Genomic DNA, 72,089 nt, shown 5'->3' with positions numbered 1-72,089 from the left:
GATGGCAGGTGCAGATAATTTGGCATATCAATAGCAGGGTCTTCTTCACATGTTCATTGGATGTTATCCCAACCAAACAGACAGTTCAATTGCAAGCATAACTATATACCATGTCTAAGCAAAACCATAAAATCTGTATCCTTACAGAAGAGTTATTTTAACATTATAAATATATCATTTATTTTAATATTTTCAAAAAGCCAATACTATAATACATATCTATAACACAAGAATACCAAGTTCTTACACACTCATTTTCAACGAGAGGCTCAGCAAGGCAGAAGGATTATTGAGTTTTAGAAACAGCACATCCAGCTGACTTTATGTGTTGTCATCATGATGTTTTACAGCCCAAGATCCCAGGAATAATGGTCATGTGCAGCAGCATCACAGATTTAATTTGAATTCCTAACATCGGGTTATGATGAGCCAATTGGTTTCACGGGGGGGAGGGCATGACAACAAAAGGAGATCCAAACTTTAGGGTAAACTATTTTGACCATGTTGGCAAGGAGCCCACAGGCATTAATGACTGCAGGAGCTTTCAGAACTTCTCAATGCCTTGGGTTTGGCAAGCTCATTACCCATAATCTTTCATCCATCTCAAGAGAACAAGAAATGTCATAATAAAGAATCTAAAAAGACTGAAATTACAAAGTGGAGGTTGTCATTTAGTCACAGACTCAGCATTAACCCAGTTACTTTATAGACCTCAGACTTATATAGAAACCATTTATCTCTCATCAGAGACATGATCAGCTTTGTTGATTTTCTGTAGCCCAGCTGTAGTGCAGTCTAGTTTACAGTGACTTCAGTGTGTGCAGCTAATTATTTTAGTTAAAAGGCTGGGGATTAAAAACTCATTTATTTCCCATGAAGCAGTGCCTGATTAAAACAAACCCCAAACATTATATAAGGTCTGTTAGAACAACCCCAGGAGGAATTGTTTAAGAAAAATCATTTTAGGAACAGGTTGAATCCTCTAAAAAAATCTCTTTTTAGCTGCTGTATTTCAGTGAAGCGATTCAAGCACCATCCAAACAGGAGCAGTCAGACAAATCTTGCCCTTTCTGCAGTCTTGGTTTAGGTACAAGATGTAGCTGAAGTTAAACCTGGTGAGACCTCTGCAGCTGCCAAGAACAAACAGTCCAATCAAAACCCAGCTACTCACTCAAACATCCCTCACATTCTCTCTATTTGGACAGCGCTTTACACCTTACGAACAAAGGCAACCTGTGTACAGGATAAGATTCCAAGACAAGCTCTGCCAATTTGGCTTTAAGGACATTCACAAAAAACTGATTGCAAGGAGAGAAATGAAAATAATAAGAAAATTGATAATGGGTGTAAAGTGTTCTGGGAAAAGAGAACACTGAATGGCTCAGCCATCCTGCAGGTACTCCCATTTATATCTTATCAGAAGGAAAAAAAAAAACCCAAACAAACCAATGAAACTTCTTGTAATTTTATCAATGGCCATTAAAATGTAATTTAAAAATTATAATGAGTAAAGTTGACTGTGTGTCCCAGTTGGAGTCAAATATGGACATTAAAGGCCTGTGCCAAGGGAACTAATGTCACAAAGCTTTGAGCTCCACCCCAAAACACTGCAGGCAAACAAGTCTGTTCTCTGATTTCACTGTACAACAGCAGCTTGGTTTTAAACTCTGGAATAATTCTAAACCAATATGTAGTAGATACTTAATTGCATTTGCTTGGTTTTGTACAAGATTGTTGATCTTACTTCCTTTCATTCTCAAAGCAGCTACCAAATGTCCAGATGTTAAATCTAAAGTGAAGCAAAACAAGTCCCCATAAATCCCCTTCAAAAGAACAAATGTTGCCAGTGGTGATTGAAACCCTGATTACTACTACTGATTATTTTAGCATAAAGATGTGTATAAGGTACAGTGTTCCTAGTCCTGAAGCAGCTGTATCATCTTCCACTATTACAATATACAGAGGTTCCTCACTCACTCAAATTCATATTACTTGAGCTTGAAGCACACAAGTCCAACAGCACATTGGCTGGATGAGGTATCACATGTGCACTGTGCTGTGTATCCATAAGGACACTAGTTTAGTGTTCTGTCACCTCAATAGCTGTATCTTCTATGTGCCACATGCTGCTCTCCGTTGTTCTGGGATAAATGCTCTGTTAAAGCATGAACAGATGCTTTTCTCAACCTAAGCCCAAGGTTTGTCTCTCATTTTCTTGATGTTTCATATCATATGTGTTGTACTCACAATTAGAGTCTCATGTCACTCCATCTCACTGCTTTTTTCTCTGTCTTATCTGTTATAAATGTCCAGCCAATTCCAATTAATAAAATATATTTTATTAATTAAATAATTACAGAACATAAAATTTGGGCAAGCCAGCAATCAGAAGTTCAGGGTCGAGACCCGGGATCAGCACTGGGTGAACCTCAGCTACGTCCTCTAGGCCTCTATTGCACCATAACTCCCCTTGTTCATGAATTTGGCCCTTTTCAGGGTCCTCTTTTATACAGTTTATTTTGCCAGGGCAGAGCATTTCCCCACAGTTCTTTGTCTTTGGTTCTTCCTCTTCATATTAATTTCTGCCATCTGGTCTGCTGAATGGGGCTTCCTGAATACTAAGTCCGTTCCTCCAGAGTATGAATGGGAGATGGAGGAAAGGCGTTCTCCCTGCAGTGTCTGGGCACTTCACAGTTCCACCGCCCCCGGAGGACTGATTCCAATCTTGATTTACCCTTTATTCTAGTGTTAATAGTGTGCTTCCCTGATTTCCCAGCAGGGGTATTGTTTTCCTGGATTGGTGGCCTTGGGTGTTGCCCATCCTAAAATTAGTCGGCTTCATGCCCAACCTGCTTGTGCATTTTATTTTACAAAACATATTTACATTTTATATACACCAAAACACAAATTATCTGACAGTATTTATTATATTATCCATACAGGCTGCAAAGGTTACAAGCAGGAGTTTCTATCTACAGGCTTATACTGCAGCCAGCATCCTGCTATTTCCTAGGCCTCTAACTGCTGTTATACAAGTATTTAAGAGATGATATTTGTAATAAATGACATGAAATAATTTGTGTTGTTGTGTATATAAAATGTGATTTAAGATATGTTCTGTAAAATAAAGTGAACAAGCTGGTCGGGCTTGAAACAAACGAATTTTAGGATGAACAAAAGGCACTGCCAGGAATCCAGGATGAACAATACCCTTGTCCAGAACTCGGGAAACACGAAATTAACAACAGAAATGAGGGTGGGCCGAGAAACAGATCAACCCTCTTGGGCGGGCGAAACTGTGAACGACACAGCTATCAAGAATGATATGGATCTTGCATCAGTATGACCGGATGGCAGAAAAGGGACTCCTATGACTATGAAGAAAAAGACGGAGTGTCACAGATGACACGAAAAGAACCACACGAGGACACGCTGGTGAGCGAAGCAGGAAAAAAGGACAAGTTTATTTACAAAACTCAATTTTATACATTTCCTATGGGGCCTGTGAATTGGAGGATGGAATTCCACCTCTCAATCCACATTGGTCAAGCCAACTGTCAATCAATTTTCTCCTCCCACCTAGAAATATGTAAACAATGAAAGAGCAAAACATGGCAAGTGTTTATAGTAGAAAGTGTGATAAAGTAAAATTTCTGACTCCAATATGAAGAACATTGCAGAAGGCTTAGAAAAGTCTTCAAAACCAGGGTGACAACGGAGGACAAAGAACTATGGAGAAATACTCTGCCCCCGGCTAAATAAACTGTATATAAGGAGACCCCTAAAAGACTGGACTTTGTGAACGAGGGGAGTTACAGTGCGTTAGATGCCGTAGCTAAGGTTCACCCAGTGCCGATCCCAGGACTCAACACTGAACTTCCGATTGCTGGCTTGTCCTAAATTTTTGGGTTTTTAATTCTTTAATTAATAAAAGTATTTATTAATTTGGAATTGGCTGAACATTTATAACATATTTCATATGTATGGACATAAGTCTATGTCTCGGTTATTTGATTCCTTACCTGTACAATGGTATCTTGGAGTCTTAAGCATGACATAAACAACAAACTCGGTCCTGCTCCCGTACAATTCACAAACTAATACTTAAAAGGAGATGAGCATTACAGATCATCAGGGTATTATAAGTACATAGATAAAATGGCTACAAGAAGTAAGAATTTCCCACCATTTATGAGGTGGGAAATATAATTCATTGTTCAGATTCTTCTTTTGGAAAAAGAGAGAACTGAGATAAATATGTGTAGGCTTAACCAGGTGGACTTCACTGCTAATATCAAGAACTGACATCAGGGGGCTGGGGGGCTCCAGCTCCAGCCACACTGGTCAGGAATGGCCGTTCTCAGACTGCAAGCAGTCCAAGTAATGGTAGAGAGGAGAGCTGTTCTCTGCTCTCTATGACCTGTATATTGTCAACGTCTAGGTATGAAGCAAGGGTCAGAAAAAGCTCTCTCTTACTGAGATCTTTATTCTTCTAGGTGTTACAGGAGAGAGAGGGTGGGGTCCTGCACGCTTAACATTTAAACCGGGGGGCGGGGGGGGGGGGGCAGATAGGTGATTTGCCAGGTTAACACAGGGCAGGGTCAGGAAAGGGGGACCAAGGGACAAGGGAGGGGAGGATCTGGAGCAAACCAGACACCAGGCACCGGGGGGTAACAGGAGCAAACCATAACTTATCAAAAACCCACCACCACAAAGAACATTGGATTTTGTATTCTTTTATTTCCAAAAGTAACAGTACAATTCCAAACAAATCTGAAAAGGATTAATACAAGTTGAGTTGTACTTGTTTTGACTTAAGAGATAAATAATGCAGATTCTGCCCTTGTTTTAAATACACAACAGATTTTGACAAGCCTCAAAAAAATTAAAAAAAGGGAGAAGATCCATGTCCTCCTGCTCGGTAGGATGGATCAGTAGTTTCAACCTTCTCGGGACCGGTGATAGGGTGTGTGTGGGGACTGTGGGGAAATTAGGTAAAAAACACTTTTTCCACGCATTCAGTCATCGCGACCGTGCCTCCTGTCCCGCCTCCTTTTGCTGGCACGGCGCTGCCCCGTTTCCGCCTCCCTGCTCCTGGAGGCAGCAGTCTTTGACACCGGCCGCATGGCGAGTGCAGCGGGCTCCACAAACATTCGCGTGGCGTGACCCAATCCAGCCTCCTCCAGCCTTGCGGTGCGCGGGGGAGATCCCTCCAGCTTGCGCCCCATGCCGACCTCCCCCGGCATGGCAGCAGCGCCCGCCGCCGCTTTCGCATCAGCTCTGAGCTGTGCGAGCATGCACGGCCACTGAACCTGCCCTGTGTTTCTTGGTGTAAGCCGTATTTCATGAAAATCAGAGAAGTGAGTCATTCTCCTTACTTTCTTGCTCTGACTGATTCAAAGGTGACTGAAAGCTCGCCTTCTCCCCATTCTATTTCTTCACTCTCTGTTTTGAACCCCTCTTCTTCCCCGCTAATGTTTTCTTCCCCGTGTAGGGAGTCTGCTGACTGCCCTCCCCTGCGCTGTGTGTGCTCACGCAGACCATGGCGGTGTGGCTGGTGTTCCTTCTCCCACCCTTCCCCCTCCTTCCCTTGTTGTTTTGCCATGGGGGATGGGGAGGGCAGCGCGAGACGGCAGCGCCCTGCCCGCTTCGCTGTCCTTGCTGGGGTGTGGGATAAGGTGCAGAGTGGGTGTCTTGGTTTGAAAGACAGGTGTCTGCTAGGGAGGGGGCAGGACCTCCCTTGGAATGAAGAATTCAAATCCCCTCCCTCCAAGTTATTCTAATTTAGAAAATTAAAGGGGCTTTCAGGCAGAGGTATGGGGATAGGAATAACAGTTCTTTACTAGTATATATGACAAAACAACAAACAAACAACAACTACAGCATTAATAATAAACAGAACCTAGAACCTTGAGGGCTTTCTTTCACAAAAAGCCCAGGGCAGTTTGATCTCGGTGCCCCTGCAGCACTCTGAGAGGCTGAGCTGGAAGGGAGGAAAGTCCTGGGCTGGTGGATGAGATGAGGAGCTCTGCACTGGTAGCTGGAGCGGCAGGGGGTGTCCCGGCAGGTCTGGGCAGTGCAGGGCTACAGAGTAGCAGGAGAGCCTCAAAGCTCCGAAGCAGCGGTGGGGGGAGGGCTGGAGAAAACGAGCTCAGGATTCCCGGGAACACAAGCAGATGACGATAGATTTCCCAGGATGAGGCAGAGGCAGAGTGATGGCTGTGAACTCTTCCTGCAGCGAGGGGCAGCTTGACTGTCTTCCTCAGCGCTGAGAGCAAGAGTGAGCCCCCTCCCCCAGCTCTGTCTTTTTACCTTTCCCAAAGCTTGTTATCTCTCCCCTCTGTGGGACACTCCCAGACTTAAGAACAATAGGTGTAGCCTTGTGTTGCCATGTCCTTCAACTACTCCTTTTTGTTCTGATTAAGTACTGTCATTAAGGTTTCTTGGAAACTTATGGGAAAAAATTCTGTAAGTGAAAAAAGAGGCAAATCTAACCCCCAACAGTGGGCGATGGGGTTTGAGCTCTGGGGCACTCAAATGTCTCTGCCTAGGTTTACACATGAGTGCAGAGGACTCAATTTTGTAACATATCATATGAAGGTTTTCCTGTGAAGCAGGATGAATGAGGAGCTGTGATCTTCTCAGGATTGGTGAGGAGTTTTGTGGCAGGCTTATAGATTGTGGGGATGTCCGGGAAACTGCTAGAGACTGATTTTGAGTGTCCCTGGGTGGGCTGGCTGTTGCTCAGAGGGCTGGGAATCTGATTCCTCTTTGCCTCTCTGCTGCCGCGGGAATTTTAATTTTTCCCCGGTATGCTGTGATATTATTTCCAGCAATGCTCTTGCTGGTGCCAACAATTTGAGAGCTGCTTTATCTCTCGTTGTTGCTTTTTGATATAGCTTTCTGTTCACCTCTTTCCAAAATTCTGTTTGGAATAGTAGTTCCGTTCTACAGTGTGGAATTTCAAGGCCAACCCATTGTTAAAGAGCTGCTGGCTCTTTGTTAAATAGAGCTGCAGGCTGTGCAGCAATGATGCTCTGCAGAGATAATAAGATATGTAGCTACTCCTGGGATACATTCCCCCCATGCTCTGGGTTTTTGACCGGTCTCACCTAGGTGCAAGTTCTTCCTCCCTGTGGAACTAGAACCAGTGTTGTCCCTTGCTGTCTGGCAGCTGTGGGATGACGTAGCCCTGGGCCCCTGGGTCCACATCGATCTGGCTGAAGTTCCAAGGTTGGCGACCTGCTGAGTCCCTTCTTCTTGCCTTCTAGTGCTGAGGTTTTGGCATCTGATTTTCTGAGGGTTCGTGGCTGTTGAGATGATTGGGCGCCACTCTCTCAGGGTTGCTGTTCCCTGAGATTCTCCTCAGGGTTGCTGTTCCCTCAGGTAATAAGGTTTTCGGGACTCTCTCTCTCTCAGGGTTGCTGTTCCCTGAGGCTCTCCTCAGGGTTGCTGTTCCCCGAGGTAATAAGGCTTTAGAGCTTCTCTTGCCCAAAAGGTCTCACGCCGGAGCCAGAGAAGACAAGCTGAGTCTGCCAGTGCATGTTTCCAAGGTTGTTTATTCTTCATTATCTCTCAGTTCTTTCTCAGCTCTGCAAGGCATCCCCAGCAGCGTACATTATCTCTTAGTTCTTTCTCAGCTCTGCAAGGCGTCCCCAGCACAGCAGGACACATGGCGGACTGGGGCGGATCAGAGGGTCCCGGACCCTTTGTACCATTTCTCTGGTCCAACCACCGTCCACAACGTACTTTTTATTTACAAAATCTTACCAATACTTACTACCTATGTTAACATGTCATTTCTACTCTAAACCAATCCTTGTGATACAACTCAGCAGAAAATGGGAGACGAGAACAAGAACAAGGAGGACAGGACCACTCCCCAATTCCTCCATCTTGCCTCTTCAAGCCCATATACTAAAAATTCTAGATTCCAAATTTACACTGTGATAAACTAACTACTACTTATTTTGAATTCTCTTGGCTTGTGATTCTTCATACAATGTGGGTATTCACTCCCATGTCCAGGGATCAAGAGCAGTGTCCTCCTGGGCTCTGTGTGAGGCTGGCTGACCTCCTTGTACAGATCCCAGACACCCCTGTCTGGTCTCCAAACCCTCCAGGATGGTCAGAGGGATGTCCTGGACTCTGACAAGAACCATTTGGGTTCTAGTATTTTTAAAAGATTTTTTTCCTGCTAAAATATAAATAGCTAATGCTACTCTCATTCAAATAACCATCTTTAAGTTTCTGAATTAAACAAGTCTGGAGCAATGGATAGTTCTGGGAGCCATTGTCAGAGCTATTGTTTCAAGCCATCTGTGACTTAGGGCAAGCGTCTCATTTGAATTTAATATATGTTTAAAAACATCAGCACTTCCTTAAAAATAAAACAATTTCAGCTTGCACACCTCCATTTTCCATCTAGGAGAGGATTTCACAGCTATGGATTTAACACACCCTTGTGTTTTTTGATACAGAATATCTTCTTTATAGTCGGACAATAAAGATATCTTAGACCAGGAGTTCCTAAACTTTCAGGATGAACAAATACTATTAACTTCTTTATGAGTTAGGGATCACTGTCAGATGGATCTGAAAACATTGGCTCATGGGTACTGGCAGAGTCATTGCAGGATGTCCTCTGGGAATACCTGCATGAGACAAGTAAAGCTGCAAAGTGTGTGTAATACATGGGCCTTAGAATGACATTCAGAGAACAGTTTGTAGTTTTGGTCAGGCTCCCTCAAAAGAGATGGATAATCTGTGTATGTGATTTGGGACTCGACTCTTGCCTATGTGGAGTTTATACCCTTTATCACAAAGAATACAGATCCTTCTGACTCCCAGAGGAGATGCGAGTGAACACCTGTATCCTTATTTTTATAACCAGCTCAGCAACCAGTTCTGACTGATTTTAGGTGAGCAGCTCTGCCTGAGCCTGGGAGTGACAATGTGTATCTGGGGAGGGAACCCACTTCCATGGTCAACACAGTCCCAGCTGGGACTGACACAACTTTGGGAAGGCATTTTTTCAGGCTGTTTTTCAAAGCACAATAGGACCATTTTGGTGTATGGCCCAGGACAGTCTGTTGTCTGGAAATCCACCTGACCCCACAAAGTAACTTTCTGAGAGCCCCAACCTCTCCCTGTGAGAAAGATGACTGATTATTCATTAAATATCAGCAACCAGCATTTCACTACCTCTCACACAACACTCACACGACTGACTTGTTGCCAGATCTTGTCCCAGAGCTGCTGGCTTTGAGCTCAGCTGATACAAATCACCCTGCAGAGCTCTCATTACTTTACACTCCAGCAACATTGTCTGTTTGAATGGTGTGTGTTATAAATGCCAATCCAATTTTCCAAGTGAAAATATGATTTGGTTTATTAAAAATCAAATTACAGAATTTTGGTAAAACCAACAAGCGGTGTTACTGTGACGATAACCCGGGGATCGTCAAAGGGTGAACCGGAAAGCAGCCTCTATCGCACTGCAATCCCCCAGAGTTCACAAATTGGCCCAGTTTGGGGTCCAGGTTTTATACATTTTATTTTGCCCCTGTGTCAAGGGTTGGCGCTGGCCAAATGCCAATGCACCCATGAGTGTATATTTTTCCTCATGAACTACTGTGAGATGTGGTCAAGAACAGAGCAGAGCAGGCCTAAAACTTGAAATAGAAAAAAAACTTTATTAAACTACATAACAACAGAGAACAGGAAAGAAAACCCAAACACCCAGAAACAGAAATGAAAACCTCCCAGAACATTTCTTCTCCTCCCCCAATTTCCATCTCTTACATGCTCGAACGGTTAACACTTGCACATTACCCTCATCTGACTTGCTTAAACCAAAACCCTGGGTTCCCAATAAAGGTCATCATCACTCAAAAAAAACCAATCTTCAATCCATCCAGGGGAGAGGAGTCTCTCTCGCACCACAGACCCCCCACAGGAAACACAGGTCCACTGTCCCATGTTCCCATGTCACCCATGGCACCACCCGGAGAAGTCTGCCAGGGTGACACCCTCCTTTCCATGTCCAGTGCTCTCACCACCATCCATGGACCAAAACCGCATATAGGGCTCTTTTAAGGATGTTTGAACAAGTACCAAAAACCAGCCATCTTCTCATATTGGGACAAGCAGTCCCCCCCACATTTACCCCTGGGGCCGAGGGTTCCAAGAACAGGCCACAACGTCTTTGGTTTTGAGCCAAATGCATCCACCCAAATACAGTCTTATTTATGTTCAGGAGAGTTCAGGGTCCGTCTATGGCTAACATTACGCAAGAAAAGTCCAGCCCAAAAGCCACTCCTCTTCATCTCTGCCCATTGAGGGGGTGCTTGTCATCGTCCTTTATCATCTTGGTCCCAGGCTCTCTCTCTCTTCTGAAACCACCAGCCATGAGAATCAATGTCTGGGAATAGTTTTCTTCTGCCTCAGAAAGAGTTAAAAGCTTCTGGCTCCCCGCAAGGCCACAGGCTCAGGCACTCGCAAGCTCGACAACTCCCACACGCAGCTCAGCACCTTCTCCCTGGGGGGGAAGGAGACGAGACAGGACAGGATGGGACAGGACGGGGGGGGGTGGACGGGATGGGGGGATGGAAGGCACCTCCAGAAGTTCTCCACCCCTCCATCCTGGATGAGGCTGGCCCAGCTCCAGTCCCGTTTGCTTTCTTTCCGCCCCCCCGGGGCACGGGCCTACCTAAGACCGGCCGCATGGTTCCCCCCCTCCCTCACCCAGCCTTGAAAGCTGGGCAGGGGAGAAGAGGCTCCTCTGCTGAAAGTGGAACCAGAAAGAGGAAGTCCCTCTGGGAGTCCTTGCTTTTTACCCCTTGTGTCCTCAGAGGCGTGTCTAAGCCCTGAGTGGCCACTCTAGGTGCCAACATTCAAACCTGACCACTGATTGGTTTGACCTCAGCTTCCTGAAAAACTCACTTCCCCTCAAACCAAGACACCCTGGCATAAGATTTCCCCACAGTTCTTTGTTTCCTTGGAATAGTCATTCGAATGCATTGCCGTCGTTGGTCTGCTGATGGGGTCTCCTATGGGAGGGAGAAGTGTCAATTTCAGTCCTCTGGTGAGTTAATTGAAGCCGAAATTTTGAATGGACAGGCGTTCTCCTCTGGAGATCGGGGTGATGATGAAGCTCTGATGGCTCTGCTGCCCACGGGAGGAGAACTGATCCCTTATCTTAATGTGTCTTCCTTTCTGATGCCAATCTCATAGTTTCCAGTTCCCAACATTTCATTGTGTTCTCCTAAATGATGATTTCTGGGTGGTGCCTGCCTCAGAATTCCTCAATTCCGTGGCTGGCTGGAATTTAGGTCATACTCTACATAACCTATTACATTTACCAAATCATGATTTTACCATATTATAATCCATAAAAACACGAATTAACCCATTATATTTATCACAAATCCCTCCCCTTTTAAATTTAACATTTCATTCCTGTTGTCATTAATCCCGACAGTTTCTTATCATTAATCTCCGAAACAAACTACAATTGACTCCCTCCTTTTTCTTTATCCATTCCCGAATACCCCCTCCCTCTTTGTACCCTCCTTTGAAAGTAATTTTCCCGTGGGAGGGGAAGCAAATCTGACCAGCAATCCCTAAACAGTGCCTGTTTGTTTTTCTAGGTTTCTGGTTACCGCAATCCCCTTGGCCCCGAGTGCTCTTAAAGGGACAGCTTAATATTTCTTGAGTGTACGGAACTTGGGCTTTTTGGTTTGTCTCTGGCAGGATGGCCTTAGGCTAAGCCTGGGTTTCATGGAGCTGGCCCCTTATCAGGCACACAGCTTGACTCAGATTCACTAGAGCGATCCACAGACATACCCCTCTGTCTGTGCTATCATCCGTTGGGTTGCTGCCAACGACGTGGTAAACCATCATCTCAACAGCAAGGGTTCTCTGCCCGAATCCTCAGTGTGGTTCAAGCCGTATATCTCCTTTTGAAGCCCCCCCATCAAGATAGTTGTACCGGCTCCGCTACACAAGGTACTTTATTTGCCCACTGGCACTCAGTAGCCAAAACCTGGGCCCTCAAATTCAGCTTTCCCCTTAACCCCTTTGATATAATGAATACCACCCAGGAGAATCTGATTCTATCACTCCCAGACGGGTGGCGCTTTCTAAGAACCGCAGAGTCAAGATTTGTTCCTCCTCAGAACACCTCCGACACAATCCGCCCCCATTTGCAGTGAACCACCCAAATCTCAAGACAATAGTTGCACCTCAGTTCTGGGCAGCGAATTGAAGCCTCCTCTGCCATCTGCCTCCTTGGTGAGGTTCAGTCTTCTAGTCTTCAGGGGAGAAGGTGACTCTCTGTTTTTCCTCCTTTGGGGTGCAAGTCCACCTCTTTTTGGGTATCCTTACAGTTGTACCTGTTGTAGGGGCACAACAAAAAAAGGACCCTCCCAATGAGGGGTTAAAAACACCTCTTTCTAACTTTTAGCGAACCCCCAAAGGGGTGCTTTTATCATGGTCCTCTATTCTTGATTCCTGTAAACCTCTATTAATAGCTACCAGGTAAAGCTTAATTTGTAAATCGATTTTATCTAAGGTGCCTTGTAGGCATCCCTGATATTCCCAATCCAGCTGCTTTCCTTGATTTTTCACCCGCTGTTACCTGTTTTCTTTCTTCATTTTCCCTTTTTAACTCTTGCCTCACACTTCCTGTGTTACCAGATTACAAATCCCTTTTTTTTTTTTTTTTCAAAAAAAAAAAATAGTATTTCCCCTCTCATCAGGTAGTCTGTATTCACTCTCATCTCATCTGCCCCTTAGCTTCATCTATTTCTTCTTTTTGTGGATAACCAGGAAGGATATTCAGGGGCATTGTCTCCCCGAATCTCTGGGGTGCTTATCATTCAAAAAAACCCCTGCCCTCTTTGTCCTCATCGGCCAGATTGTTTTCCCTGCTTCTGAATTTGAATTCCTAATTGATATCCCTTCATATGCACGGTGGCAACTGCTTCAAATCCCCTTTCCACTTTCAAAATTTTCTCCATAATGCCTGATAAACCAGTTCCTTTTTCCCCTCTTACTTATTAATTCTTCATCCTTCCCCAATTTTTCCTCAAAGGTATGTACCACCCCAAATAAAATGGTGCCTTATTTTCCTTCTAGTTTCTTTCAATGCCTGTAAAACTGCGTACAGTTAGCAGGCTTGTGCTGACCAGCCAGCCCTCAATAGTTCTGATTCACTCACTTCACCAGCTTCCTCATCTTTTACCACATACCCTGACTCATCTTTTTCCTTCTATCACTCTTACACAGAACCATCTACAAACCATTCCTTGTCCTCTTTCAGCTCTTCATCCTCTAAGCCTGGTCGCACTTTGTTTACAATTTCACTACCTTCAAGCAATCATGGTTACATCTCTCTGCTATTTCCCAAGACAGAAACTAGACGGGATTTCGGACTGCTGCGGTCCACCACCCCCAACTCAGGGGAAAGCATCAAAAACAGCTAAATATTTCAGCAACCTAGCATACAGGAGCCATCCATCCACTTTTCCGTCGGAGGCCACTCCTAGTGTTATGCGGAGTATGTACCACCAAAAGTGCCCCGAATGTAATCCTTTTCACTTCTTTCATCATCAGTTCCACAGCCACTACTGCCCACAGACAAGTCTGCTAGCCCAGGCTTACAGAGTTCAACAGCTTTTATACCAGTCTCACCAATTTCCTTATCTCTACCTAGTTTTGAGTTGACACTCCATGCGCTATGTGATTGCTAGCATCCACAGACAACTGGAATTGCTTTCCTATATCTAGAAAATTCAAAACAGGAGTACTGACCAGAATTCCTTTCAATTCCCCAAACCTTCCTGGGTCCTGACCATTCTACTCTGTCCGCAGTCAAATTCTCACACACACACAAAAAAAAACTTCACCTTCTTGCCACAGCTTTTAATTCACCATCTATAATATCAAAGAAAAATACTAATACCTGTTTTACTCTCTTGTTTTGTCTCGGGGGTGACAATGAAATGATTCTAGTGATCCGATCCCGATTCTGATTTTTCCGTGGGCCTCCTTTGTCCGCAAGCTGTAGCTGGGACTTGGGCACTATCAATCCCTTTTCTCCCAAACATTTCTCTCTGCCATTGTGTTTTATTGCAACTTCCATGGTTTTCTGAACTGAAATTGTGGACTTTCCAGCAAATTACATTAGCGCTGCTGCAAAGTCTTTGTATTGCTATTTATTACCTGGCCAACAGCACGGAGGCATCTTAGTGGTGTCCAAAGTGCTTTCCCATTTCCAGTACTTTTGGCAATGTGTGTTGCCTTCATACTCTTGTATCATCTTGGAGAAGATAAAATTTAGTTATCACAAGAACTACTGCCTGGCAGAAAACCAGCCTTCTGACAGGTATAGCAAAGGCTTGCAACAGTAAAAGTATCTGTGTGTGGGCTAAAATTCACCAGGATTTTACATATCCCATCAAACAGTTGTTTCCAGTTTTCAGCTCATCACTACGTGGAAATGCACTGCAGTTATCAGCAACCGATTACATTTAAGACTAAAAAACAAAAAGCAATTCTCAGTGCAAATAGACTGTGAAATGTGTTTGAAAAGCAATGTAACAATGGCAAATTATATTTTAAGAGCTTTCTTGTTACAGCGTGCGGCCGTCACAGGTTCCTAAAGAGTGACTTCACATCTCTGAGCCCGGGAGCGTGGGATTGTAAGGGCACAACTGTAATGGCACTGACAAAGCGGCGAAGAGATGGGTTCTCATTTGGATATCCGAAGACTTTATTCAGGAACACATCAAAGAGGTCCAGGGACGCAGAATAGAGGTTCAGGGACGAAAACAGCTTTGAATATAATCAGGGACAAGAACGAGGATCAGGCTGAGGGCACAGGGTTATATACAAGACAAAAGGGGAAGATCTGAGGGTCAAGGTCCAATAGGGATAGGGAAAAGTGGTGCAGAGGGCTAAATAGGAACTGGCGGGAACCAACAGGATAACAGGAGTGGGGTACTGAGGCAATACAGAGCCAATGGGGTTCAAGGGAAGGAAGAACATTCTAGGAGGGGTGCATATATGGTGAACAGGGGCTGAACAGGGTGACATAAACTTAACAAACCAATAGAACAACGAAACCTAAGAGATATCATGTGGCTCCAAAGGGCCATGGGAGGAAGGTTTTCCTCATCCTAATCTATAGGGGTATTTCTCCTGGTGTCTGCCTCAGCCCCTCCATGGTTGAGGCACAATAACCTTGGTGGCAAGCCCCTGGGCCCCCACATCTTCTAACAGTAACTATCACACTAAGAGTACAACACTGGGACACTGAGAATACTTAAACTTGACAGTCCAGCCCAGGGACTGCAGTAAGCTTTAATAAGACAATAAAGTAATTACCTGGAATACCATTTACTATGGTTTCACTTGTCAGAAGTCAAGAGATGGACAGTATTTTAAACACCCATGGCTCAGAATCTGCCACTGTATACTGCCATGCTTCCATAGTCTGAACCTGAGCATTAATTCTCAGAAATATCCTGGGAGTATGAAAAAAATGTGCTAATCAGATTAAGTGCAGTGTTGGACTTTTCACTTTAAAATAGTAAGCCTTACCTTAAACTCACAGTAAATCTAGCAACTGCTATAGTGCTGAATTTGTGGTTATCTCCCCTTCTTTCTGTAGCTCATTTGGTGACATAATCTATACAACAAAATTGTGGGAATAAAGCCCCAAAAGCATTTAAACGCAGGAAAGGCACCAAACCAATCACTCCAAAGAGATTTTAAATTAAATTACGTAATAAACTTCCAGGTTCTTCCTTCCAGAACAGGCATGATGGAAGAAGATGCAATGCTGGGCAACATTCTGCATGTGAGAGCAAGGACCCCAAGGTCTAAAATCAGCAAATGGCAAGTGAGGGAGTTTTCCTGCAGGAGAGGAGAGAATTAGGGAGAATTCACCACGGGAGTCAGGCAGGAGATTAGTTTTCATTTGGTTTAGCTTCAAGTCAAATGTGCTTCTAAACTATCACAGAGAGAGATGAATGCAGTTGTGATTGTGGGTTTGGGAGACAGAAGAAGAGGGAGAAGATTGGCAGCAAGATTGCCCTTGGCCACAAATGCTGTTTTTGCTTTACAAAAGCAGAGATGAATACTGAACTGTGCAGGCTCAGCCCTATGTAGAGCAGCCTAGAGAAGACAAGCCTCAAACACAGGACAGGACAAAGGCCACAGAAAGCTGCTTCAGCCTGTCACCCTTGAACTGGATGCTTCTGCTTAAAACATCCTAAACAATTCTGCAGTCTCTCCCCTTCCTCCACTTATTGAGCTCTAGAAGACTATAGTACAGCTTTAATAAAAAGAAATTAACAAACCAACAAGTTTGAATCAGTGCAATTCATTTTACTTTCATGCATCCATTTTTGTTTCTCTCAAATTGCCTCTACCCAGTTACTTTTCCATTTTGAACACCCCATCCCCTGTCCCCCTCCCATAAAATGCAGCCTCTAGTCATAGGGCAATTTCATCCTATAGCTTCTTATAACTTGATTTTTTTTTTAAGCTAGCTATTGTTTAATTACTACTTTGAAGTCAATTTAGCAGAAGAAAAAAATCTCTAGTTTAAGGTGGCTTTTTGCATCCCCACCAAGCTATTCAGCAGGGCATTCATCCAGGATACAAAACTAGGCTGAAGCTTTAGGAGTTGAATGGATCACTCCAGTAGAGATTTAATTTCCATGAAATTCCTTCATGAAAATCCACTCACTCCTCTTAGATCTGAATGACAGGCAAAGACCAACCTCTACCTTTGAACTGAATAATTCTTAAATGCATCCCACCCCTCTTTGCCCTTCATGTAAATATGAATTGCTGAGGCTCAGAGCACCCTGGTAGCCTTTAAACCACTCACAGAGTGCGGGCAGGAGGGGAAGCAAAGGCAAGGACATGACTCCGTGATGACTAAACTTAGAGTGGTTCCATGAATGAGCCCCAAATCGCTCTGCTGCCGGCTCTGTCCCACTGCGGCTGAACCCAGAGCTGTTTCCACAGGGGCAGCGGCTGTGGCAGTGGAGCCACCGGCTCCCCCTGCACCTGCTGGGCCACGGTTTGTGGAAACCTGTGGGCAGCGATGGCCTCGGGCAGAGCCGGTCCCGGCGGCCCCGGTTCTCTGGCCCTGTGTGACAGCGCCCGGAGATGCGCCGCCTGCCTGATGCGCTATTTCATTGCCGAGTGTCCACGCTTGTAAACCAAACTCTCCCCGCAGGCGCGGCGAGCCCGGACGGGTGCGTGTCGGTTCCCGAGTGTAACACAGAAGAAGCCGCCGGGAGCTTGGTGTGAGATTCGAGTGCTGCCGGCAGCACGGTCCCAGTCCTGTTGAAACATGATATTGGAAATTAGAGGATGTTAATCATAGAAATTAGAAAAGCTCATTAAAAGAGTAGGCATTCAGATGATGTATTGCTGCCCTTAGAAAAAACAGAAATATGTGGGAATGCAAGGATGCTTGATAAGAAGGAGAATGTTTACCCAAAGCAGGAGACAAGAATGCAAGTGAACCAAAGATACTAAAGATAACAGGTGCCTTGCACCCCCGGGGACAGATAAAACTGACCTTACAGCTTGAACTATGACCAGAGCACCAGTGAGCATGAGCAAGGCGGCAGGGTCAGAAGTTCATATCAAAGGAAGACTTCTTCCTTCATCCCTGGGACCCCCCGAGACCACTACCAGAGACAACTGCGCAGGCGCAAAAGACTGATGAGCTAATTAGCATACGAAGTGGGGGGGAGGGAAAGGATGAATATGCATGAGGGTATTGTGAAACTCAATACATATGTAACATTCTAGAGGATAAAAGAAAAAAAAAATGTAAAAGTGAACGGCACGCATGCCTTTGAGAATTATCTCGCATCGCGCCCAGCGCTGAATAAACTGCATACCTACTTTAAAAACTCGCTCTGCCTCCGAGTTTTAGAGTCCTCTCCACATGTCATTTTTGGAGACCCAGATGGAGTGTTCTCTGCCCAGCCGAAGGACTGGCTGAGGGGCGGACTTCCTAAGGCGCCCCCGGGATTTTCCTGGAAGGAGTTCCGCTCCTCAGGTCGCTCACTGCGGGGGCAGACAATGGCCCCTGAGCAGCAGAGAAACGGTATGTATTTCTTTAAAAAGGGGCCCCGTAATGACCACTGATAAGTCGCACAGAGACGTCTGAGCGCACAGAAAGGGTCTTGGTGGGTTTGGGCTTGCAGGCAAATGCTGGCCGAACATGCGGCCAAAGGTGGGAACCGCTGACCAAGGGAAAGGCAGTGGGTAGGGGTTCGTTGACCGTGGATTGGCCGCTAGCGACTCTGGGGGTGAGTTGAGCGAACTCCTATTTGGTTGTGTGCATGTGAGTTTGAGAAAAATTTGAGTGTGTTTTGTGTTTGGTTCTGTGCCTACCTGAGAGCGTATGTGAAATGACTGTGCGTTTGAGAGCTGTGCTGTATTTCTGAGGTTATAAGTGCATCAAAGTACTGGTTATATGTATTTCCTTTCTTATTGTGCTCACAGAAAACTCTTTGGACTTTTTGCGGGGTTTTTTTTTCCTTTTTATTTTTTCTTTTACAGCATGCTGTTGTAAAGTTTGTTTAGTATAGTTTGCCAGGGATTCTGTCCTTAAAGGGTTTCGCATTCTGCTTTGATGGGGTGCTGTCTATAGGGGTGGTTGTTGTGAGGTGTCTGGGAGCTTCCAGAGTTTGTGATAAACTGCCTGGGGGTTTTGTGTACTGATGTTTGTTTTCATGCTTTTGTTGTGTGTATCGCCTTTAGGGTTTAGATGATAAATGCTGTTCTAGGTTGGTGGGGTTTGTTTTAATGTTTTGCAGACAGTGGTGTTTTCTTGAGTAGAAGACAGTGCTTGTGCCCAGTATAGGGCAAAAGGGTGAAGAGAGCCCTAAACTAGAGATTTTAGAGTACTTGGTAGAAATAATGATATCGGGAGAGAGTAAGAAAATCCCAAAGGCAAGCCCCTTGGGATGTGTTTTAGCTCACTGAAAGGAGGTGAAATTTATGGTAGACATGGGGGCAACCCTTTCAGTTTTGAATAAAGCTTTGGTGCCAGTGGGAAATGACTGTTAAAGTGCAGAGAGCAACTGGCCAACCTGAAATAGCATACTTTTGCAAGCCGCTTGAATACAAATATGAGAAACAGTGTGGCATCCATAAATTTCTATACATGCCCAACTCCCCGGATTCGCTCCTAGAGAGAGACCTGTTGGAGAAATTGGAGGCAACCATTTCGTTTAAAAATGGAGAGACTACTCTAGAGGTAAATGAGCAGATACCGGGTGGTGCAAGATTTACAGGCTGTCAATAAGATAACTGAGGATCTCTACCCTCTGGTAGCTAACCCATATACCTTGTTAACGTGTTTGATACCAGAGCTAACTTGGTTTACTGTTTTAGATTTGAAAGATGCCTTCTTTTGCCTCCCTCTCCACAAAGCCAGCCAGAAAATTTTCGCATTTGAATGAGAGAATCCCAAAAGCAGATGCAAAACTCAGCTCACATGAACAGTGCCTCCACAAAGGTACAGAACAGCCCCACCCTGTTTGAAAGCTCCACCAGGAGAAGGGAGACTGTTGCAGTATGTGGATGACATCCTAATAGCTACTTCAACAGAAGAAGAGTGTGTAGCCTGGACAGTAAGCCTTCTAAACTTTTTGGGGCTTCGGGGGTACAGAGTGACTAAGGAAAAAGCTCAGTGTCCTGGTTTGAGGGGAAATGAGTTTTTTCAGGAAGCTGAGGTCAAACCAATCAGTGGCCAGGTTTGGATGTTGACACCTTCGGTGGCCACTGAGAGGTTGGACACGCCTCTGAGGACACAAGGGGTTAAAAGCAAGGCCTCCCAGATGGACTTCCTCTTTCCTGGCTCTGCTTTCAGCGGAGGAGCATCCTTCTCTCCCCTGCCCAGCCTGGGCAGGGGAGGGGAGCCAGGTAGGCCTGGCTGAGGTAGGCCTCGGGCCCCAGGGTGGGGGGAAAGAGAGAATGGGACTGGACCTGAGCCAGCCCCCATTTAGGATGGAGGGGTGGAGAACTTTGGAGGTGCCTTCCATCTGTCCACCCTGTCCCATTACGCCCCCCCCCTCGTCCCGTCTCTCCTCCGCTCCCCCCAAGGGAGAAGGTGGCCGAGCCGCTGCGTGTGGGAGCTGCAGTGCCTGCGACTGACTGAGCCTGTGACCTTGCTGGGAGATCAAAGCTTTTAACTCTTTCTAAGGCGGAAGAAAGCTATCCCTAGACACTGAATTCTCATGGCTGGTGGTTTTAGAAGAGAGAGGATAGCCTGGGACTGAGATGGTAACGGGAGATGAAAAGAACCCCCCTTCGATTGCCAGAGTGAAGAAGAGTGGTCTTTTGGGCTGGACTTTTCCTGCGTAATGTTAGCCATAGACGGACCCTGGACCCTCCTGATTATAAATAAGACTGTGTTTGGGTGGATGCTTTTTTTTGGCTCAAAACCAGAGACGTTGTGGCCTGTTCTTGGAAACCCTCGGCCCCAGGGGAAAATGGGGGGACCTCTGTCCCAAAATGAGAAGATGGCTGGTTTTTGGTACTTGGCCAAACATCCTTAAAAGAGCCCTATATGCAGCTTTAGTCCATGGATGGTGGTGAGAGCACTGGACATGGAAAGGAGGGTGTCACCCTGGCAGACTGCCCCCGGGTGGTGCCATGGGTGACATGGGAACACGGGATGGTGGACCTGTGTTTCCTGTGGGGGGTCTGTGGTGCGAGAAAGACTCCTCTCTCCCTGGATGGAATGAAGATTGTTTTTTTTAGGGATGATGATTGTGATGGGAACCCAGGGGCGTAGAAGGTTTAAGCAAGTGGATGAGGGTAATGTGCTGGTGTCAACTGTGTGAGCACGCATGGGATGGAAATTGAGGGGAGGAGAAGAAGTGTTCTGGGAGGTTTTCATCTCTGCTTTTAGGTGGTTGGGTTTTCTTTTTCTATTTTCTGTTATGTAGTTTAATAAAGTCTTTTTCTATTTCAAGTTCTAGGCCTGCTTTGCTCTGTTCTTGGTCGCATCTCACAGTCACTCACTGGGTAAAATATACACTCATGGGTGCACTGGCATTTGGTCCAGCGTCAAACCATGACACGCAGGTAGCGAAACAAAAGGTGATCTACCTGGGCTATGAGATCAGTGCTGGGCAATGGACTCTGGGGAGAGAACACATAGAATCAATATCCCAAACCCCAAAACCCCAGACAATAAAAGAACCGAGAACCTTCCTGGGCATGACAGGATGGTGCAGACTATGGATTTACAACTACAGGTTACCTTTGTATGTGCTCATTGCAAACGGAAGCAGAGACCTCCAATGGACAAAGGAAGCCACACAGGCCTTTGGTCAGCTGTTTCTCTTCTCTCACGAGAAACAGGGAATTGCCCTGGGAATACTGGCACAGGACCTGGGTCCTTAAAGAAGGGCAGTTGCTTATATTTCTAAGCAATTGGATGCAGCAGGTAAAGGATAGCCAGGTTGCCTCAGGGCAGTGGCTGCAGTAGTGCTGAACGTTCAGGAAGCCCGTAAGTTCACCCTGGGCCAGAAAATGACTGTGCTAGTGTCTCATACAGTATCCTCAGTACTGGAAACAAAGGGAGGCCACTGGCTTTCCCCACAATGGTTTCTGAAATACCAAGCTACCATAGTAGAACACTAACATTGTCAACCCAGCTTCTTTCCTTAGTGAGAACATTAAAGCCACCTACTCCAGTCGCTCAGACCTGAAGGACACCCCTTTGGATGATGCGGAAACCTGGTTCACTGATGGAAGCAGTTATGTCAGCGATGGAAAACGACATGCTTGGTATGCAGCCACCACATCCAGAGCAGCACCATTACCAGCAGGTACCTCTGCACAGAAGGCGGAAATAATTGCCCTAACCCGAGCATTAGAATTATCAAAAGGAAAGAGAATAAACATGTATACAAATTCAAGATACAAGTTTGGAGTAGTGCATGCTCATGGAGCTATTTGGAAAGAAAGAGGACTGTTAAATTCACAAGGGAAGAACATTAAACATGCACGAGAAATAATACAACTGCTGGAAGCAGTTCAACTGCCTGAAAAGGTGACAATCATGCACATTAAGGCACATCAAAAGGTGAGCTCAGAATTGGAAGAGAGAAACAAGCTGGTGGACAGAGAGGCAAAAGAAGCAGCAAAAGGTGAGGTGATAGTGGAAGGAGCCCTGATTCCCGATGGCCAAATCTCCCTTGAAGGTAAGCCAGTGTACAATAACCTATAACCAAGAGGGATGGGCTACTACAGAAGGAGGGAAATTGGTTATCCCCTCCCATTTACTGTGGCCATTAGTAAGAGAAGAACATCAGAAAACACACTGAGGAATTGATGCCTTGTATAATTGTTGGGAAAGATGAAGTAGATAGACCTTGCAAATATGGTGGTTTAGATTCTGGGAGTCTGAGTTCAATAAGCAAGATAGAAATGAAAGCATGCTTTGAGATTTAGGGTGTGGGGTGCAGGGCCATCAGCTTGTGAACAACGACTTACTAAGCTGAGGGCCAGCCCCCTTGATTAAACAATATACTCCTGCTAAGCTAAGGGCCAGATCGTTTGATTAAACAATCCCCTTCTGCTTGCCTTGGGTGGTGGGACATTTCTATTGGCTGTATATGTTGTTATCTTGTATTAGATTGGTTAGTCCAACTCATACTCTTCAACTTAGAAAGATATTTAATGTACAGGATTCGGGGCTCTGCTCTCTCGGTTCGGTTCGCTGTTCCTGCTCTCCTGGCTTGCTTTAGCTGTCCCTAGCAGCTACAAGCAAGGCCCTCACAATAAACCACGTGCTACCCCTGCACTTTGCTTATAGAGATACTTTGTCGCCGACTCTACCGTCACGGAGATACTCCTTCAATTGGTGCCCAGCCGTGGATGAACGACGGATCCAGCCTTTTCCACCCGTGGGAGATTTCTCCATGGACGGTAACTAAATAACCAGTTTTAGCCACCTGAAAGTGTCGCGAGCACAGCTTAGGGCTGCAGCGCAGCGCCATAGCTGGAGCTCTTAAAATCTGCTGAGGTACACCTGGAGCACGGGAAGCTGTTACTGCCATACCAGCCTCCTCGAGCTCTCAGAGGAATCTACCTGGCAGTCCTCGAGCACGGGGCCGCCGCTGAGCAGCGGCTCCTTGGAGCTCTCCTGAGGATTAGCGTAGCTACCCTCGAGCCCTGTCTCGCCGTTGCTGGCAGCAGCGTGCCGGAGCTCTGCTGAGGGAATCTGCTACGTGTCAGAGCACACGCGAGTGTTGCTGACAGCACCGCCCGCACTACAGCTCTGAGTAGGACGTCCCAAGCACGGCAAGCCGAAGCCAGTGCTCTGAGGAGGGGCGTGAAGCAGCGTCCACGCCGACGGGAGTGCCCGGCCAACACTCCACGCCGTTTGAGCTAAGGACCCTGCTTTGGTGACACACAGGTGAGAAAAAAAAATCAGTCTAATAATGGGGCAATCACACTCTACCGGTGATAAATATCTTTATAAGCAACTAAAGCATTTATTGTATTCCAGTCAAAGTAAGTTACCAAAAGAAGAGCTAAAAAACCTCTTAGAATAGACTTTGATTAATTTCCCAAATGTTGACCGGTCAGCTGTATTCACCAAAGAATTTTGGGACACAGTTGGAATTAAGCTCTTTAATAACATTTCCCGCCGTGATTTCGCAGGCGGGGAGCTCGTCCCAGCCTGCAGGGCGCTTGTAGAAATTCTTGCTGCAAAGGAGTGACCCGCGGTAGCTGCTTTGAAGAATGCCGTTCCCGCCGCGAGTTTGCAGCAAGACACGCCCACCGCCTTCCAGCCGAACCTCGTGGCTCCAGTACTCACCGTCCCGTTAGCCCCTGCCGCCCCGTCCCTTCTCCCCACGGCCCCTGGCACCCCACCTGCCCCCACTACCCCCCCCTCCACCCCGATCCGCGCCATCCCGCCGCTCCCTGCTGTACCGGCTCCCGCGGTATCGGCCCCCGGTTCCACCGGCGTCCCCCTCCTCGCTTCTGTCCCAGCGAGCCCGCCCACTGCCGTCCCTGTGCCCCTGTGATAAATGCCAATCACTCGCTTTTTGAAATTTATGAAAATTTAATAAAGAATAAAAATTGGTTACAAAAATATTAATACAATAATAAAAGTTTAAAAAGCTTTCAGAGACAGAACAAATAATGAGACAATAAGAGCAAAAAAGGTAGCCCGGGACTACCGTCCCCTCTTTCTCCCAGACAAAGGCTGCGAAGGAGAAGGGCCCCGTTAGGGAGAAGCCTCTCTATTTTTGAGGACAAACTTTAATGATTATGCATACTTTATCTAAGAAAAGCCCGTTTACCAAGAGCCTTTTGCTAAACCCCTGGCATCCTGGAGTCTGGCTTAACCAGGTAGCTTTTGTGGATTCAAGGAGATATGCATAGTCTGGCTTGACCAGGGTGGTTTCTATGGATTCAAGGAGATATGCATCTTTCCCTCTGAAACATCCAAGAGGGGTTTTAGTCTGGCTTGTTGTAATTGTTCTCTCTGTGCAGAAATCTCCGGGTTATCTTCTCTTTTCTTTTGAGCTAAGGAAAAATACCTTACACACAATTCTTACTTAGATTCAATGTTAAAAACTACATTTACTATATTATTTAAAATGTTAATACTACATAACTTTTCCACCTAGCATATTACATATAGTAAATATCTGCGTAGACCCACACACACACAATATGCCTTTTTCACAATCCCTCCTCTTTTCTTTTTATAATAAATTGGCTCGAGTGATATTTACTGCTCTCTTGCATCCCTTCTATGTTCATTTTCTTCATAAATCAGTCTAGCTTCCTGGAGGGGGTCTTCTACTCTGTTTTGTTTCCTTAATATCATAATCTTTTGTACCGTTTTTGTTGTATCCATCTTTTGATCCAAGGTCACTAATTGCATACCTTGAACTACACTAGTGATTAGTCTGATAAAACAAGGGATCAAACAAGGAAGGAATATTAAACCAGCTGTAGCACATAAGAGGAAAAAGCCTAGTTTCTTCCACCATTCTATTCCTAGCACATTATCCCACCAGCTGGTACTTAGCATGGATTCCCACTTCTGAACTGGTACATGGGCGATTTTTCTGATATCATTGACTATATCCAGGACAGCTTCTCCATTATCATCTATTTTTAAACAACAATCTGATGTATTGAATTTTCCACAAAAGCCCCCTTCTTCAGCTAATAGGTAATCCAGTGCCAACCTGTTTTGGTACACAGCGGCTCTGATTTGAGTTTGTTGCCTGGATATTAATTCCATTGCCCTACCAGTTTTGTTTGTTATTATCTCTACGACTGCCTGAAGCCTTATGATACGATTTAACATATAAATGGGAGTTCGATATCCCCAACTCCCGTCTTGTGCCCAGGTGGCTGGCCCATATGTTTCCAGTATGCGTGCAGGGGGCCACTCATCATCTCCCCATTTTTGGAATCCTCCAATTACATCTCTCTTGCTTCGTTTTAGATCCTCATAAACTGGTATCCCTAAGTGATCCCCTTCAGGTCCAGGCAAAAGAAAAAATCCTGGTTGTATGACACCCAGAGTACAGCTCCCTTTCCACTTGGGAGGGAGTTTTGGATACGCCCTTTTCCCACATATCCAGAACAAACCGTCTGGAGCTTTCCAATAGTCCAATTTTTGCTCATCCATATTCTCCCAAAATTTAGAAATCTCTGGGATGCCAACATAAGGATTTTTTCCTGTATCATTACATTGAAAAAGCCTGATTTTATTATTATATTCACAATTTCCTTTTTTTTCTTTTTTCTGGGTCCAGTACATGGTAGGTTCTTCTGGGATCCACCATACAGAGGTTCCATTGCTAACCTTGTATCTTTTACAGGGGGTTTTTCCTACTTCATGGAGGAACTTTTTTCCTTCACGCCAAAGACATTCCTCCCCTACGACTACTGAACTTAAAATCTATCCCCCTGGCCGATTTTCTCCCGTTATACTTGTTTAGTTCCACTTAAGGACCTCGATTGGGCCTAAGCTGCTGCCTTTCCATGGCCATTCTTCTGACATCAAAGCCCCTCCACAGACCCAACAATTGGTTATGTTAAGTTCCTTATTTTTCTCCCAATTCCACAAACAGATTTTTACCCATCCGTGAAATATCTATTTCTTTCTCTAGTTGTTGTTCCAATTTCTTATACAAACCATCCAGCGAGATTGGTACAGGCTTTGGTGGTGGTGCAGGCCTAGCTTTTTTGCTTATCAATTCCTCTTTTACCAAATCCTTTGCTTTACTCCCAGTAATGTGGGTGAAACACATCCATTTCTCCCCTTTTGCACATTCACTTCCCCTTAAATTTTCCGCAATCCAATACTTTTTCCCATTGTGTATGCAGTTTCCCAATTTGGAAGGGTTATAACAGTGACTGTTGATATGAGTGTGAGAAAGAAAGAAGGACCCTCGGTGTCTTTCCATATACAGTTTTTGGTAACACCTGTAGCATGGCCTGGTCGGCATCCCAAAAGGGAAGAGCCAGAAAATGAGTGACAGAACCAGGAGAGGTCCAGTATGGCTTATATTCCCACCTCCCATGCCTATGGGGGGGTAACCCACAGCAGGTGTATGTGATCTTCTTGGTGGCGATTATAGAGGCCAATCTGGTCTTGCCCTCTCGGCTCTTGTCACTTTCTCTTAGCTAATTTCCAGGCAAATCGTTTTTGACACTTCTTGACCGTGGTCTCCCACTCTTCCTCAGCTATCTCCCATTCAACAGGCACTAATAATTCCCAACCACACAACCAAGTTATTATTTCAGTAGCTCCAAGTTCTGCTTGGATAGGGGGCTCAGGTGACACTCTACACTTCATGCAACGAGAGCGTCGTTTGTGTGAACTACAGTACCAATTTTTCCCACAGCTCAAACACATTTACACCAACCAGCATGTCCAGTATTTGGGTGAATCAAACAGGGTATTTGGCTTGGCAATGTATGAGGTTGTAATTCACCCTCCTCTTTATATAAATCACAGGCTAAGGCCAAAACACAGGGGTTTTCTCTCCAAAACAATCCCGATCCTCCTGTCTGTGGTGGAAGTATTCCTCCCCAGGGAGGGTACCGGAGGTGTCTCAAAGTTTTCCCAGGTGGTATTTGAAACCACTGGTGCAAACTCGGTCTAACTTCCCAGTCTGGTGTGATCCTGCATATGTTTCCTGGATCATGCGGATCTCCCCAGTTCATCACCTCTCATTCCCGTTTTAGAGTTAATTTCGTATCACCCGGTTCCGATGATATTGTCCACTCCTTAGGCTTTTCCACAGGTCCTTTGATTCTGCTGGTGTGGATCCACCCTTGTTCCCTGGTCCGGGTCACAGCCTCGGTCGTCAGCAATACCTGAAAAGGACCTTCCCATTGTGGAGTTAAAGATTGTTCTTTCCATGTTTTTACTAATACCCACTCCCCTGGATGAATATTATGGATTTTAAAGTCTAAAGGGGTGGTTTGAGGGATTATTCCTTTTAGTCTTAAATTCTCAAGAGTTTTTGCAATTGTGTTAATATATCCCTTAACACTCCTTTCCCCTACTTCATAAGTAGCATTTTCATGTTTGGTGGTCAGAAAGGTAACCCAAACATCATTTCATATGGTGACACTCCCAGATCTGATCTGGGTTGTGTTCGAATTCTCAGTAATGCTAAAGGCAAGCATTGTACCCATGACATTCGGGTTTCAACTATTAATTTGGTTAAAGTTCTTTTTAAAGTTTGGTTCATCCTCTCTACTCGGCCCGAACTTTGTGGGTGCCATGGGGTGTGTAACTCCCATTTTATCCCCAAAGCTTGAATTAATTGTTGTAACACTTTTGATGTGAAGTGTGTTCCTCTGTCTGAATCTATTCTATTAACCATCCCATATCTTGGAATAATTTGTTCCAAAAGGGTTTTACTTACCACATTAGCAGTAGCCTTGGCAGTGGGAACTGCCTCCACCCAATGAGTTAAATGGTCTGTTATTACTAATATATATTTCCATCGTTGAACTTGAGGAAGTTCTGTAAAATCTACTTGGATACTTTGAAATGGTCTAAGGGCTAATTCCCGACCTCCCCGGGTGGTTTTCCTCATTACTTTCTTATTTATCCTTTGACAAGTTATACATTTTTCAGTTACCCTTTTTGCTACCCCATAAATCCCAATGCACCCATAGTTTCTTAAGAAATGATCACACAAAGCCTGGGTACCCCAGTGAGTTTTCTGATGCATGTCTTCTAATATCCTTCTAGTAAGTATTTTATTGAGTAATTGCCTTCCATCAGGAAGTTTCCATTTCCCTGATTCATCTTGTTCACCTCCTGTCTCCTTTAATTCTTTTTCCTCAGTTTCACTAAATTTTGGAATTTCCAATTTATCCTCGTTTGTGGTTAATATTAACATTACTCTTTCCACTCCATTCTCTGCTGTGTCCTTTGCTTCTTGATCTGCCAAATTATTTCCCCTTACTTCTGGAGTTACTCCCTTTTGGTGACCCCTAATATGTACTACAGCTATCTCTTCAGGTAACTTTAATGCTTCTAAGACCTCTAGAATGAGCCCTTCATGTACTAATCCTTTTCCTCTTGAATTAAGCAACCCTCTTTCTTCCCAAATTTTTCCAAAGGTATGTACTACTCCGAAGCAATACATGCTGTCAGTGTAAACTGTACCCTTTTTATGTGCTAAGTATTCTAGTGCCCTTTTTAGAGCATATAATTCACAGGTTTGAGCTGACCAGTTTGAGGGTAATTTCCCTTTTTCAATAGTTTGCATGTTCTTCCCATCAACTACTGCATATCCTGACATTCTTTTTCCTTGTAGGCATCTGGAAGAACCATCCACATAAATTATTTCCCCTTCTAAAAGGGCTTGGTCCTCAAGGTCTTCTCGAATCTCTGTCTGGTATTGGATAATTTCTAGACAATCATGTATTAAGTTATCTGTTGGTTCTCCATATAAAAATTGAGCTGGGTTTAAACTCTTATTTACTTCCAGTGTCAAATTGTTACTGTCTATCAAGATTGCCTCATATTTTAACATCCTAGAGTCTGTCAACCATTTTTCAGCCTTTTGGTTTAACACATTTCGAACTGCATGAGGTGTGCTCACAACTAGTTTACCTCCAAAAGTCAGTTTACGGCTTTCTTCAACTAGGATTGCAGTAGCTGCTATAGCTTGAATACACACTGGCCAGCCATGGCTCACTGGATCCAACATTTTTGATAGATAAGCCACTGGTTTCTTTACTCCTCCCCACTCCTGAGCTAGAACTCCATGAGCCACTCCCTTTTCTGTATTCACATATAAATAGAAGGGTTTTGCTAGTGAGGGTAAACTTAAAGCTGGGATTGAAGCCAGTTTCAACTTCAGTTTTCCTAATTTATCCTCATCTTCCTTGTTCCATCTTATATCATCTCCCTCTGTCAATTTTTTGTATAAAAATTTTACTGCCTGTGTGTATCCTTCAATCCATAATCTACAATATCCCAATAACCCGAGTAGTTTTCTGATTTCCCTTTTGGAAGAGGGAGAGGGAAGGGATAATATCCCTGCAATTCTTTCTGGGCTGAGCTTCCGATTGCCCTTACCTATTAAGTGTCCAAGATATTTTACCTCTGGTTCCACAAATTGCAGTTTCCCTTTTGATACTCTCAATCCTTTTTCTCCAAGAAAATTTAAAAGCTTTATAGTAGCCTCTCTGACTTCAGCTTCTACTTCTCCTGATAGCAAGAGATCATCTACATATTGGATGACTTGTATCCCAGAGGGAGTGAAGAAAGTTTGTAATATGGTTTCTAAAGCTTGTCCGAATAAGTTTGGAGATTCAGTAAAACCCTGCGGCAATTTTGTCCATCTTAATTGCTGCTTTCTCCCGGTTTGTGGGTTCTCCCATTCAAAGGCAAAGATATCTCGGCTCTCCTCGGCTAATGGGCAAGCCCAAAAGGCGTCTTTAAGATCCACTACACTAAACCACTGATGCTGGGGAGGGACCTTACTTAGGAGAGTATAGGGGTTGGGAACTACTGGATATCTAGCCCGAGTTCTCTTGTTTACCTCCCTTAAGTCTTGTACCAGTCTGTAACTCCCATCAGGCTTCTTTACTGGGAGAATGGGGGTATTATGAGGAGACATACAAGGTTCTAATGTCCCATCCCTTATCAGTCCTTCTATTACTGGCTTCAACCCTTCCCGTCCCTCTAATGAGATAGGATACTGACGCACCCGTATGGGACAATCTTCTCTCTCAATTGTAACTTTTATGGGGTCAATATTCAACCCTCCCCTATTTCCTTCAGCAGCCCATACCTCCTTTTTAATTTTCTTTTCATCCTCCTGTTCTAGTTTCAGTATTTTAGCTGTCATCTTCCCATTTTCTGGTATAACTCCTATTCCTAATTTTATTTGGAAGTCTCGTCCCAATAAATTACTGCCTGCCCCCGGGACCAGCAAAACATCTCCTACCCAAAATCTAGTTTCTCCCTCTATTAATACATTTTTGATGACTGGAGCAGAAAAACTTTCTCCTTTTGCACCTACTACCTTTACAGTCTCTTTACTTACTTTATAACCTTTGGGAATATCTATGAGACAAGTTTTTTCTGCGCCGGTGTCTGCTACAAATTTCACTTCCTCTCCTTGGGGACCCACTTTCAGGGTTATCACAGGCTCTAGATGGTATTTGTCCCCTAAAAAATAGAGCCTGAGACTTCCCTAGTCACTTTCTGTATTCATCTCTTTGAAGATTTTCAGATCTTTTGCCCGTTTAGGGCAGTCCCTTCTATAATGCCCTTCACCTTGACAGAAAAAACAGACATTTTTGGAATGCCTCTGTGGCTTTGTTTGTGTTGGGTTTTGATTTTTTCCCATTCTCTTGTCTCTATGACCATCATATTTAGAAGCAGTGCCTGTGTGTCTCTGATTTCTCTGGAAATTGTTTTCCCTCATAGTAACTGCCATAATTTTTGCCTGTAGCTTAGTTTGTTCTTCATCCCTTCGAACATAGACTTTTTGAGCTTCCTTCAGTAAATCATCTAAGGGTTTTCCATGCCAATCCTCAATCTTCTCTAATTTTTTTCTAATATCTGGCCAAGCATTTGTAACAAAATTTACTCTCAATAAAGCTTTTCCCACTTCAGTTTCAGGATCTATTCCAGAATATTGTTTTATATTTCTCCTAAGTCGATCTAACCATTCAGTTGGGGTTTCTTCTTTTCCCTGTTGTATTTCAAAAGCCTTTTTAGCATTTACTCCTTGAGGGGCTGCCTCTTTTATCCCCTTGATTATGGTATTGCGATAATCATTCATACGTTTACTCCCTTCCTCATTATTCTCACCCCATTCTGGAGGTTCTGTCGGCATTATGTCTTCTCCAGAGGGTCCCTGGGGATGCTCTCTATTCCATATTTTTACCCCTGCTGCTCTAATCATCTCCCTTTCCTCATGAGAGAATAATATCTTAATTATGGACTGCAATTCCTCCCAAGTATAGATATTTGGTCCCAGGAACTGGTCAAGCTGTTCAGCTGTGCCTATGGGGTCTTCCAGAATCCCTCTTATTTCCTTTTTAAAACTCCTGACCTCAGAGGAGGTCAGGGGAGCATTCACGAACCCCGTTCCTCCCCCTCCCATGGGTACCTCTCTTAGGGGAAATAGCCCAATTTCTTTTTCCCATTCCTTTTCTTTAGTTTTGTTTTCATGTGGTGAGTAATAATCAGGAGAAAGTTGCTTCCTAACTGCATTTCTAGTATTTTTATAAGGGGCATCTGGCAGAGACAAAGGACTCTTTTTAACCGTAGCGGCAGCGGTTTTCATAGAAACAGTTCCCATAACCGGAAGCGAGAATCTTGGAGGACTGACCATAGAATTTTGGTCCTCCCAAGTAACTATAGAGGTTGATTCCTCCAGAGGAGGGGCATGGGCGGGGTCTGCCACCGGAATTTCCGAAGGGGAAGTCATTTCCTGTCTCCTCCATGTGGCCCTGCTGCCCACGCGGCCCATGGCGGCTGGGCTTGCCGTCTCCGGCACAAACAGGGCCGCGGCAGCAGCGCCCGGCATCGCCGGGGCCGGGGTCGCTGCCAAGGTCATCGGGGACGGGACCGACGGAGACCCGCCACATGCTGGCAGCGAGGGACTCGCCACCCCAGGAGGGCCAGGAGCCGCAGCTGCCTGCGGCGTCATCACCGCGGCGGATGGGAGGGCTGGCGATCCCATAGCCACAGGAGAGGGGTGCAAGGGTCGAGCCGCCGCTGCCGCCATTTCTGGAGATACTATTCCCGCGGCTGGCGGAAAAGCTTGGGGACCTGGGGTGGCGGGGGAAAGGGCCAAGAAACAGGCGGCCGCCGCGAGCAGGAGAGAGTCCGCCACAATTACTGGCGGAGAAAGGGAAGGGAAAACCTCCGCCGCCGCCACTGCGGCAGGCGAAAAGGCGTGCGGACCTACAACTATGGAGGAAGGGGTCAGAAAGCCCGCTCCTGCCACCCCAGGCAGACAGGGAGCCGCTACCGGGGGCGGGGGGGGAAGGGGACCCGGTACCACCGGGGCTGCCGCCCCAAGCGGACCCGCGCCCGGGATGGGAACCGGGGCGAGACCACACGACAAGCCGGGACCCGCGGTGTACGCTGGGGCGGGGACGAGCTCCGACAATGGGGCCGAGGGAGACCTCCCGCTGGGTCCTGGCTCTGGCAATGCAGGCGTGCTTTGAAAAGGAGGGGGTAGAAACTGCAGAGGGTCCCATTCCTTTTCTCTCTTTTTCTCCTGTTCCCCTTCCTTCCCTTTCCCTGTTTTCCTCCCTTGCTTTGTTCCAGGGGTTTCTGTTACTTTAAAATTTTTTATTTTCCTATAATCTCCAGTCCAACAGGCCGCGTAATTTCTTTCTTCTAAATCACTCTGTTCCTTTGAATTTATAAATTCATTTAAAGCCTGACAAATCCATTTTTCAAAGGAACCATATCTAGGCCAATAAACGTGATCAGATCTTATTTTCTCTCTTGGCCATTCTAGCATACAAAATTGTATCATCTTTACTTTATCCTTTGTCCTTGTACAAGGGTTTTTTTCCCAATTATTTAACATGATTCCCAGTGGGCTGTCTGGAGGAATTTCTGTGGATGGTTTTTTACTTTTTCTTTTCTTCCCTATCTTCTCTTTACTGGATTTCTGTCCCATTTTTCAATATTCTCTCTACTCCAACCCCCCTTGTCTCTGTTCAACTTCCCTTTACCCCCACAAAAACAACTTTTCTCCTTTTTCTCACACTATTTCTTAATACAATTTACCTTCTCTGAGGAACTATAATAAAGCTTAAAATAAAATAAAAATCTACACTTTCTATACTTTCATTCGTCCACATTCACTCCACCCTATTTTTCACTTAATCTCACACAGAACCAAACAATCACAACAAGGTACCTTTTATTTCCCACACAACTTTTACACTCTTTAAAAGAGTACCTGGCCAGATAATGTATTTCACAAAACCCTCAATCTGGCAATGTTGGGGTTCTCTCTTCCCAACCCCAGATGCTCTTGGATTTATTTCATATATTCTGCAGAATTTAACATAACCCTGGATGTCTCAGAATTTTTCTCCAATCCAGATGGTTATCAACCCTGGGTGTTCTTGGAATTTTCTTCAATCCCAGCAGATTATTATTATTACAATAAACCTGGGTGTTCTTGGAATTTTCCTCAATCCCAGCAGATTATTATTACAATAAACCTGGGTGTTCTTGGAATAATTTCCTCAACCCAGCAAAAGCTTTTAGGGTCCCCTTTTCACACACTTCTTCCCGGGGGGGTTCTTTCACTCCTTTTTACCATTCACTTTCGTCCTCGTACTGGCCCTTTCCCTCTCGGGAAAACGAAAACGCAGCATAGAAGACTCCGCTTTCGCTTGGAAGGTCCAGGTTTTACCCCAGCCCGCCTCTCAGTCACACACTTTCAGCCCCCGTTCCGCGCCAAACGCTGCCCCCCCAATCCCAGCAATTCTTACCACTCTGTTGTCCTTGGGTCTTTATTCTTCGTGTACACTTTGATGTTAAAAGCTGGTTACCGTGGTTTTTAGGGAATTCTTTCCCTTCTCTTTGCCTTATTGTCTCCTTTTGTCCTTGGATCTTACCCCTTTCTGGGGTACTCTGCAAGGAACAGAGTCGAGGCTGCCTAATGCAGGCGGGACGCGTCTCCTCGGTCTCTAATCCTCCCACAGCACCCGCAGCGGGGGTATTTTTGTTTTTAACCGTACTCTGCTACCAAATTGTGATAAACGCCAATCACTCGCTTTTTGAAATTTATGAAAATTTAATAAAGAATAAAAATTGGTTACAAATATTAATACAATAAAAAAAGTTTTAAAAGCTTTCAGAGACAGAACAAATAATGAGACAATAAGAGCAAAAAAGGTAGCCCGGGACTACCGTCCCCTCTTCCTCCCAGACAAAGGCTGCGAAGGAGAAGGGCCCCGTTAGGGAGAAGCCTCTCTATTTTTGAGGACAAACTTTAATGATTATGCATACTTTATCTAAGAAAAGCCCGTTTACCAAGAGCCTTTTGCTAAACCCCTGGCATCCTGGAGTCTGGCTTAACCAGGTAGCTTTTGTGGATTCAAGGAGATATGCATAGTCTGGCTTGACCAGGGTGGTTTCTGTGGATTCAAGGAGATATGCATGGTCTGGCTTGACTAGGGTGGTTTCTGTGGATTCAAGGAGATATGCATCTTTCCCTCTGAAACATCCAAGAGGGGTTTTAGTCTGGCTTGTTGTAATTGTTCTCTCTGTGCAGAAATCTCCGGGTTATCTTCTCTTTTCTTTTGAGCTAAGGAAAAATACCTTACACACAATTCTTACTTAGATTCAATGTTAAAAACTACATTTACTATATTATTTAAAATGTTAATACTACATAACTTTTCCACCTAGCATATTACATATAGTAAATATCTGCGTAGACCCACACACACACAATATGCCTTTTTCACAGCCCCTATCAGCCCCCCTAAGTCCCGCCGCGCCGGCCGCTTGCCCCTACCCACCCGCGACTCTGCCAGCTGCTGTGGTCCCACCTCCCCTGGCCGCAGCCCCAACCACCACGTGTCCCCCTCGGCACCGTGCCGCTTCCCCTCCCCTGGCGCCCCCTTTGTCCCCCCTGGGGCTCCAGCGCGATTTCCCGGTCCAGGCGTTCCAGCGCGGTTCCCCTGCCCCGGTGTTTCGCCGAGGTTTCCGAGCCCCGGCATTCCGGCGGCGCTCCCTTGTCCCGGCGCGGCTGCACAGGACCTCGTAGAAGCTGCGCTGAAAACCGCAGCCCCGGCCGCGGCCGGTGCCGTGGTGCTCCGCCCGCTGCCTGCCCCGGTGCTCGCTGCGGCTGTTCCCGTGTTAGAAACGGCGCCCTCCCCCCTTCCCGCCGCCGCTCCGGCCCGACCTCACAGTCCCGCTCCAGCGGCTCCGCTCATGCCCGCACAGACCCCTACGTTTGCCGCCGCCGCGCCCAGAGCCGTGCCTCCCTCCGCGCCCGCGGCGGCAGCCCAGCCTCCCGCCCCCAGTCCCCCCGGAGCGCCTCCGTTGTTCGCCACCCCGCCGCTTCTTGCCGTCCCAGGCCGGGCCGTGCCGGCTCCGCCGCAGCCCCCTGCGCCCGAGCTGCTGCGGGGAGTTGCCCCGCCGCTTCTTACCACCGCCGATGCCCCATTCCCACCCGCGGCCGCGCTGCCCCCCGCGCCCCCAGTCCCGGCTGCCGCCCTGATGGACACGGACACAGACACGCGAGCCCTGCCTAGCACGTGCGCCATGATGCCGCACCACACGGAACCGCTGGGGCGGCCCGCGCATGCACAGTTGCCGCTTCCCCGGAACCAGCACGCCCCGCCTCCGCCCCCTGCAGCCTTTGCCGCGGCTCTGACACAGCCCCCCAGTCCTGACCCGCCGCCTGCCACAGTGCAGCCCCACTCGACATCCCTGTGCCCACCGCCTCCATGCCAGGCTGCACGGCCACCACTGCCACTGCCTCCGCCGCCGCCAGAGCCGATATTCGCAATTCCAGAACTGTATCCATCCGCGTCGCCAGCCCAGCCAGTTACTGCTCTGACAGCCCCAGCTGCAGCCTCTCCGCAAATAATCCCTCCCGCAGCTCGGCCCGCCATGCCACCACCACGGCACCAGCACATGGCACCCACGCATCTGCAGCCCCCGAACATCCCTCCGCCGCCCCCGCCGAGTCCACAGACAACACCGCTACAGCCAATTCCTGCACAGCCTTGGATGCATCCTTCTGCGCCACCCTCTCTGCCATATGCCGCCGTCCCGAGCACAGCCACATCTTTGAGAGACCCCTCACCACCGCACGACCCTGCCCAGCTAACAGCTGATGTGCCTTCCCTGTCAGCTCCTCTGCTTCCGATGCCTGCTGCCCTACCCCAGCCACCAAATCTCCTCGGTCACCCAGCTGCATTCCCGCCCTCCGCACCCCTAGCACCGAATGAGACTTCATTGTATCACAACTCGTCCAGACAGTCCCAGCCAAACACACAAACCGTGCAACGAAAAGGGGGAGAGTGGAATACGACAGCTGCTTCAATGAATACAGGACAGACAGAGAACTATTTTGTCCCTGCAAATGACAACCCTTTGAGTCAAATACAAGAGAACCCTGAAAAACAAATAAGTCTGTTCCCAAACAGCTCTACAGGCCCCCCTGTCCTTGTGTTTGGACAGATTTCTCAACCCAAAATGAGACATTAAACCCTGATTATTCACTAACATCAATCCCAAAGGTACAAAACCCCCAGAAGCGCTTTGACAATTCCCAGTTCACAGACTGGCATGAAGTCAGACGCCTGATTTGCAAAGAGGAAAGTCTAAATCCTCTAGCTATGCCTGTGCTATTCAGCCAACAAGCCGAAAATACAAGAACATGGACAGCTATCCCACCTCATGACATAAAAGAACTACGAAAAGCAGTGAAAGACAGTGGCATTTGCTCGCCATATTTTAAACAACTGCTTAAAAGTACGATAGAAGAACACACGCTGACACCAAATGACTGTAAAAATCTCGCCAGTGTAATTCTCACAGATTCACAATATATGCTGTGGGAACACATGGAGAAGAATGCTTACAGGAGTTTTGACCACTTACAGGCAAAGCACTGATGCAACCCTTCGCACCCTTACCATATCTAAGGTGACTGGTGAGCATCCTGATGACCGGAATGAAGATCAAGTGAACCTACCCAGAATAGTGTTTGATGAAATTAAAAAAATGGCTCGTAGAGCCTTTTTGCAGATTCAGCCTGCAGGAAGTTTTGAAAAAGCCTACAATCTGATTAGTCAAGAGCTGTCTGAACCATTTACTGCATTTGCAGACCGAGTGATACAAGCAGCAGAAAGGCAATGCGGCGATGATATAGCTCGCCCAATTATGATAAGAGACATTATTGAAAGTAACGCCAATGCTGAATGTAAAAGAGTAATCAAAGCCCTAGGAAAAGAAAGACCCACAGTACCTGAAATGATTGAAGCCTGCAACAGAATTGGAAGTCCACAGCAAGTGGCAGCTATCCAAGCAAATGAACTTGGAAAGACTTTAGGAGAAAAAATTGAACGAGCTCTTACAGCTCAGGCAACACAGGCAGAGGCACGAGACCAAAAACTGACTGAAATCCTAGCTGCTTTGCACCTGAATTCCCAGCAACAAAACAACACCATGGCTGTTATGCAAACTGCTGTAACCTCAGCACCTTGCTACTTTTGTAAAAAAACTGATCATATTGTGAGAAACTGCCCAGAAATTAAAAGGGGTGCACAAGCACCACATCGCTGCCATGACTGCAAGAAAGGGAAACATCACGCCTGGCAATGTCGAGCTAAGCATGACACAAGACAAACCCACTTTCCAAAAAACTCCAAAGTGAGCGCTCAACGCCATCGCGTGACGACACAAATAATGGCATCCCAATCACCCGAGGCAAAATTTATGAATGCCTCGACTCCACAACCCTCCGCTACATTACCAGTTGAATCCGAAGTAATTTTTGAAGGACAATGGCTAAACTGTTTGTTTGATGGTTGGAGCTTTGCACCTTGGCTAAAGGAACTTTGCAAAATAAGCCTGTTCATTTTAATAGTAATAGTTGTAGTTTTAGTAGTAGTTCCCTGCATACTTCAATGTGTGCAGAAAATTATGAGTAAAGCAGTTTCTAGTATTTTAATTGTTCATCAGAACGGGGGAGATGTTGGGAAAGATGAAGTAGATAGACCTTGCAAATATGGTGGTTTAGATTCTGGGAGTCTGAGTTCAACAAGCAAGATAGAAATGAAAGCATGCTTTGAGATTTAGGGTGTGGGGTGCAGGGCCATCAGCTTGTGAACAACGACTTACTAAGCTGAGGGCCAGCCCCCTTGATTAAACAATATACTCCTGCTAAGCTAAGGGCCAGATCGTTTGATTAAACAATCCCCTTCTGCTTGCCTTGGGTGGTGGGACATTTCTATTGGCTGTATATGTTGTTATCTTGTATTAGATTGGTTAGTCCAACTCATACTCTTCAACTTAGAAAGATATTTAATGTACAGGATTCGGGGCTCTGCTCTCTCGGTTCGGTTCGCTGTTCCTGCTCTCCTGGCTTGCTTTAGCCGTCCCTAGCAGCTACAAGCAAGGCCCTCACAATAAACCACGTGCTACCCCTGCACTTTGCTTATAGAGATACTTTGTCGCCGACTCTACCGTCACGGAGATACTCCTTCATATAATTACTTGATTGGAAAGATCACTGCCAGGAATTTATATGCCACTATCACCCAAGTGGCCCGGCAGTGTGAACTTTGCCTCCAGACTAACCCTAACAATACCCCTAAACCAAAACTTGGCCAAATTGGAAAGGGCTATGGACCCGGTCAGAGGTGGCAAATTGATTTTTCGGAATTACCAAGAAAAGGAGGGTATCGATATTTGTTGGTGCTAACAGACACCTTTTCAGGACGGCCAGAAGCTTTCCCCACCAGAACTACCAAAGCCCAGGAGGTAACCAAGGTGTTACTGCAAGAAATAATACCCCACTTTGGAGTTCCAGCCACAATATCTTCAGACAGGGGACCGCATTTCATTTCAAAGATAGTCCAACAGATCAGTCAGCATCTGGTCATAAACTGGGAACTTCATATGCCATACCGTCCCCAGTCAAGTGGCCAAGTTGAAAAAATGAACCGTCTGATCAAACACCAAATTGTGAAGCTAGGGCAAAAGGCTAATTTACCTTGGCCCCAGTCCCTCCCGTTAGCATTGCTGCGAATTTGGACTAAGCCCAGAACTAAAGAAAAGCTGAGCCCCTTCAAAATGCTTTATGGGAGACCATATGGGGTGCAAAAAGGGGTATCCACCCAAATTGGGGAAGAAAGGCTGACTGTGTACATGCCTTAGGCACACAGCTTAGAAAAAATGAGAAACATGTGGCTGGAAATCAAAGCAGAGGACTAGATGGGCCAGTGCATGACATACAACCTAGGGATTATGTGTATGTCAAGTCTTACAGAAAAAAACTTGGAGCCGCAGTGGGAAGGACCGTTCCAAGTGCTTCTCACCACTTTTACTGCAATTAAGATCCAAGAGCAGAATGCCTGGATTCACCACTCCCAAGTGAAGAAAGCTCCTGAGGCCCCCTGGAAAGTAACACCAGGTGATAAAGAACTGAAACTAAAATTTACTCAAGCAAAATAAGTACATTGTGGTTGAGGATGTTCTATAATCTAAGTTGCAAGAGCTCAGCTGAGAAAATTGTTTGGTGCATAATCATAATCACAGTCCAAGAACTGGGAAATACATTTAGCCAGAATGATACTGAATGGCCTTGGTCCCAAGCTTTCATTCAGTATACTGGATCCATGGGAGAGTATTCTAATATAAAAGATTTAAACCTATCAACTGTAGTCATGCACAAGGACCAAGTGTATAAAAGACAACAGTGGCAAAAACAGAAGCTGTGGTCGCTCCAAGGGACTATAGGAGAGGAAATTCGAATAGGATGTAGGCTGAATAATGGAACTGCTCATAAGAAGGGAATCCAAATTAGCGCTTCAACCACCCTCACAGGCAAACACACAGAAGTTTGTAGTCGTTCAAGTGAATTGGATTGCTGGTATAATTTTACATTAGTACAAACTGTTGAGGTGGTCTGTCTTTGGGACCATGACAATACTGGGCTCTCCTTCAAGTTTAAAATAAATGCCACTAAACCCATTACAACTTATACTACCACCCCAGCCCAAACCCCAATCACACCAGCCAGGTTTGGACCCAAAATTTATGAAATAGGCCCATATGTAATAAGGGACATGGGCCAACAGCAATTGCTATTTAATCCAAAGTGGTCCCTTAAGCGTGTTGAACTACTAATGCAAACTAACATCTCTGAAGTTCAACCAGCCTGCTCTTCCTTCCTAAAGACATCCTTTGAAGGGTGGACAGCATGGTTGCAAAGGCAGACTTACACCAAGAGTAGAATGCGAAGGGATCTGACTGGAATATTGGGGACAGGGCTAGGAGTTCTAAATAGAATTGATTCTGAAATATTAATGAATAAATTGGCCACTGCAACAAGTGATCTAACTAAATTAAAACAACCTTTACAATCATCTTTGTTGGCATTGGGAACAAGTCAGTGGCAGGTTTCAAAAGTGTTGCCAAGTTGGGAAAAAGCAGAGGACCAAGACCATAGGTTAATCATAGATGCATTTAGTATAACTCAGAATAATATATCTTTGGCTTTCAGTTGTATACAGGCACAACTGTGGCTGCAATCAACAGCTGCATTGATTATAAGAGAAGGAAGTGAAGGAGCCTTTCCAATGGAAATCCGAAAAGCTGTTTGGGAAAATGCTACTAAATTTGAAAAGAAATTTCAATCCTGGTGGACACTGGTAAACTTCACTTATGATCTAATTGCCACTATGGCTACTGCCTTCGTGCTCAACATTCGCAAGGCCACAGTTTATGTTATTCACCCCATTATAGCACTAGGGCTGAATCATGAAAGATCAGTGCTCTACCCTTCAGAACACAGAACGTGGGCACAGAGAGTGAATAAGAAATGGCAAACCGTGAGTCTAGAATCCTGCATTACCAGAGAACAGCAGGGGTTCATTTGTGAAAGTAACACAATCGATGCTCGAGATATATGTCTTGATACTGAACAAAGTGTCTGTCATTTTGAAATTCATCCAAATACTAGTCAAAAAATCTATACTTGTATATATTGGTCAGGGCTGTGTATGCCTAAGGACTGCGTGTGCTTATATAAAAATAGACAGGGATAATGTAACTTTGATTAGCAAGAATCAGTCTAACTTCTGGATTTGTAACTTCCTTAAAATTCTAGGGTGTGACTTTCTGTATTTGGCACCAGTTGTGTCCCGCCAGCTAATTAAGTCTGGCAATACAATATTTCACAAGTTGTCACCCACACCTATTGGGATGAATCTCACTTTAATAAAACAATTAATCAATCATCAGGACCTTGTTAAAATTCTAAAAAGTATTCAGGAAACTGGAGAGAAACCCTTAATTACTGTCCATCATGACACAAAGGAAATAAATAAGGTTCTACAAAGGGTGAAACAAGATGCAAGTCACAATTAGTGGGACTCATTCTTTGGATGGTCACCCACTGCAACTGGGATCCTAAATACATTATGTCACCCCATCATTGTCTTACTAATATTAGTTAGTATAACTTTAATGCTGTCTTTTGTAATGCTTATTTAGAATTGGAAACTGTTACGAGTAGCAATATTAACCTCTTTATCCCAAGAACATGGCAAGGCGTTGAGAGACACATATCGTAAGGATTGGAACTTGTACTAAGTAAAAGAATTTACTCCCTTATTGAAAAGGGGGGACTTAAACATGATATTGGAAATTAGAGGATATTAATCATAGAAATTAGAAAAAGTTCATTAAAAGAGTAGGCATTCAGATGATGTATTGCTGCCCTTAGAAAAAACAGAAATATGTGGGAATGCAAGGATGCTTGATAAGAAGGAGAATGTTTACCCAAAGCAGGAGACAAGAATGCAAGTGAACCAAAGATACTAAAGATAACAGGTGCCTTGCACCCCCGGGGACAGATAAAACTGACCTTACAGCTTGAACTATGACCAGAGCACCAGTGAGCATGCGCAAGGCGGCAGGGTCAGAAGTTCATATCAAAGGAAGACTTCTTCCTTCATCCCTGGGACCCCCCGAGACCACTACCAGAGACAACTGCGCAGGCGCAAAAGACTGATGAGCTAATTAGCATACGAAGTGGGGGGGGGGGAAAGGATGAATATGCATGAGGGTATTGTGAAACTCAATACATATGTAACATTCTAGAGGATAAAAGAAAAAACGTAAAAGTGAACGGCACGCATGCCTTTGAGAATTATCTCGCATCGCTCCCAGCGCTGAATAAACTGCATACCTACTTTAAAACTAGCTCTGCCTCCGAGTTTTAGAGTCCTCTCCACGTGTCACTGTGCCAGCGCTTCCCTGTTTCCTTTGCAGCCGGAATCATCCCCATCCCCGGCCGTGTGCGGTGTGGAGCCCCGGCCTCGCCCGATCCCCTCGGACCCCGGAGGTTTCTCAACAGGCAGCACGAACCGGGCTGCCAGCGCGGGTGTGGATCCCGCACCTCTCCCCCCGTTTTTTTCGGCCCCTGCATCTCATGGACTTCCTTCCACTTGTGTGTTTTAGAAAACGCTCACCCCGAAGTGACCAAGTGCGTCACTCAGTGGTTGGGACAAAACACGGGGAGTTATCTATTTATAAAGCTTTAATACACTAGGCAGGCAAGATTTTTCTACATTTATTAACTTCACATTTCTTCATTTAACAGCTGACAACTCGCTCCTTATTCTCCTGAGCGGTGCTGCATCCCCACCTCTGTGCAAACCCTGTTCCCGAGTACTGGCTGCTGTTTTGACTTTGCTCGGATGCACCCTTGACTGTTCGAATTTCAGTCTATAGCCAAGCGCTGCTTTTCTTGCCTGAAGCAACTCTTCAGTTCATCTCCTGAAGTTTGCTGATTTTTCCCTTATGCCTTGTTTCAAACCCTGTTTCGAGACCTTTCCTGTATCTTGCCCGTTGGCTCTGTAAGCAGAGGGCGGGGAGGGGGGTGTCAGCAGTACACCCCATTTTCCCTCCTCCCATTCCTGCTGCCTCTCCCTGCAGCTCCACTCGCCGCTCTCAGCGAGCTCCGGCGGCTCCTGGGCATTTCTCGCCGCAAAGCTGCGGATGCCTTTGCATTCCAGGCACAATGACCCTCTGTTCCCTGGAAGCTTTCTTCAGCTCCAACATCTAAATCACCAGCCCCACAGCAGGCAGAATCCCCTGCTCTTTCCGCCTTTGAAATGTTTATCTTTGCACCTCCTAACTGAGGTTCATATGCTCCAGAAAGGAATTTGGGAACCCCTTCTTTTCGTTTTGAACTCTTTTTCCTCTAGAATTTTTGTAATTGCTGCATTGCAGAGGGGTTTTTTTTGTTTGTTTGCTTGTTTGTTTCCACTCTTTTTTCTCCCTCTCAATCCAGTTTTTCAAACATCACTGATTCAGATTGATTAGCTTGACTAAAAAAGTCCTGAGACTGAAATTAGGAGACATTTCTTCTCCCAGTGTTTTCTCTCCATTCCTAAAAGTTTGTTTGCTATCACAGGAAAAAAAAAAAAAAAAAAAAAAAAAAGAAAAAAAAAAGAAAAAAAAAGAAAAAAGCTTGAACAATATAATTTCACTTTGAGGTGATGGTTTTATTCTAGAAAGGCTTAAAACTTTTAATACCTTTCCTTAGCAGTCCTGACATAATGTTATGAACGGAAAAAAAAAAAAAAAAAAAACCACCAAAAAACCAAAACAACCACCCCACAACTGACCCTCTCCTGGCTAGAGTAACACCCCCCACACCCCAGACAATCTGAGCAGGGAGAGCTGCCCTGAAGGAAAGTTGCCTGGCAACTTTTCCCTACCTAATTGAAATGTGAAAAGAAGCTGCCCACACCTAGATAGCCCTATTGTCCTTTGTAACTACCTCATTTAGCAAGAGTAACTTCGGCTATGACCAGGACAAATGCATATGCATTTGGATATGCAGATAGGGCAGGGCCGCCCCCGTGGATCCTGGGAGGTTTTTTTGGGGGATACTGCACCCCGGGACAGGAAGCTGGATTCGTCAGAAGAGAATGGGATAGTGCCCTGGCTGAGCGGGGAGTGGGTGCACCTCCTGGCCTGGTTTGAAGATTGGCCATGACCTGTGAGGAGCCTGAATGGAATGGGAACCGGCCAGCTGAGCTGACTGATGTAGAGAATGGGAAACTCTTGAAACTTTTCCCTGAGGGCAAAGAGCTGACTGCCAGTGCTCTGCCTTCTGATGGTTGACCAGAGAGAACTGCCAGCTGTTTCTATGGGAACAAGGACTCAGCATCCACTGGGACAGCACCTGCTCCTTCAGAGAAACTGCAGTAGTGTGGAAAACTCCGATCGGACTTTGCAATCCTGCTGATGATTTTAATAATGAGCTGATCACTTTAATAAAGAGCTGAATATTAATAAAGGCATATGCCCTGTTCTTTTCAATTGGGCACTCGTCCGGAATAGCCACGCCCACAAAGGACCACCCCCGAAGAAGACGATCATCTGCTTCGAGGGATCCTCGGGAATCGCTGGCTACCCCCCGGACCTTGGCATCAGCGTGGGACCAAGCAGCACAGAAGAACGCAGGATCGGCACTGGGATCAGCGCTGGATCGGCCCTGGGATCATCGTGAGACCAAGCAAAGGAGAACGCCAGATGGGTGAGATAAATCCGTGGCGGAAATGGGAGGCGAGTGAATGAGTGCTTGAGTGAGATGGGGGCCGGCAGCTCGGACCCCCAGAGCGAGAGTGGACCCCCTAGTATCGCGTTTCCGGTCTCCCGAGAGGGTGCCGGCCGAGAACGGGCGGGAAGCGAATGGCATAGAAGAGTGACTGAGGCGCCTCCTTGGGGGAGGGCCCCATCGAGCGTGCAAAGGCTCTTGAGGTGTGAGGTAAGATCCTCGGCAGGGCAGGTGAGAGGTCCCTGGCAGGGCTGCCCCAGAAGGCAGATGAGAGGAGATCCCCAACAGGGAAGGTAATGTCCCTGGCAGGGCTGCCCCAGAAGGCAGGTGAGAGGAGACCCCAGCAGGGCAGGTGAGAGGTCTCTGGCAGGGCTGCTCCAGAAAGCAAGTGAAAGAAGATCCCTGGCACAGCAGGATGCCCCATCAGGCAGGCGAGGGATGATCCCCGGCAGAGCAGGTGCAAGGTAATGTCCCTGGCATAACAAGACAAGATGCTCCAGTAGGCAGGCGAGAGAAGATCCCCAGCAGGGCAAGTGAGAGGCCCCTGGCAGGGTTACTCCAGAAGGCAGATGAGAGAAGATCCCCAGCAGGGCAGGTGAGAGGTCTCTGGCAGGGCTGCTCCAGAAAGCAAGTGAAAGAAGATCCCTGGCACAGCAGGATGCCCCATCAGGCAGGCGAGGGATGATCCCCGGCAGAGCAAGTGCAAGGTAATGTCCCTGGCACAACAAGACAAGATGCTCCAGTAGGCAGGCGAGAGAAGATCCCCAGCAGGGCAAGTGAGAGGCCCCTGGCAGGGTTACTCCAGAAGGCAGATGAGAGAAGATCCTCAGCAGGGCAGGTGAGAGGTCCCTGGCAGGGCTGCTCCAGAAGGGAATTGAAAGAGGATCCCTGGCACGGCAAGATGCCCCATCAGGCAGACGAGGAAAGATCCCCGGCAGAGCAGGTGCAAGGTAATGTCCCCGGCATGGCAAAACAAGATGCCCCAGTAGGCAGGTGAGAAAAAGTCCCTGGCAGGGCAGGTAGAAAGTCTCGGGCAGGGCAGGATGCCCTGACAGGCAGGCAAGGAAGATCCCTGATAGGGCAAGTGGGAAGTCCCTGGCAGGATAGGGCATGATGTCCCAGGAGGCAGGTGGGCTGTCCCCAAGAGAGTTTAAGCATATCTGGGCAAGCAAGTAAGATATCATTAGCAAGCAGGAAAGCAGGCATAAAGGTGAGGAAACAGACAAGAAAGCAGACAGGCAAGCAAGAAGGCAAGCAAGATTTATGAAAAAAAAAAAAGGGGGCAAACAAAAAGAGCAGCCAGATAAACAAAAAGGGAGGCGAAGGGGACTCGGCCGGAGTTCGGGTGTGAGGCTCGGCAGGACGTTCGACCTCACCCCGGCAGGGAGTTCGAGTCTCCTAAGCCTAGGGGGCAAGGGGGGCTTGGCCGGAGTTCAGGTGTGAGGCTCGGCAGGACGTTCGACCTCAGCCTGGCAGGGAGTTCAAGCCTCCTAAGCCTTGTAGGAAAGGGAGGCGAAGGGGACTCGGCCGGAGTTCGGGAGTGAGGCTCGGCAGGACGTTCGACCTCACCCCGGCAGGGAGTTCGAGTCTCCTAAGCCTAGGGGGCAAGGGGGGCTTGGCCGGAGTTCAGGTGTGAGGCTCGGCAGGACGTTCGACCTCAGCCTGGCAGGGAGTTCAAGCCTCCTAAGCCTTGTAGGAAAGGGAGGCGAAGGGGACTCGGCCGGAGTTCGGGAGTGAGGCTCGGCAGGACGTTCGACCTCACCCCGGCAGGGAGTTCGAGTCTCCTAAGCCTAGGGGGCAAGGGGGGCTTGGCCGGAGTTCAGGTGTGAGGCTCGGCAGGACGTTCGACCTCAGCCTGGCAGGGAGTTCAAGCCTCCTAAGCCTTGTAGGAAAGGGAGGCGAAGGGGACTCGGCCGGAGTTCGGGAGTGAGGCTCGGCAGGACGTTCGACCTCACCCCGGCAGGGAGTTCGAGTCTCCTAAGCCTAGGGGGCAAGGGGGGCTTGGCCGGAGTTCAGGTGTGAGGCTCGGCAGGACGTTCGACCTCAGCCTGGCAGGGAGTTCAAGCCTCCTAAGCCTTGTAGGAAAGGGAGGCGAAGGGGACTCGGCCGGAGTTCGGGAGTGAGGCTCGGCAGGACGTTCGACCTCACCCCGGCAGGGAGTTCGAGTCTCCTAAGCCTAGGGGGCAAGGGGGGCTTGGCCGGAGTTCAGGTGTGAGGCTCGGCAGGACGTTCGACCTCAGCCTGGCAGGGAGTTCAAGCCTCCTAAGCCTTGTAGGAAAGGGAGGCGAAGGGGACTCGGCCGGAGTTCGGGTGTGAGGCTCGGCAGGACGTTCGACCTCACCCCGGCAGGGAGTTCGAGTCTCCTAAGCCTAGGGGGCAAGGGGGGCTTGGCCGGAGTTCAGGTGTGAGGCTCGGCAGGACGTTCGACCTCAGCCTGGCAGGGAGTTCAAGCCTCCTAAGCCTTGTGAAGTTAGAGAGTTCAAACAAGACTCAGCAGGGGTCCAAGCCTAGAAAGCCTAGAAAGAAGTTCAGACTTAAGTCGAAAAGTTAAGAGAGATACCCTTAGCAGAAAACAATGGGTGGGATTCATAGTAGTACGTGTCATAGCCAAGAGAGAGTTTTAAAAAGAGACAGACGAAAAAGTGTCAAAAGTGGGTTGCCAAGAAATTATATTCTGACCCTTTAAAGTTCAGCAAAGAGATTCAGAATGTTTAGTTGTGAGAGATCAGACTTAGTTATCTTAAAGTTTAGATTGCCAATCAGAATATTCCAGTTTAGATTGAAGCATTGTTAAAGTACTTCGTTTTTCCTTTTATTTTAAGGCCTAAAAACTGAGATGATGTTATAGTAAACAAGCAGACCCTTCCAAAAGGACAGTAAAGAAGATTCTCCCTAACATCCCCCTGGAACAATTGTCAGACCAATAATATCCTTAAAAGACCACAAAGAGTAAAATTACAAAGAGAGTAGTCATAGTGTAAGACCTGAATTCAGTAAATGTGTAACCACTTAAACCAACATCTCTAAGCCCAAGAAGACCCTGATGTAAAACCACTATCTTATGCAGCCTTCTGGCTAGAAAACTATAAGTAATGAAAATGTGAAAAGATGCAAACTCTCCCTCCTACCCCAGCTGTACCTCCAGTCTCTTCCTTAACCTCTCCAACAGTTCCCCTTCACCAATTGTGATACCCTCACTTCCCCACTTGGGAGTGGGAACCACCCCTGCCCAGTGTTTCTCTTGGCCTGTCTCCACTACTGCTCCCTCTACCTGGTGTTTTAGAGGAAGAGACAGATTACAACACCAAATCCAAAGCACCAAGAACAGAGGAGGTCTTTCCCCTTAGAAAAGTTCCTATAGATTAATTAAAAAGATTAAAATTTATAAATGCACCTTTGACAACCCCTGAAGCCCAAGACTCTAAGAAAGAGAGAGGGTTTAGTAGAAGCCCCCATTGGAATGTCTAACCAGCTAGACCAGCTTCTGAGGCCAAATAGTTATTTCTAGAGAGAGTTAAACTCTATTCTAATAGTTCTGTTCACTCCAGAAGAAGCCCGGATAGTCCAGATAGCAAAAATAAAAAAATAGACTGTGACACCCAAGAGACCACAAGATGCCCTTAATAGACACCAGCTAAAATTCAGACCAAAAAAAAAAAAAAAAAAAAAAAAAAAAGCAAAGCATGAGAGACTATAGATCCCTGATAGTGAGAATCAAAGTCTACGGTCTATCTCTCAAAACTACTAGACCCAGTAGTTAAGAGATAACCAACTTGCCTGCAAACAGTTGCAGTAACAGCTACCCTAATAAAAGAAGTCTAAAAGGTTGATCCTGCAAAAGAAAAATTGCTAAGCCAGAAGACTTTACACTAGTTGACTGACTCTAAAATAATGAACACAAGTGACTTAGAATTAATCACCCTATGCAGTTTCTCGCTAGAGAACCCCTAGCCAATCTAGAACATGATTCAAAGTAAGAAGAAAATTAGTAATTGCAGACAAAGAGAAAGCAGAAGTACTTTATGCTTTGTTTTGCTGTTGTCTTTAGTGAGAAGACAGCTTGTCTTCAAGACAGTGGTCATACTGAGTCAGTAGATATTTTTAAAGAACAGAATAGTCCTCCTGTTATCAAAAACAAAGTAGTCAGAGAAGTAGTAATTTGCTTGAATGCCCACTCACATGAAATCCATCCCAAAGAGATAAGAGAGCTAACTGATAAGTTTGCAAAGCCACTCTATCACCTACCAACAGTCTCAACTCACTAGTGAAGTTCTAGATGACTGAGAGCTAGCCAATGTAATTCCCATTCATAAAGAGTAGAGAAGAGCCTAGTAATTATATGCCAGTTAGCCTGACCAAAGTACCGAGTAAGATGATAAAGCAGTTTATACTGAGAGCTATTGTGCAGCACTGATGAGATAAACAGAGTATCAGACCCAGCCAGCATGAGCTTAAGAGAAGTAAGTAGTGTTCGACCCCACTAGCCTCCTTCTCTGACCAGGTGACCTGCCTGGTAGATACATGAAAAGTTGTTTATGTTGTCTATTCAGACTTCAGCAAAGTCTTTGACACTGTTTCCCACAGCTTATACAAGAACACTCTTTGCTAAGTTAAGAACTGGCTAGATACCCAAGCCCAGAGGGTAGTAACGAATAGTGCTGCATCCAGCAGGCAACCAGCCACCAGTGGTGTCCCTCAAAAGTCTGTGCTGAAGCCAGTTCTATTTATTATATTTATTAATAACACAGATGAAAATATTGAGTCCTTCATTAGTAAATTTACAGATGACACTAAGCTGAGAGCACGTGTCCATCTGTTAGAGAGTAAGAAGACTCTGTAGAGAAACCTAAAATGATTAGATAGATAAGCAAAATCCAAGAAGATAACGTTTAATAAGTCCAAATCCCAGGTGTTGCATTTTAGCCACAATAACCCCCTGCAACCTTACAAGTTGAAGGTAGTGTAGCTAGACAGTACCCAAGCAGAAAAAGACCTGAAAGTGCTAGGTGATAACCAACTAAATATGAGCCAGCAGTATGCCCTGATGGCCAAAGCTAACAATATCGTAGGCTGTATTGAGAATAATGTGGCCAGCAGAAGCAGAAAGGTCATCCTTTCCTTACACATAGCATTGGTGAGGCCACTTAGCATTGGTGAGGCCACTCCTTGAGTACTGTGCCCAGTTCTGAGCCCCTCAGTTTAAAAAAGACATTAAGATGCTTGAGCGTGTCAAAAGAAAGCAACAAAGCTAGTGAGAAGCTTAGAACACTAGCCCTATAAATACTAGCTGGAAGAGCTGAAGTCACCATTCCTAGATGTGTGTAAGAAGAGAGTAGATGTAGCACTTAGTGACATCGTGTAATTAGAGTTAGACTTAATCCTAGAAGTCTCTTCCAGCCTAGTGATTCTGTAATTCTGTAACTAAAAAGAGGAAAATTATGAAAGTCTCTTCCAGGTGCTGCTCACCACACATACCGCAGTGCGAACTCCAGAGAGAAGTCAGACCCACGTTACCGGAGTCACAGGACCAGTACCGCCCCTGATGCCGAACCAGACCCAACAGGACCACCTGCCACCTCTTCTACGTAGATAACAATTGAGAGACCAAGAGACCTATCCGTAGTTAAATTGTTATCGAGTGTGTCTTAATTCCTGATAAAAAACCCAAGTTTAAAGGCACCCCTCCCACATCTGCTCAGTCTCCCGCTGGGCAATTCCCCTAGAGAACTCCTAAATTTCTTTGAGCAGTGTCTACTGAGAGGATACACAGTAGGAAGCTGCAAGTTGATGCGGGCTACAGCCCGATCAAAGAAATAGAGGAGGGATTTGTTATGAACGGAAAAAAAAAAAAAAAAAAAAAAACCAAAAAACCAAAACAACCACCCCACAACTGACCCTCTCCTGGCTAGAGTAACACCCCCCACACCCCAGACAATCTGAGCAGGGAGAGCTGCCCTGAAGGAAAGTTGCCTGGCAACTTTTCCCTACCTAATTGAAATGTGAAAAGAAGCTGCCCACACCTAGATAGCCCTATTGTCCTTTGTAACTACCTCATTTAGCAAGAGTAACTTCGGCTATGACCAGGACAAATGCATATGCATTTGGATATGCAGATAGGGCAGGGCCGCCCCCGTGGATCCTGGGAGGTTTTTTTGGGGGATACTGCACCCCGGGACAGGAAGCTGGATTCGTCAGAAGAGAATGGGATAGTGCCCTGGCTGAGCGGGGAGTGGGTGCACCTCCTGGCCTGGTTTGAAGATTGGCCATGACCTGTGAGGAGCCTGAATGGAATGGGAACCGGCCAGCTGAGCTGACTGATGTAGAGAATGGGAAACTCTTGAAACTTTTCCCTGAGGGCAAAGAGCTGACTGCCAGTGCTCTGCCTTCTGATGGTTGACCAGAGAGAACTGCCAGCTGTTTCTATGGGAACAAGGACTCAGCATCCACTGGGACAGCACCTGCTCCTTCAGAGAAACTGCAGTAGTGTGGAAAACTCCGATCGGACTTTGCAATCCTGCTGATGATTTTAATAATGAGCTGATCACTTTAATAAAGAGCTGAATATTAATAAAGGCATATGCCCTGTTCTTTTCAATAAGGAAACTCACACACCAAAGTGGTTTCATTCAGTGTGAGAAGGGGTCTGACAATACACAACTAAACACACAGGAGCTCAGCTGTGTTTTAGCGGTTGGAGTAATATTAAAGCTATTGGTATGATATTAGTTTGTTCGAGGAAATATACTCTTTTAAAAACGAAATAAATGTTACAGTTCATGCATTAAGCAAAACTTATTTTTAAAATTCAGTCAATTTTATAGGACCTATGTTTGAAATGCTTACATTTATGGAATACAAACTATATTTGTTGTAAACTCAATTTAATCGCATCACCACTCAAGCTCCTCATGAAATGAACAGGACTAATGCCTTTATTAATAGTCAGCTCTTTATTAGAGAGATCAGCCGGGTGGTAGAGCCTGGCGAAGTTTTCCCATGCTGCTGTAGCAATCAGGAGGAACAGGAAGCGCCCCGATTCATCACTCAGCTGCAGAGAGGAGGTGCTAAGTCTTTGTTCCCATGAGAACAGCTAGAAGCTCTCTCTGGTCAACCCTAAGGAGGCAGAGTGGTGCAGGTCTGTTGCTGAAGTGCAAAGCAGCAGAGGTCAGCTCTTTACCCTGATGGATATACCTCGACAGTTTCTCTCTGAATCAGTCAGTCGAGCTGGCTCACTCCTACGCCAGTCAGACTCTCAGTAGATCGTGGCGAGTCTTCAAACCAGGCCAAGGGGGTGTGTCCACTTCCTCCTCAGCCAGGGCACCATCCAGTTCCCCTCCGCTGCGTCCAGATCCCCATCTTGGGGTGCCTTTCTTCTCAAAGAACCCTCCCAAGATTCACAGGGTCAGTTTTATTTGCATATGCATCCTTCCTGGTCGCTGCTCTTTCAGGCAGCTAGGGCATTCTTGCCGCATTCCTGCTGGAAAAGGTAGTCACAGCAAAACAATGACAGGGCCATTTAGACAGCGTTATAAATGCCAATCAGATATTCCAATTTTTAATAATAATTTGGTTTATTAATAACAAATCAAATCACAGAATTTTGATAACCCACCAACAGCAGAAAAACTTGACAGAGCTTTCCCGGGAAATGTCAAGGGTGAACCGTGAGATACAGGGTCTGGCAGCCTGCTATCTCCCCCAACGGTTCACAAATTCACCCGGTTTGGGGCTTGGGTTTTATACACTTTATTTAGCCCGTGGCAATATTTCCCCAGATTCCCATTGTTTCCCCACTAACTAAACAAATTCGGGAGGCTCCCCGACCAAGCAGAAAAGAGTCCTTTTCTTAGTTCAAATGTTCATGCCCAATTTCAATAGGTCCTTATAGTTGATGAGTGGTCCGGATATCGGATATCCAAGATGTGGCTTGATGGTCCGCGAAGCTGGCACCCAAGGTGTGAGTTGCTGGTGCCAGCTTATCTCCGGGGTCCCCTCCCTGGTGCTTGGGCAGCTGTGGGCTTTCCCGGAAAACCCCTCTGTTCTCTTCTGAATGGAGGCACCGTCTGTCTCAGGGCTGTCAGTTTCACCATCTGCTGCAAAGTTTCTTAAAACATAAACTTCTACCTGATATCACATTATACAACTTTATAAATTTCTAATTTATCATAAGAACATGAATTAACCATCTATGTTTATAACAGACAGTAGTCGCTCTTTTTCACATTCTAATGATGTAGGAGAATGCCACACGGCAGCTTCTTCTCATCCCCAAACTTGCTGGGGTGTTAGTGCTTCTTTGTCATCTCCTGCAGGGCTACATCTTGCCTAGCCAGGAGGGGGGCCAGCGGCTCCCTAGGGGCAGCAGCATCACCCCAGCTATGGGGTTCCCTGCAAAGAACCACATTTTTCTAAGAGGCTGGGTGACAGCATGAATTTCGATGGGGTTAGGGGGTTGCATTCTGAGCAGTTACCTAGCTAGTAACTCTTTTAATATGCTAATTCAGGAATGTAGGTGCTCCGCATTCTTCTCTGTGGGGATGGGGCAGCTGTCTTGCTATGGGGCCTGAGACAGGGATGGCACAACCCTCCCGACAGGGGGTTTACCATCCCTGGGAAATGCTGGGGTCCCAGTGCTCCCCATTTGCTCTGGTCGGAGCACGGCCGTTGTTCCTGCCAGCAGCGGCTGTGCCTGTCAGGGCCGCACGGCGTGGCTGTGGCTGCCCGGCGGCTGGTGTTCTAGAGACATAACCCCACCACATCCCAGGGCCACAGCAGCAGCCTCTGGAGCACTCACACCCACTGAGAATTCGTTCATAACACTCAGAGGTTCTTACTTTTTTTTTAACATTTGCATTGGGTTCTGAATATATGAAACATGGCTGTGGTTTAGGCACTTTTAAGAACTGTGGAGGTGTCAGACCTCATTACACCAAATTACTACAAAGCTCTGCAGAGTATAGACAGGCAATATAGGCTGCCTCTGCTAACCCCGACAATTGCCCTTTGTGAAAAATGCATATTATATGGATCTACACAGATATTTACTATATGTATTATGCTAGGTTGAAAAGTTATGCTGTATTAACATTTGAATAATATAGTGAATGTGATTTTGTAATTAACATAAAGCTGTAGTAATCAAAAATAAAAACTATGTGTGTGAGATATTCTTTTTAGCTCAAGAGAAAGAGAAGATAACCAGGAAATTCTTTGCACAGAGATAACAATTACAGAAACCCCTAAATTTTCCAGAGAGAGAGAGATTTATGCCTTCCTAATCAGCAGAGACCACCACTTCAAGCCAGACCCAGACTCAAAGGCGCCTGGGGAGATCAGCAGAGGGTTTTTTGACAAGGACCGGATAACTTGTTTTGTTTTAAATAAAATATGCATAATCATGAAGTAACTCCTCTTAAGAGGAGAATTCTACTATAACGGGGTCCTTCTCCTGCTGACTTTTGTCTAGGGAGAGGGGACCCAGCCTGGGCTGTACTCTTTGCTATTATTGTCTCAGTAATTGTCCTAACTCTAAATTGTTTAACCTTTATTATTGTATTTGTATTACTATTTTTTTATATAACCATTTTTATTTTTATTAAATTTTCATAAATTTCTAAAGCAAGTGATTGGTGTTTATTACACCCTTTAATCCTGACCAACAGGATTCCTGATTTTCCAGCCACAGCCCATTCTTTGTGTACAAACTGAGCAGAGACATTTATACAGAAACACATTTCTGGAGGAACTTCAAGGGTATCTCCAAATCCCCGTCAATTGAAACTAAATTAGGACATGAATCAAAACTTCCAGGAGTGAAAAATTTGGAATACATTATTATCATGTTTACTCAGACTTATCTGTTCAGGTGTTTTTTTGCACCATAGTTGCTGAACTGAGGGAATGAAAACAGTTGTTGAAAACAGAAAAGTAACAAATTTTATCTGGATTTACATCAAAATCGCATAAGAAAAACTATTATAGGTGAAATATATTGCAGAAGGATTATGGTAAATGTTTGTTGTCAGAATTGGATCATCTAAAATAAAAAAATAAGAATTATAAGGAATATAAATGAGACACAAACAAGATTTTTGACACAGACTATTTTTGTGGATGAGGAAAGTATTAACTAAATAATAGCAGTAATATTTCACTTAACCAAAATTAAATAATTGGGCAGTTGTGAGTTCAGAGATGTTTTATTAGGTGTTGAGGTACCCCTATGTGGTATGAGTATGAATAAATTGAAATACAAATGCTGCAGAAAGGATGTCTTCTACTTCAGTTTCCATTTAAACTTCTCACTGACATTAAAGGAGGTTCAGTGTGGAGGCAGTCTGAAGTCCTGAATTTCTGTCTCAGTTGATTGAGGATTAATAATCATAGAATCTGTCTTCCTCCTCTGTGGGATTTTGATCCTCCTGATCCAACAGTGATCAGACAGTGGCACAGTTGTTTCAACCCACATTCAAACAAGCAGGTACCTCTGTCTCAGAGGTCAGCACCATGCTGGACTCAGAGACTAAATTAATCTGGAGAGGAGTCTGGAGTCACACAGGAAGTATCTTATTGATCATAAGAGAATGGAAACTTCCCCTGAAGTCATTCTACAACATAAATGATGTGCACTAAGAGTGCAGGTGACAGAAATCTGCAGACTGTTCTGCAGTGAGCAGCCTTTCAGGGCTTCTGTAGGGCAATTTGCCAGAGTGGTGCTTTTATGGAACAGGTTGGGAACAAACCCACAGCTAGATAAAGAACAAAGGGAAAAGGAAGAAAAGAAGCAAGACAGGATTAAAGAGAAAGAAAAGACAGGAAGAGAGGGAAGGAAGAGAGGAAGAGAGGAAGGGAGGAAGGGAGGAAGGGAGGAAGGGAGGAAGAGAGGAAGAGAGGAAGAGAGGAAGGGAGGAAGGGAGGAAGGGAGGAAGGGAGGAAGGGAGGAAGGGAGGAAGAGAGGAAGAGGAAGGAAGGAAGGAAGGAAGGAAGGCGGGAAGGAAGGCAGGAAGGCAGAAAGGAAGGCAGGAAGGCAGGAAGGAAGGAAGGAAGGCAGGAAGGCAGGAAGGAAGGCAGGAAGGCAGGCAGGAAGGCAGGAAGGAAGGCAGGAAGGCAGGAAGGAAGGCAGGAAGGAAGGAAGGAAGGAAGGCAGGAAGGAAGGAAGGAAGGCAGGCAGGAAGGAAGGCAGGAAGGAAGGAAGGAAGGAAGGAAGGCAGGAAGGAAGGCAGTGTCGTGGTTGCGGGGGAGGTGAATTTTTCCAGGGGGATGTGGGCAGCCCAATCAGTAATCAGCTTTTCTGCTAGCACCTGGATTAGTCACTCGGAGGTTTGGACACGCCTCTGAGGACACAAAGAGTTAAAAGCAGGACCCCAAGGGGGTTCGGCCTCTTTTTGGATCCCGGTTTCAGCAGAGAGAGACGTCTCCGGCCTCCTTCCCCTGCCCAGCCACGAGGCTGGGTGGGGGAGGGGAAAACACGTGGTCGGGCTCAGGTAAGCCAGAGCCCCAAGGGGGAGAAGAGAGTGGACCAGACTGGAACTGAGCTGCCCCGTCCAGGATGGAGGGGTAGAAAACTGTAGAAGTGCCTTCTGTGTGTGCTCACCCCCTCTTCCCCCCAAACTCCGGGAGAAGGTGCCCAGCCGCGTGGGGGTTGCCCAGCCTGGGAGTGCCTGAGCCTGCAGCACCCTGCCGAGAAAAAACTGTTAACCCTTGCTTGGCAGAAAGAAACTTTTCTTAGACATTGATTCTCATGACTGGTGGTTTCGGAGAGAGGAAAGCGGCCTGGGACCGAGATGATAAAGCATGATTGGAAGGAACCCGATAGAAGAATGAGAGGAGTAGCCTTCTGAGCTGGACTTCTCTTGCATAATGTCAGCCATAGACTGAACTTAAGTCTCTTTTGAACATAAACTGCATTTTGGGTGGATGCAGCTGCCCTGCTTTTGCTACAGTGACTGGCACTTGAAGAGTGGAGCGAGCAGAGAAAAGAGGGGGAGGGTGAGGTGGCGCCCTCTGCCCTCAGGGCAGACCTGCTCCTGGAACCCCGGCCCCTGGGTAAAAAGGGGGAGAGCTCGGCATGCAGCATCCTTAAAAAGCCCTGTATATAGTTTTGGCCTATGAGACAGCGGTGAGAGCGCTGGACATAAGAAAAAGAGAGAGTCACCCTGGCAGACTTCTCCGGGCAGTGCCACAGGTGACATGGGAACACATAAGGAGTAGACCTGTGTGTTCTGGAGAACAGTCTGTGGTGCCAGAGAGACTCCTCTCTCCCTTGCTGAATTGAAGATTAGTTTGTTTTTGAGTGGTGATTGTTTGATCTAAAACCCAAAGGTTAGTCTGTGAAGAGTGATGTGTGGGGAGGTAGAAACTGGGAGAAGAAATGTTCTAAGAAGTTTTTATTTCTGTCTCTGTGTGTGTTTAAGAGTATTTCTGTCCCTGTTCTTATGTAATGTAATAAAGTTTTGGTGGTTTTTTTTTTGTTTTCAAGATTTAAGCCTGCTCTGCTCTGTTCCTGATCACATCCCACAGTAGCTGTTAGGAAGAAAAAAAAACATATTCATGGGTGCATTAACATCTGGCCAGTGCCAAACCCATGACAGGCAGGAAGGCAGGCAGGAAGGCAGGAAGGAAGGCAGGAAGGCAGGAAGGCAGGCAGGAAGGAAGGAAGGAAGGAAGGAAGGAAGGAAGGAAGGAAGGAATAAAAAAGAGAATGTAAATACTGTTATTTATCCACTATAGTGCTAACCTTTGACTCATTCCAACTGCGTTGTTGTGGTTTAGATTTAAGGGGGGTCCCCGGGGAAGGTTCCCCGGGAGACCCCCAGGCTCTAGGGTGGTGGGTGTTCGCATGCTGGCAGGTAAAGAGACTCTAGATGCTGGTGAGGTGCTTATGAGATGAGGGTTTATTCGTAGTCTTACCCCGGGAAGGCAGCATTGTCACTGAGGGAGAGGGGGAAGGGAAGGGGAGGGAGGGAAGGGGAGCCTCCGGAGACCTCCCGGGCAAAGAGGAGCAAAGAGAGCGACCCCTCTCCGTTTGCACTCTTAACAGGGAGGTTCAAAGTAGGCGCGGTAAGATTCTTTAGCCAATAGAGTTACAGATACACGATACTGCAGGGAGGTTACAGACTTGAGAGAAACCATACACTTTCCACGGGTGAGCCAGAGCAAACCATTTCCATAAAATGCAATTCCACACTGCGTATCACAAAACTCAGCTCCAAACTTTGGAAACAGGATTTCTGACCAGATTACCAATGAACACAATTAGCCTTGACACATTTGCTTCATAATAAGAATAGGCTGAGTTCCATTGCAGCAAATGAACAAAGTAAAACCAAACAACAAATACGCATTTAGTCAGACACTGAAACTTTGAATTTTCAAATGCCCCGAAGGATGTGGTATTGTGTAAGCAAAAGAAGCACTTCTAATTTCCTCCCACCATCCTCAGCTGAACTTTTCTGCATCCTTGTTCAGACTCCAGCCTTTGCTTCATGCTGCAATCAGCCAATTCAGCTCAGTGAAGAGAGACTGAAGGAGAGCCCCCTTTGAACCTCTGTCCTGCTTCAACACCAACTTGAGCACACAGTGAACTGCCCCAAACACCCATCTAGCTCTGACAAGCTGGTTTGCCAAAGAAACCTCAGCAGGATAGTAACTCTGGATCTCAAAATTTTGGATACCCATCACATAAATCGATTTTATGCATCTGTGTGAGGCAGTGTACAATGTGACCGACAAAAATAATTTGTGCTGGCATAATTGACTAATAAATCAATTAAAAATTTAATAGTAACAGAAGGAGTTGCCAAAACACTATTCCCAAACAGATACAGGTACTCTGGGCAGCTTACTCCTCTTCTACTACAGAAGTAAATTATACAAGTTCAAAGCAACTGACATGAGTTATACCTGCCTTTGGAGCTTCCCACATTCAAGCAGTAGCTCTCCAGCCATGTGCTGATGAAAAGCTCTGGAAATGCAACAATTTTGGTTCAAAATCTCTGGGACTGGAAGCTTATCCTCTCAGTCTTGCCCTAAAAACGGACTTCCTTACAATATGTATTAGAAGTCTGAGCTCTGAGCTAAACTGATAGCTAAGGGGCACAGGAGATGAGGGGAAGAGAAATTCATCAAATTTCCTGCTGCAGCTGGATCTCAGAGGAAGTTGTTGCTTCCTGCAGCTTGGGTAGGGGTGCCCTACAAGCCAGATGGAGATTTGCTTCAAGAAATATCTATTTAGGTAAGTGAAAAGCTGGGCAGGAGCAATCAGAGAGAAGTGCCAAACAAGGCTGGAAAGAACACCACTGGTCACAGAATCACAGAATGATCTGGGCTGCAAGGGACTTTAATGATCAACTAGTTCCACCCCCCCCCCCCCCCCCCCCCCGACATGGAAATGCACATTCTTGCCAAAAAAAATCAGAAGACACCAGATCTTATGCTCTGAGGATAGATAATCCCATCATTATGTTATAGGAACGTGGTGAATCCACAGTCAAGCCCTGTATTTGTGGAGTGACAAGGACATTGTAGAAGGGAATAGAGAGATATTGCTGCCTCCAGCTTGTTACCTCAGTCCTCTGCCAAAGATTGCTGAGCCTGTAGATCTAAGGACAGAGTGACTGGTACTGCACACTCACTCTCTTTAATTTTATGTATTTTTTTTTTTTAATGATAGTTAGTTGGAGAAGCAGCTTTGGTTTGGAAAGTATCCCTTATCTGACCCTCTTACATCTGACTTGTGAAGAGCTATGTTGCTCTGTAGGTTCCCAGGTTTTCCTGGAGGTTCAGGACTGTCTATTAAGAAGAATTTTCTTTGCCTCCTTTTAATAAAGATTTCTCCTCCTGCCAGCGGGTCTGTGTTCCTTAAGAGCAGTGGAAGGATTTGGAAATGTCTCTACATGATATCTGTGATTTCTGTGGGTTGTACTGGTTGTTGGACACAGAAGTCCAAGGGAGTGTTAGAAAAAACTGTTTCCCATCCTGCACTTCATCCTCCTGTAGAACAGCCCTGTGTGAACCTCTGACAGGGTTAATGGAGGTGGAGGAGCCTACTGTTGCCCTTTCACAGCTGAAAGGGCACAGGAGAGCAATTACAGCTCTTCATACTGCCTTAAAGGTATTTTGCTTTTCATCAAAACAAACATAAAATACATTCCTGAGGCTTGTAATGAAGGATGATAAATTTTGTAGTATGTAAATTTAAACATGAAATTATAAAAATAATATTTAAAATATTATATGGCTTGAAGTGTATTTTATATGTGACTTTCTTGTACATGGTGCAAGTTCATTTATATAATATGTCATGGAAATGTGTGACATATATTATTATGTGCTTCAGCCTCAACATTTACTTAGCCAAGGATGTAATTAACACCTTAATAGAATGAAGCACATTCAATTTGTATAAGTAGTGAGTGTTTGGTCTATATTGAGCAAGAGCGCAATATATGAACATTGACTGGAAGAAACCTTCCTCTCAGTTCTTTCAGCTTCTGTCCTTGTCTTAAATGGAAGGGCTGAACAAAACAGAAACAAACCATTCTAAGCCCCAAAATTTATATTTTTGTCTGATATTAGTTTCTTTTTGTTTTAAGAAATCCTATTTAATTACCCTTCAGGCTGCTGGAGGTACCTGGCTGAGATGAGCACATGGAAATGGCAAGCTGAGTTAAGGAAAACTGGGTCATCAAACAAGACAGGACAGTTTGGAGCAGCCAGGAACTGCTGCTTCATTAGAAGTTAAACCTTCACTCACTAAATGTTAGAGCCACCAGCTGCAAAAGAAATCAACTTCTTATGGCATAAATGAGTGTCATCCATACATTCAACCAGACAAAATACATCCAGTATTAAATATCAGTGATTCAAGGCTGCTAATCTGGAAATGACTTTCCAGTGTGTCTGTGATACAGACAATATTTGATCATTCCAGTGGCTGATAGATAAACTGGTTTAATGTAATTCTGGTAAATTATAAATACCTTCCATTTCCAAAGAAAGAAGATATCGGAACAACACAAATGAAAAAGCCTTCTGGATGTGGATACTTGGTCTTTTCTTCCAATTTCCAGGTGCACTCCATCTGCTCTTAGGAAAATCAGCACTTTACCTTGAGACCATAGGGTTGAATTCTTGGAAAGGGGAGGGGCTACAGGGGATCCAGAAAATAGCTTTAAATAGATTCTTATCTTGTTTTTAAGGGAAGATTTGGGAGGCTTTGGTATACATTTCAGTACAAAGCCCATTAATTAACAAACTGCAGTGTTTTAGTTGGGAAATGCATCATGCTCTTCTGTAAGCAAAACAAAACGTCCTTATCTTGATGGATTCTTTTCTGAAAAAAAAGAAAAAAGTGAATGGATCACAGAAGCTTCTCCCTGCCTCATGGGAATTTGGCTGAAAAGGGAAGATGAGAACATGTAGCAATCCACTGATAAGTGCCACGAAGCTTTTTGGGATTAACTGTTTCAGGTTTTGCACACATCTTTTTGTTTTATTTATTAGGAAACTAAATAGAGCAACTTGCTTAGAGGTAACACACTTTCCATGGAACACTTTACCTTGGGAAAGAACTCATTTTCTGTCTTTAAAGGATGGGATCAGCCTGACTCCTGAAGCACAGAGGAGCCTGACATGGCACCACAGGCTGCAACACTTGGAGTCAATAAATAAATCAGGAGTCTTATCTCAGCTCCCAGTGTCAGGGAATGACTGTCCTCTCTCCCAGCCCGTGTCCCTCTGGGATGCAACCTCGTATTTGATCATTCCTCATCCCTTGCAACCCTGCTCCAGCTCTTACACAGCTTCTGCCTTTTCTCTACCATTCTTCTATTGCTCTTGCTGGTACCTTGGGAACTGCTTCAGAGGATGTGGATGTGCACGAAGGAGGGGGAGTGACCACCGGAGTCCTTTTCCTTCAGAGCTGACTTTACCCAGGGCACGACACTTTGAGCCCCAAATTCCAACAATTAAATGCTGGACTGCACCTCCCCTTAAAAAGTCACCTTGTATCAGAAACATAAAAGCTGAAAAAGGGATGGGGGTGTGCTGTGAGGAAATTAAAGAGGTGGACTATGGCAAATAACATTTATTTTGTATGATTAATCTTATTTTAAGGATGAAATACGCATATTTAAGAAATGTGCTTATTTCTTTCTTGACAAATTTCAAAGGTGGGCTGTAAATTTCCCATCTGAAATTTAGTTTTGATTAGTCTCTTTAAAAGTGTAAGGGGTCTTTAAGAACCATGATTTAACCAGAAGAGATAATAAGATAATATTTAGATAATAAAGAAAATAGTTTGTTAGTGCTTCACAATAAAGTTACAAATGCATAGTGAAGTCCTTTTAAAAAGACAGTACAAAATTAATTACCAATTTAATTACAGCTAGATATTGAAATAATATTGAATTTTTGCTGCTTGGCAATCATTATTTGAATGCTAAGAAATACTCCAGGATTAATTATGTGGCTTTATGGATAGATCTTTATTAAATTTTGGATACTGAACTGTGTGTTTAACGAAACTTTTTCTCTTGAACTGTAATTTAACAAATCCTGCAACTTGAGTTCTGCTATGAAATACCTTCTATGCCTTGACCAAATTTAAGGTTCTTTAACTGCCTTTTTATACAGAATTTTAGGCTACGAGGAACAAAAGGATGCACTTTTCACGACCCTGGAACCCTGTGAACCACTGGGAGCCTGTGACCACTGGGAAATCAAAAGGGTGGTGACATGAAGGAAAACTATTGTCCACAAAAATAAGCTCTTCAAGGGGCACCAGGAATGCGCAATAAAATCCCAGTTTCCTTTGTGTAGCTGTTCATGCCTATGGCTTGCATCATCCAGAGCTCAAGAATAGATCTAAATTAAAAAGGAATTCAAGTTTCTAAGAAAAATTCATATTCTTAAAAAGATAATCCAAAAACTATGTGAAAAAAAATCTTTTAAGAATTCATCATTTCTTTACAAATAAAATATGTAAGTCAGAGGTAATGGAAATCCTCCTGTCCTCTCTGTGGGAATTGGAGAGGTAGATTTAAGAAGTGATTCCACTAAGTAGGAGCAGATGGGAAAATAATCTGATTTGTCAGAACTGGAGAATTTAGTGAATTTGTTGCCTTCTTTTGTTACTAGAATGTAGCAGCATGTAAGAGATTAATTATAGAATGAGCTCTACTTTGACCTGAAAACATTTCAAGTAAAAAAAAAAAAAAGGACTGGTCTTAAATTCTTAATTAAGCAAAGCTGCAATTTAAGCTAGTAGCCTTTTTTCCCCCAGAAGACTGAAAAATATACAAAACTAGAAAATAAAAAATATAGATAAATATATAGATAAATAAAATTATGTGTGAGCCTCATGTTACACTCTCTGAAAAGAATTTGTGTCATATTTTGTTAGAAAAATTTTTAAAAAGTTATCTTTGTTTAAGTCTTATTCAAAGACTTTTTCTAATTCATCTTGAAATCAGTGAAGAGAAAAAAATCCATTGACTTTAGTAACCTTTGTCAGGGAACTGCCTGGTAATTTATGCAGAACATTATAATTAAATTTTCTTCTCCTAAATTTGTTCAATAAAAATGTGTAAAATTTGCAGTTACCACACTTTTGTTTGTGTTTAAATGTTACTCGGGTATTTGCAGAGCAAAGTGAAAGGGACGTGTGAGTGGAGCAAGTTTAGGCAATGAAAATGGTAAGATACTACTTGTAAGCAAAAATGAAACCAACATATTTTTCTCATTTCTCCTTAGAGACTTTTCAAAAAAGTAAGCAACAGCAGATTTGGAGGAAAAAAACAACCAAACAAAACCACATTTTAAAAAGCTATAGCTTTAACAGCTTGCTTTTATATCAGGAAAGTGAAGAAGTTTGTTTTTTTTTAAACAGATTGTTTTAAATTTGCATATTTTTACAATTAAACCGATTGTGAGAATTTATTCATAGGGAATGATGCTAAAAGCAGACACATTTTATGTTGCAGCTGTTGGTCGCCTCTAAAGAAATATGTAAAATAATCACTTTTGGAATAGACAAACTGTCCTGAAGGCAGTAACTTTTAAGTTGCTAATGCACGTGATCTTTTTTTAACAATCATTTTTGGTTGTGGGTTTTACAGGAAGAACAGAGGATACGATCCTGCTGGAACTGGTTGTGCACAAGCCAGGAGAAGCTGCAGGACAAAGCCCCGAGGAGCCATCTCCGGGAGCCCAAAGCCAGCAGTGACCTCTGGAGTCCTGGGGCACCTCATGCTGCCTGCTCACCCTCCACACAAACTGCACTCACTCCCAGCTGGGGCTGCAAGCACTTTGCGAAGTGAGTTACCAGATTTCCTACATAACAAAGAATCAATTTACCTGGAATTCTGTGTAATCTTGTAACAGACAGTAAAGAATTGAAATGCTCTTAAAATGTTGATGTGGTTTCTTCACATGTAATTAAAACTTGATGTTACAGAGATTGAAAGGAGATTGCAAACAGGCAAATCTCAAGGGGGAGGAATCATGTTAGAATTCATATTATTCTCACTGAATCTTCAGTCTTCATAAAGTTTTGTGCTTTCTGGTTAGTCAATAGAGGAACTATTTCCCTTCTGGGCAAGGCAAAGCACTGTCACAAACTACAGTGATGCCACAAGCCATGGCAGTCATCAGCATTTTTTAATGCAACACTCATCAGGAGGAATTTAAGAGATGAGGATCTGTCTAAATGAGTAATATAGAAAGGAAAAGTCAAGCTAAATCAAAATAAACAAACAGAAAGGCATATTTTCTTAATACTTTACATTACACTCTGTGTAAGGTACAAAATCTCTGATGCACTGAATGCTTAAATTACACAGAGGTTCATGTGGAAAATCCTGCTGCAGAATCTGCATTTCGGTTTTAGATGTAAATTTAAAAAATATTAAATATATATATATATTGTGTGTACTCATGTATTTTGCCTTCAAACCTTTTATGTTCTTAACAAATTGCACGGAGTTTTTTTAAGCAGAACAGCCAAAATCTAACACAGAGATACATGGCAGGAAATATACTTTAAATCACTAAACAGATATGGTTTTTTCTGCCTTTTAATACAAAATTCTGGGTCCATTATAACAAAAGGATGCACTTTGCATGACCTTGAGAGCCTGTGACCACTGGGAAATCAAAAGGGTAGTGACACTGAGGAAAACTATTGTCCAGAAAAATAAGCCTCTCCAAGGGACACCAGGAATCCACAAAAAAAATCCCTGTTTCCAAGAAAATTCAGGCATTTCCGTCAAAAAAGACTGGTAAGATTAATAGAATGTCCTCATAAGCCACAGATTCTTAATAATACAAAATGTCTAAGTCCAAGGTAAACAAAGCCCCAAGGAAAACTAACATCTAACTCAGGCTTCCCAAGTACCTTGTCACAAGGTACCTCAAAAGCATTTCTGAGGTGGAATTGCAGGGAATTTGTTTTGCATAACATATTTCAGTTAGAGTTTCACTCCTTGCAGAGCTCATACAACTCCTACAACTGTCTCCTTGCTCATAGATGGGATTTCAGGGTTAACAAGGATTGCTGCTATCTTTTAAGGATTTCAGTTTCCATGTGAACACACACTGAACTGAAAGAAACCCCAGCACCTTAGTTGCTTTCTTGTTTTCTGCCCTTAAATTTTGTGCATTTTTGGGTTTTTATCCCCAAGTTTTTCAATAAATCCATTTGGAGACTTTAAAAATCAATAGTAAATGAATTTTGCTATACATTTTGCATTTTGCTTTATAATTTTGTATTAAGACTCTTAACCTTTCAATTCCTTTTTTTTTTTGGACTTGATTTTTTTCAGTTTCTTTTAATGATCCCATGGTAGAATAAAATATATGTGATAGATTCAAATCTCAGAATGTACTATTTTGTGACAAATGAATGGGGCTATGGTGACAAAGTCATTTGCAGAATGTCTGGGTTTAGGTTGAGTCCTGCCTGCAGCACTAAACTCACCTTATTCTACCCTAATACTGAAGGAGGCAGGAGCCAAGAAATCTTTCATCATTTTTTGCTGTTCAAAGGCATTTTTGCTATCGAATGCCAAGGTTTTGCTAGTCAGCACTAGCAAGAATTAATTGAATAAGGGAAGTTATACATATCAATATTTTAGTTGATTTATACTTTTGAAAGGCTCATTCTGCAAATATTTAGATACATGAGTAAATCTGATCACATAAATAAAATTACTTGTATGTTTAGGTGTTTGCAGAATTGACCTATAAATTCCATAAAAATCTAAAGAAAACCATATCTGATTTTTCTCAAAGAATTAATAAAAGGGCATATGTAATGGGAGGATGTGAGAACTAGATGATTTATTTATTAACTCAGTTTAATACAAATCCTTAAGAATTTCTGCCCCCAAGAATTTCTACACTTTGACTTTAATTTTAACTTTCTATTCCTGCAGAAAAACTTGTGGGGAGCATTATTAAAGGTAGAATATAATGAGTTTCAAGGGCTGAATCACAATAATCTGTGTTTTCACTAATTTTTGCAAAGCTGACAACACTGTGATGTAAACTGCAAATCTGCCATAGCTGGTTGCATATGGCTCATGTTTAACCAGAAAATAATTTCATGTAAGGAGGTGCACAGTAAACAGTTCTTAAACACTGACAGGACCTGGTGTCTTGAGATGCATGATTCACATGGAAAAATACCTTTTGTCCACATCAGTTTTGTGTTCTTTGTGGGTTAATGAAATTACAGCACAGAAATGTTGCTCCGTAATAGGCTACAGAGCAGGAGTAAATTTATGCAAACAGGGAGAGGGATGTCTTTCCTGAACTCACAACCCTAATTTCTAGGAAAAGACTATGCCAGGACGGGTGATTTTTTGCACATCAGAGGAGGCAGGAGTTGTCTCCTGGCTGGAAGGCGGCGGGACACGGCGGTGGCAGCATGGACGGAAGGCTCTGTGTCCACCCGCGGACCGCCGGGGCTGCGAGACAATCTCATTAGCTCTGCAGAGCAGCTTTTCCTGCCGCGCCGGATCCTGGACTCCCATCGGATCCTGGACTCCATCGCATCCTGCGCTGCCATCGCATCCCGGGCTGCCGCTGCCACCGCAGAGATGCTGCTGCGCGTCCCAGCTGCCAGAGGTGTCCACCTCCAGCCGCTTCCCCGGCGTCTCTGGCTTCACCTCAGATGTCCCTGTCCCTCCCTGTTATTAAAGCGAGTGGATATTATTCCGCCTTTGGAATACTTTTCTTTCCTAGTGCTGTACTTCAGCCTGTTTGCAGCCTAAGGGCAGATCCACACCGGCTGGTGCCGGCAGCCAGGAAAAGCCACTTCCAGGAGGGTTTTGCAGCTGGGACAGGTTCTGGACAGGGAATAACACCTCCTTCCCTCTGTTAAACATTTAGTTACCTCATTCTGAGGCAGAAAGGAAATTCCCTCCTAATAGGTTGGTGTTTTTTGGTTTTTTTTTTAATGCCATCTTTGCATGTTTTTATGTGAACTCCAGCCTGTATCCATCCTCAGCCTTATTTCCCATCTGGGCTGGATCTGTGGACTTTATTACTCCAAGCAAGCACATTTTCCCACTATGCTGAGGTCAACTACACATTCTTCCTTGGGGTAAGGTTTGTTTACCTCCTGTCATGCTGTTCTTTTCCAACAGAACATTCTGACCTGGGGATAACAGGATCATCCTTTGAGTATGCACATCCCAAAATGCATTAAACTACTGTTAATATATTTTATCTTCTTAGCGGGGATCTGGAGCACGCACAACACACGCACTGGAAAAAAGAGCTGCCTTGGGATGAGAGGTGAGATCCTGTGTTATGCCTGTAGCCATAGAACTGGGAATATATAGCAGGTTTAAGATGGTTTTATGCCCTTCTAATCCTGAGCTGCTCTGCAGGCTGGGGTAGATATCCTAGTGCTTAGTCAGCCTGAATCTCAGTGTGTTTTAACTAACCTGTGAACTCAGCTGTTCCCTGAATTTACAAAATGCTCCTGTGAGAGGCAGCAACCTCTGAAATGCATCTTCCAGTGCCCAGCTCCTGCACAAGTGGTGGGAAGGGAAATCACTGAAGGGGAACTTTGACAAGCTGCATAATGAAATACCTCCCCCAAATGGATGCAAAAACTACTTCACACTGTCCTGCTCCTAGGAGCTCATCCTAACTGGCAGGATTTTGAATTTAATGAACATACAGAGATTTCTGTCTAGGACATCTGCTCCGATCAGTCTCTTGAAGTACAATCTGATGTTGCACAAAGAAAAAGGCCTAAGGGATGCTCTGGGTGCTAGGTGAAGGATGAGCATCCTGCCACGTGCAGGTGGTTTACAGAGCCTGTCCTGCACCTGCACAAGTTTTGTACATTTAACAGGCAACCTGAGAGCTTCTTTTTGTAACTTGCTCATGCTTCTGCTGAAAAAAAGAGAAGAATCCTTGCATTTCCTATTGCATGCAACTGTCAGAATTCAAGAGTGGAAAAAAAGTACCAGTTTTTTTTTTTGCTGTGCATAAAGATCAGGCGTGTATGTAAATTCCCAGATTTCTTACATGTACAATACCCAAACCTCTGCCTCTTAGAGGCTTCCTGACAGAAAGAGCTCTCAAAATCTAATACCTGCTTGACTCCCCTGAGTGCACACAATCTGATCAACAGGGGAGAGGTACATGTCTTCCCTGGGATCAACATACAAACCACAGGACACAATGGAAACATGAAGACGAGGTCTGGTCCCTGGGTCTTCTCATCAGATCCTTACATCAAATATTGGTAATATATTTGGATTTCAGAGAAAAATGCAGGAAATGCTGTACATCATCCTGCAGTAACAGTTAATGAGCTCAACAAAATAACAATTTTATGTGTAACCTGAAGTCAAATAGTAATTTATTGACTCATTTCTAAAATGCCACGTGGTGTAATGGAAGTATATTTTGGAAGGACATGTCTCATCAAGAAATGACTTGAGCATATTTTTAAGTTTAGGCACAGAAAAAAAGGTTAAGCCAGTCCTGTTTAGTTCCCCTGCCCTGAGGGAGGAGTTCAGAGAGTGCACAGAGGTGTGTGCAGGGCTGGGGCAAATTCTTCCTGAGCTGAACCTATGGATGGGCTGAAGCATCGACAGGAGCACTCGTTCAAATTACCCATCATGTGTATAAAATGTGTAGAATCAGATTCATGGTGCAGCCTGCCTTTGTAGCTTGTTTTGATGGAAAGAACACTGCTCCTTAAGACACAGCTTTCGTGGTTTGCAAACTTACATACTCCTCATTTAAGCTATTTACACAGTTTTAAGGGCTTAAGCACATATTTGGATTATGTAGCTCATCCAAATATTAAGATTTACAGAAAATCTAGAGAGTTCACAACACATTCTGATTGCCAGCTGTGGATAAATAAAATCTATTAAGCAATTTTACAAAAGAGGAAGTTGTGCGCTGTTACAAAATAGAAACTGTACTTCAGAATTAATATACAGGGACATATGCATGAATTAAAATGCTGTGTTATATACACAAGTTAGAGAACTCATCAAAATACCAGTAATACTTGGCAAAACTGGAAACCTGTGTGTGAGAGGAATTCACCCATCTGGAGTGAAATGAAGCAGAGAAGTTGTTACACAACAAAAACCTTCTAATGAGAAAGGCAAATCTCAAACCACAGAGACTTTAATGCAGTGGTGTGGACAGGTACAATCCATGATCTATCAAAACGGCAGTAGGATGTGTGGGGTGTCTGAAAAGGTGTTTAACAAGACAGACTATCCAGAGAATCTGAAACAGAAAATAGATGGCCAGCATTCAAAACCCTGCCTTCCGAGAATTGATTTTGACATGAAAAAAATATAAATCCTGTTCCTCAGCAAGTTCATGTGGGAAACATTTCTAATTTCAGCATTACACATGGCCCTATCCTGTACCACAAAAAGGCACATTTAGTCATGCAAGTAGCTGCCTTTCATTTTGACAACTTATAACCAGTTTTCAGGATTTAACCCACATGAAATGGGAAAGAAATAGATGAAGAACTGAGTGCTGCGAAAGGATGAGTTCATTTAACTTCCCATGATGTTATTAAAGTGGAGGCAACTCTCAGAATCAAGCCCTATAGAAATTGCATAAAAGAGCTTTACAGAAATGTAATTTCAGCCTGCTACAAAGTAATACAGATACATAAATGAACAGGATTAGAAAGCTAAATGCAGACTTTCATATACTTAGCTACCAAACTGTGAAGATAAATGAAGCAGATTTCATTCTATACATTTACATTTTGTTATAATAAACATGTTTATAATAAATTGTCAAAGAGCTCCTAAAAGGACAGGTTTGAGACATAAGTATGCAGCAGTCCTTTACAGCATGTCAGAAATACAGTAAATGTTACATTATTTATTACAGCAATCAATACAGTAAAACAAATTAAATTAGACATGAAGTCTATGACATTACTGTACCCTTGTTTCTTATTTTATATGTAGATTGGTCTTATTTAGAAGAGGGCTTAGTGTTTTTATAAGCATATTTCACTTAGCTAAAATGCAAGGTAACATAGCTTATTTGTATCTCTATTTTCTCCTATTGAATAGTTTTACAAATGAAGCAAATAGTAATTAAAAGGTGAATGCCAGTTTCAAATGTCTTACTAATACAGTGACAAAAGTGTGAAATCTTTTTTAGTAAAACCTCTGTTATCAGTCATTTTTCATGACAAGTGCAAGCACATAGAAACAACTCAGAAAACTAATACTGCATTAAATTTTTCATTGAGGAAAATCTCAAAGTATCTCTTTTTATTCTGTCCTCACAAGAGGAAAATTTTCATTCTACATCTTTTTCAGCTGAATGATTTAAAATAAAGACAGTTCAGCAGCACATGACAGGTAATCCACAGTTACACAAAAAACCCAAAGTTTACAGAAACCAAAGACAGATTTTTAAGGAACTCCACTGCTGCAAAGATTTACCAGAGTTGTGACTGTGTGAGAATTCACAGAAAGAGTTTGCAGCCCCCCTCTCATCAGGGGAATAACTCTGTAGCTAATGAATAAAGTGTCTTCTCCTAAATATTCCTTTGTGTTTTTTGTTTCTTTTTAAGATGACCTGATTTCTCTAACCATTTTCTTCCAAAAGTATAAAGTATGGTGTCTGAAAGATTCCAGACCTGGCTATAAAATAGGGGTTTGGACACTGATTTCATGCTGGTGTTCTGCAAGTTTAGAAGATCTTCAGGCTTTCAACTATTCCCAAAGTTTTGAGAAATAAGTTAGGTTTTATTAATCTGACAGAAATATTTCCATACAGGAACTGATCTTTGGATAGTTTGTTTTGAAAAGAAATTTGTTATTTCATGAAGATTCATCCCTCTTAGCTGTTTCTGATTTCTTCTATGCATTTGGATAGTTCAGCACAATTCACTGTGCCTTCTCCAGTATGAAAAAGGTCAGACAATAATTCTGATTTTGGTAGGGAACAGAAGTGGAGCAGAGTCCAAGGCAAGCCTTGATCATAGTTGTTAGAGTATGAATGAATCAGTAACCAAGAAGAGAGAGAACAGAATTATCTGCAGCACTGAGAAGAAAAGTGCAGTGAAGGAAACAAATATCTTCTCAGCACATATGCATGCATGTTTCCATTACAGGAAAAAAAATCCAAATTTCAGTATATTTGCTGTAAGGATGAGGTATAGAATTTCAGAATAAGCTCTGAAAGTGATTTTCAGTAATTTTTAAAACATTTTTCTCTCATCTCTGTATATGGGTTGCACCTTGCTTAGTTTTGCTAACAGACTTCCAAAACCTTCCCACAGTAACAAGTCTTACAAGCACCACCTTACAACCTATAAATCACCGTGTGCTTGAAAAGGCCGTCAGAACTTTCTGCCCAGCTGACATGGCAGAGAACTGCTTTTACTACATAATACCCTTTAAAATATTAAGAAAAGTTCTGGCACTTTTTTCTTTGACCATTACTTTTTTAGCAACTGATATATTTGCAGACCCCAGGACTCCCTTCCAAGATACACAAAAACACAAGTCAAAGGTCAGCAGGAGGATGTAAAAATACCATTTAATCTTATCTGTGCAACACTTCATGTAGACTTATTTCACCATTTTCAGGTTCTCTTTGTTGAAAGACTAATTTATTTCTGAACTGACAAAAAGAGATAATCAATTTGCAGCATAAATTGAGTAAAAGCTCCTACCCTTACATGTA

The sequence above is a fragment of the Prinia subflava genome (assembly GCF_021018805.1).
Source record: "Prinia subflava isolate CZ2003 ecotype Zambia chromosome W unlocalized genomic scaffold, Cam_Psub_1.2 scaffold_43_NEW, whole genome shotgun sequence".
In the NCBI taxonomy this organism is placed as follows: Eukaryota; Metazoa; Chordata; class Aves; order Passeriformes; family Cisticolidae; genus Prinia; species Prinia subflava.
This window is presented reverse-complemented; position numbering follows the sequence as displayed.